We start from the raw sequence: 72,089 nt of genomic DNA on the forward strand, positions 1-72,089 counted from the left end.
GACAATGGATAGATGGATGACAATCAGATTGTACAGAAATAACATTTGTTATTAAAGATTGTATAATTCATTTATGACACTCAAATTCAGTGGTAATGTTCTCAAGAGCAATAAAGTTTGCTGACAGTTGCAGCATCCTACTGAGAGTAACTGGTCAATTCAGCTGTGAAAGTAATTTGCCTCCACACCATTCCAGTTCATTGTGTTAGGTTAGGTTAAGCTCATATTAGGTTAGGCTAGCAGGGACGAATGATAAGTGACAGACTGACTTCGTTGCTGAGTCAACCTGAAAGTCTAACACAGCGGATGGCCACTTGCCAAGGTTTGTGTGTAAAACCGCTAGCTGTATAGTTGCTACCTTCAAATTTACTCATTTCCATTGCCTATTAAATCTATCACATTGATAACTATGTTACAGTTTACTGTAAGATATTTAACTATAAATTCTATGCATGAGAGCTCTCGGTTTCACCCAGGAAACCAATAACATGTACAGCCACCCGAAGCATAAAGAGTAATAAAAAATGACTGGAAGGAAAGGAAGACCTAGGAAGAGAGTAGGGCAGACACAGGGATAGAATGAGATACGGGAAGGATGAAGTGGGCTGGGTTACAAGTGAGTGGATGATTGCCACCACCTACCACCACCGGTACAATGGTAGGTACCGTAATAAGTGTACTGTGCTTACTGTAACAAAGTTTGTTGCTGTACACTGCTTAGCGATATAAACTTTTTAAAAATCCAGTAGTGCAAAAAGTACAAATACATCACAAACCAAACTTACGCTACACCTTCTTCAAAGTTCCCTCCCGTTTTCGCTCTACAGACTTCTGGCACTGGCAGTCGATGTTCGGCGGTACATGACCACTTTGATGGTTACACAAAATACAGCGTATCACATCGCTCTATTTTCACAATCTGCCTGTGTGTATTACAAGTTCTGGGTGATACGGAGCACGTGCGCAATCCAAATGCCCCCGACTCTTCTTCCTCTTCAAACTCCCAAACTCCTTTACGAATCAAGATCGAGCACTGTTACCACTTATCATATCCATATTTCAGCAGCGAAATTCTGCTAAGTTTGAAAATGTGCTAAGTAAATCCAAAATATGCCAAAAAAAAAAAAAAAAAAAAAAAATGCTAACGCCCACCAATCTATTTCACATTTTCATGTAATCTGTAAATTCGCTAATACAAAAAAATGTAATGGGCGTACTGTAAATATTGACTGGGAAGATGCAGTCGTGTTCAGAATCGATTCCCCTTACTTTCTGGCGTATTAATATTGGTGCACCAGGCAATGAGTGAAACGGATCGAAATCTCACCACACTGCTGGAGGTAATACGAGCGGATGAGTACCCCTTCCCATGAACGCTGCTGTATACATAATACATCCTAACTAGAAAAAAAAAAATGCAGGATTTAGAGTGTATATCATAAAGGCTATAGTAAACAGATATATATCTTACAGAATTATCATTAACTGAGCAGAATAAAAGAAAAAAAAAAACGCTGAGGGACGTTACCCCTGTCACCTCGTTCAGATTCACTTTCTGGTCCATCCCTTGTATTTTCGACATGCATTCTTTTATCTCATCTGTCTTCATGTTTACCCATTCAAATAAGGTGATCTGCCAACACTTCTCAATCATCCTTTTCAACCCCATTTTATACTTTAGGTTTTGTCATTTGGACAATCAAAAAGACAGCTTAGGCTCAAGAAAGTTTACAAATATCGCTCGCAACCGTGTGTAAACAAACCCAACTTTGGATTTTCTGCTGCTCTGAATATATCGGCTAAAATTTTACATAATGCAGTTATTTTCAAGCATGTAGGGCAGATAAAAGTCGACATTTATAATAGTTTTGGATTAGGTATACGATGAAAAGATTAGCTGAATCTGGTTAGAATATCAACTGATACATTAATGGGCCGGAAGCGAAGTGCGTTCACCCGAAGTGTCTAATATCAGTCTCCCAACCGGCCATGAGTGTTTTGTCGTATTCTCGCCTATTACTGAATTATATAGGATGTAGTGGGCGGCTACTCCACGCCTCTGGGTCACCAGCATGCTATAAAAGCGCCGTAAGTCTGGACAAGATATATCCCAGCGGTGACTTAGATATAACGCGAGTACACAAGGTGGGCATGATTAAGTTACCTTATTACATTTTTAACACCCGTTTTCACACTGTAACTTCCCAATTGCTTTTAAGGCCCCTGTTACCACAGTATACGTACATAATTTGCTTGGCATCCACCTTATAGATCATGACTTATTTATCACAAGTGAAGCAAGTGGCACTTCTGGTATTTGTGAATTGTACACTGTCTCTCTGTCTATTGCCAGAAGCCTTAACCCCGTAAGGGTTCGGCCACAAACAAATTGCCTCAGTGTCGCCCTTTCCTCTGCCATTTCACTGCCCTCCACCCAGCTTACACCCCCCTCTCATATCTCTTCACTCCAGCCATCCATCACCTCCCATTCCCTCCCTCTCCCCTTCACTTCTCTCATACACATTCCATGTCAGTGCACCACATTATTATAATGAGTACCGGTATGGTAAAATTGTAGTTTCAGCCACCCACAAAATTACGAGATTTTGATCCATTTTTTTGATGTTTTAGCAATTCTAAAACACCGGTTGGGGAGCATAGTATCTTGGTGGTGGGGTGTTGGGCTTGTAATCGTGAGGTTGCGAGTTCACACCCCACCCGGTGGCTGCCATGCTGGGAGGGGTAGCGCTCTCCTGTAACCCTAGCAGGGCTATATGATCTGATGAGATCTAGCTCGGGGATTAATCCCTATCCCTAAGACACCAGTCATTTTTCAGAAAACTACATTTCTCCATTTCAAAACTGAAAATATTTTTTCTGGTCAGTTTCAGTGTGATTTGAATGAATTTGCCCTTCATTTTTGTCGGAAATCACTCGTTTTGGAGATAGGCCTACCCAAGCCTATCTCCAAAACGAGTGATTTCTGACAAAAACGAAGGCCAAATTCATTCAAATCACAATTAAATTGACCAGAAAAAATATTTTTGGTTTAGAAATTGCAGATATGGGTTAAACTATAAACCCTAACTGGGGGGAAGGGGGGGCTTTGTCCCTAACCTAACCTAACATTAACCAAACCCAGCCTAACCTAACCTTACCTTAGATGTCACTGGAGGAGAACAGTAGCAGTAGGGGTCAAAATGGCAATTTTCAAGAAAAGTTCCCAAATAATCCAATACACTAAACCCACATGCTCTCCGCTACTTAAAATTCTTACAGTACCACCAATGAAGGTTGTGTCTGTAATGTAGGTCAATTCTTACACTTCTGGGAGGAAGGCAGAACACTATTACTGTGTAGGAAATTCACACTTTCCTGATTATTCTTAAAAAAACGAGCAATGGCCTCGTATTCAGTCACAGCACACCCACTACAAGTGGAAGCCATCGTCAAACTGACTAAGGTAAGGGATGTTTGAAGTCTGAAAATATCCTAATGTTATCAGTGATTTGATTGGCCTGTCTTTTGGCTGATTTTAATTTTACTGGCCGTGACATCCGAGCATGCTCAGTAGTGACATGACATCATGCCCGGGAGAAAGACCGTTGCAAAAGTTTGAAACTGAGGAGAGATCCAAGGTAATATTATATAGGATTTTTACCTTAGATATACATTTCTGAAAACAAATGTATAGTGGAACAGATTCAGAATAACATGGTCTACAATGTGGTTGTCAGATTTCTTGGATTGAGAAATGTAGTTTTCCGAAAATCGACCTACTTTTCTTTTATGGCATTTTTGTTGCAAATTATTCCTATTTTACTCTTGAAGATAGCCATACCTAACCAAACCGTACCTTACCTTCAAGAGACCTCACTATAACGGACTAATTGGGGCCCAAGCCAGTCCGAAAAACACAAAATTCCAATAAAAGCGACATATGGACTTCCCCTTGCTAATACCGACTTTTTCTGATATATCAGGCATTAATCCGGTTCGTATGAACGTTTTTAAACTGTTTTGACTACCATTGCAGTACTGTACTGTGTTATAACTTCACTACATTAATCAAATGGTACAGTTTATATAATAATACTATACTGTACACTGATAAACATGTCTTTTATTTACCTTATTGTGGTGAGCATACCTGAAGTGGTCAGGTAGTCCAGGCTGCTTCTGGCTTTATCGGACTTTTTCCGATACAGTACTGTATATAGGAATTTAGTCCGGTAGCTCCTCGAGTCCAATAAAAGTGAATTCCGGTCTACTGAAGTCCGTTATATCGAGGTTTTACTGTATAATTTACGATGAAAATGCCATAAAAGAAAAGTGTCTTAGAACTGTCTGAAATAAAAAAAAAAAATGGATGAAGATCTTGTAATTCTGTGGGTGGCGGAAACTACTGTATAATAATACCATGAATTTTCATGATTGTCAGCAAAAGTTAATATTGACTGGTAACAAAAGTAAGACCTGCCTTCTCAATGTATCATATTATGATGAGAAGCTGAAAAATTGGTTTACATAAGTGAAAACTGTTTAAACTGAAAATCAGACCAGGGGTACTATAAAATACAGATGTGGTAGGCTAATCCAGAAGGGCATATCGGACCACCTCTTAAATATTAATAAAGTTTTTTTTATATGTATCTTTGAACTGTATGATAAGGAAATGGAAAATATGAGTGCATTTAAGTACTTGGGTAGTGTGATGAGTAAAGATGGAAATTTGGAGGGTGAAGGATATAACAAGAAGTAAGGCTGCTGGTTCTTTGAAAAAAGTGATAAGAATAGGGAAGTGGGCTTGGAATTAAAAAAGTCACTGCATGATAGTATTGTGATACCAACTCCAACATATGGAAGTGAAGCTTGGACCTTGTTGGTAGGACACAAGTCAAGAGTGAGAGCAGTGGAATTGAGTTAGCTACTGGTATTTGAGAGAAGCATGTGGAGTAACATTGAGAGACAGACTGGCAAATGAGGAAGTGAAGGAGCATTGTGGTGTGGATGTGGGTGTGATAGAAAGCGTAAGGAGAAATACATTGAGGCGGTTTGACCATGTGGAGAGGATGGAGAGCGAGAAGCTAATGAGGAAAGTGCATGTGAGTGAGGTGGAGGGGGGAGGGAGGGGGAGGTTGAGGACAAGATGGAGGGATGGAGTGGAGAGGTTTATGAGAGAGGGGAGTGTAAAGCTTGGAGCAGGCCAGTGAAATGGCAGGGCAATGGCAACATAGTGGTGATTTGTTTGTGGCCACCCCTTATGGGATTAAGGCATCTGGTAATAGACAGACAGACCTCTGAAGTGATTCAGCAATTTTGTAAAGGTATTCAGAACTGCTTTTCTAGTATGAAGAGAATCCGTCAATAAACAAGGAAAAATGATTACATAAGGAAGAGATTAGGTCAGGTGAAGTCTGGATAATCTTTAACCCTTCTTTAGTCAGGTGGGGTGTTTTGGCACCCGAAATTTTTTTAAAAGCTTATATTTCCTAGCCAGTAATTTGAATGTTTCTCTCCATTCCAGCACTCTCCAGATTCAGTGAGGGGAGGGTGCATGTGGAATTCAGTCTTTTCATTAGTGATTGCAGAGATATGCTGAAGTGGCAGTACAGTATGAATATATTTTACATGTTAGTAACACTACATGTGTTTTTGTAATGGGGTGTTGTAACACCCCACCAGACTAACCACGTTTGAATGTCTCACAGGACTAACGAAGGGTTAAAGAGAGACAGGACCACCAGCTGTTTTTTCCCTACCTATCCTCTTCATGGGATTCTTTAAGTATTTTCAGACCACCATCTTCACTCACTTGATGCTATACTACCTACTTCTTCCTTCATCTTTACTGTATCATTCTTTTTCTGTGTCTGCCCTCCTCTTTTCCAATTTCTCCCATCATTCCTGTCACCTTTCATTACTTTTCTTCCTTTTCAGATGACTAACATTGAGTGACAAGCCTAATGGTTTCCTGTAAGCCTGGAAACCATTTACAATGCTGGGTTGTAACCACATACCATACCCAACCCATAATGTTTCCTTTCTATCTAACTATTGCCAGCCGCCATAATCCCGTATGGGGTGGCCATTTGACTCTGAGTTATTTGTTTTACAGGGAGGGGCACTAACCCTCCACCAACCCACTTGACACGTAGGGAGCATGTATGGTTTGGTTATATGAACACCCAGCGTTGTAAATGGTTTCTTGGCTTACAGGAAACCATTTGGCTTGTCACTCAATGTAAAGCCACCTGTAACTGAAAGAAAAGCATTAAGTAGTGACAGGAAAGATGGGAGAAATAGGAAGAGAGGAGGACAGGCACAGAAAAAGAATGATAAAGGCTAAGGAAGAAGTAAGCAGCACTACATCAAGTGAGTGGATGATGGTCGCCACCACCTATGCCAATAAACAGCTACCAGTACCTCAAAGAGAAACAGTTATGGTACCTCTTGCTGGATTATGGTATCTGGCTGTAGATAGAACAGAAAGGTGCTTAAAAAAGTGGTTTTGTTAGCATACAGACATCATCTTGTAGCCTGAATACAGATGAATGCCATCTTAGATTTTTTTTTTTTTTTTTTAAATACAAAATTACCCATATTGCCTATTTATTCAACCCAACTGAAATTTTTGTATCTTAACCCAACCTTATTTATCCTAACTTAACCAATTTCATGCTACCCTAGCCAAGTTTATGCTAACCTAACCAGACTTCAGTAATCCTTAAGGAGACATAAAACCACCTCTTAAAAATTAAAAAAAAAATTTACCTACCTTTGAACTTGTTCAGTGACATTGCAAAGGTGTACAGGAGTGTGTTTTTGAGTCTGAAGAGGATCCATTGATAAACAAGGAAAATTTGATTACATAAATTATAGGTAGTGGTAGGTGGTGGTGACCATCATCCACTCACTTGATGTAGTGCTGCCTACTTCTTCCTTAGCCTTTATCATTCTTTTTCCGTGCCTGCCCTCCTCTCTTCCTATTTCTCCCATTCTTCCTGTCACTTCTTATTGCTTTTCTTTCCTTTACAGGTGGCTTTACATTGAGTGACAAGCCAAATGGTTTCCTGTAAGCCAAGAAACCATTTACAACGCTAGGTGGTAACCATATAACCAAACCATACGTGCTCCCTACGTGTCAACAAATGGGTTGGTGGAGGGTTAGTGCCCCTCCCCATAAAACATATAACAAAGTCAAATGGCCACCCCTTACGGGATTATGGCGTCTGGCAATAGATAGATAGATAGAAATTATAGGTTAGATTAGGTTCACCACCTTAAAAGGAATAAAAAACATTGTAACTTGAAAACACAAGAAGAAGTTAATTAAAGGATTCCGTGATGTGCAAAGGTAAGGAAAAAACAGAAGAGAACTGCAAAATATGGTGTTTCTGTGTCTTCTTAAGGATTAGCCTACTTGCATTTTTTCATTTTTTGAGAGAGACCTGTAACTAATTTAGAAGAGCAGCAGAAAGAAAGCTAGTGCTGTAATAGAAATGACATACTTTACATGAATAATTGCTGCACCGTAATCTCAGTATTGTCCCTCAAAATAATAATGTGTTGGAAGACTTTTTTTTTTTTTTTTTTTTTTTTTTTTTTTAATAATAATAATAATCCCAACTGGGGTCGATATGCTAATGAAATACCGTAACTGAAACAGTCAAAGTATGGGAAGCTGGAGCAGTGTCATAAGGTACCTGTAATGATAGTTCTGTATAGCACTTCATCACTAGAAGCATAGCTGCCTACCGATAATTCATGTCAGTCCGTGTATCATTCTGTCATTCATTTGTTGTTGTCATCTACTGATTTCTTTTTTTCAGCCTCCAAAGACAGAAGGACTCAATTTCTCTGGATATGTACCCATGGGTGAGTGTTTGCCGAAGGTTTGATTTTTCTTCTTTTTTATTTGTGGATTGATACCATAGTACTCTACTGTACTTAGTCTGTTTTTATGAGGAAACTCCATGCAAATTACAGTAGGCATGCAACCGCACAGGAAACAAGAGTTGTGTGATTTTATGCTTCACTGGAATATGCTTAACAACTAGGTATAAAACCAGAAGCCACCTCACAATGGGATCTCACCATTCGCATTGCTGGAAAGTTTTTCCTTGGCACATAATTTTGCACCTCCATTTCTGATTTGATGCAAATTCAGGATGTAAAACACACACAAACAAAGCCAGCCAGCCAACCTCACAACTGAAAACATTACCATTCCGCTCAATTCGCAACACAGGGTGGTAAGCAAGCGGAGTTGTTATGTTTTCAGTTGTGAGGTTGGCTGGTTGGCATTGTTTGTGTGTTGCTAAACTAGATATTTCATGCATGGCTTGAGCCATCAACATGAAACTTTCAGGGTATCAAGATGTGGCCAATTTCTTGGATGAGTTTGAAAATGGGCACTCGGGGTCAAGGTCGCCAAAGGTAAACTAGTTAACCTTTGGCAGCCATGTTGGTGATCTTGACCTTGACCCCGAGTGCCAGTATTCAAACTCGTCCAAGATTTTGACCATATCTTGATACCCTGAAAGTTTCATGTTGCTAGCTCAAGCCATTCATGAGATATTTAGTTTACCCACACACAATCAAGCCAGCCAGCCAACCTCACAACTGAAAACATTACCACTCCGCTCACTTTGCCACGCAGGTGGTAATAAAAACATTTCTATAGTATACATCTTCAGGGAGTGGACTGTCATGTCTGTGCAGAGTTGAAATATAATTTAAAAAAAAAAAAAAGTCTTAAGAGTACAATATGTTTACTGGCACTCTGTCTACAGTTACCAATGTATATTATTACTTACATAATATTTTACATTCAGATAAGGTGCAGCTATCCTATTCTCGAAGCAGTGGACCAGGTGGTCAAAATGTCAACAAAGTCAACACTAAAGTTGACTTGCGATTTCATCTTGAATCAGCTGACTGGCTGTCCCCGGAGCTCAAGGAGAAACTGGCCATGAAAGTAAGTGTATTGAGAGATATTTAAAGCGTAAATTATCTACACTAACTCTCTCATTATTATGACTGCACTTACCATGGGTATATATTTTATTCAGGCTAAAACTTGGTGATGATATTCCACTGAGGGATATTTTATTAGTTAGAAGATTAAAATACAGGTATATGAATAATCCTTTTGCTTCTGTGGACTTGTATGGGTGACATCTGGCAAATTTACTCAGCTGAGGGAAATTGTCACTTTTTTTTTTTTTTTTTTCCCCTTTAGCATGATGACATATTTTGCATTTTATTCCTACTACTAATAGACTGTTTATATAGTTTAGGAGCGACTTTGAAATGAAAGGGTTAGACATAACCTTCCTTAATCCTTTCTGTATGATAGGGTTCTTCTATGACAGAAATTATACCTGCATATTGAAACAAATTATACCTGCTTATTGCACCAGTATTTAGTATGAAGATATGGTATATCTGTAGTGTAAATTGTACTTGATTTTTGTTGTATGGCCATTAGTGATGATGTAAAATTGTTAAAAACAATACAGGTAGCTCAATGACACTAATAATTATTCACAGTGAAAGAGATAGGGATACCTTAGAACAGTAACAATCCTTAATTTCATTTTCCAATATACAGTACCTTTTCTTGTGGCTCAGGGTTATCTCCTAGTGAACCCAGCGGATTGCAGGCTGAAGTTGCTCTTCTGCATTCTACCACTCTCCTTTGGGAGTATGGAGAGTGAGATGAAGGATGTTTATATAATGACTGGTAGACCAGCGGTATAATGGGACTGCATTGTAAGATAGGGCTTTACAGATTGCCTGTCTAATGTTAAGCACAGGTAACTGTTCTAATCTTTCTCTGATCCTCAGTAGGTATAATTTCAGGTTAGCCACTTATTTAAATTACAGTACATACTGGTATAAATTATCTTAATCACAGCTGACACACGCAGCACACCCAAATTTTATACTCAGAGAGTTGACAACAAAGGAGTTCAAAGAAAAGCAGACAGCAACAGACCTATCAGTCCTTTTGAGGCGGCTTTTTACAGAGTGGGCTATAACAGTAAACTGATCCGAGTCAAAGACAAGGATAGAAAAGCAGACTATTAAGAGGTTTGAGTAGCGGGATCATACTTATCATTAAAGGTGCAAGATGTGGAGCAGTACATCGGTAAGAAGCAAGAGAAAGAATGTCTGAGAGTGACAGGTATGTGAGTACAGCACAAAGTAGCCTGAAGTCAGTTTTCTCACAACCATCCCGGGGTATTCCTAGCGGGAAACAAGTTAATGGGAATGGTGATGACAGTTAGCATAGAGCTTGTGTGAATTTACTGTACTATCTTTTATTTCAGTACAAAACTAAACTGACAGCAGATGGGTTCCTGATTGTCCGCTCCGACAAAACCCGCTCTCAGCAACTCAACTTGGCCGATGCAATGGACAAACTACGCCACCTTATACACAACGCTGCCTATGTCCCACCCCCGCCACCAGAGGAGACATTAGAGAAGGCACGCAGAAGGTAAGGACCAGGAAGGAGGAAGAGAACTTTAGGTGTCATGTACATTTGATAAGAAAACTAGTTTTACAGAGGTGATCAGTGGTTTCGTAGTGAGTGGTGTTGCTACTTGCATTTTTTTCTGAAGACCAATGTTACTGACTGGATATTTCATAATTATGTTGCATATAGCTCCTCTCTCTCTCTTTCTCTCTTTTTTTTTTTTTTTTTAATGCTAGGTAGAAGGAACCAAAGGCCACAAGCCCGAAATAAGTGTTCCTTCCAAGAGAAAAACAAAATACAAGAGAGAGCCAAATTAAAGATCCAATCATTTTGAGATGCCTGGACACACTGCGTTTGAAAGACTGGAGATCATAGGAAGCAGGAAATACAGACAGAGGGAGACAGTTCCAGAGTTGACATGTTGCATAACTGAAGGACTGGGAGTAACGGTTAACTCTTGCATTAGAGAGTTGGACAGAAAAGGGATGAGAGTTTGCTGCTAGACGGGTGCTATGCGCCCATTGTAGAAGTGGAGGAATGCATGCAGACAGTTCAGAGAAGCAGTGAACATTGAAGTAGCGATAGAAAAAAGAGATAAAGATGCAACAGTGCGGCAAAGAGACAGAGGTTGAAGGGAGCGAGTAAGAGGAGGAGAGTTAATGAGACGAAAAGCCTTTGACTCCACCCTGTTGAGAAGAGCTGTATGTGGGGAGCCTCCCCACACATGAGAGATGTACTCCACACAGGGGCGGATAAAGCCCATCTATAGAGTCAATAATTGTGTAGGGGTAAAGAAGGAACGGAGTCAGCTTAGCACACCTAATCTCTTGGAAGCAGATTTTACAAGAGATGTAACATGATCTTTCCAAGATAAGTTCCGAGTGACTGAAACCCCAAGCATGTTCAAGGATGATGCAGGATTAAGCTGAATATTATTAAACATTAGTGGGTACACCTGTGGAAGATTTTGTTGGGTTGATAGGTGTAAGAACCGAGTCTTGACACATTAAAAACAGCAAGATTATTTTTACCCCAGTCAGAGATACGAGCCAAGTCAGACATTAGGTGTTATTGGTTTGTTGGGGGAGGGGGGGGGGGGGAAGTTGACTCACAGTTGTGAAAATTTTACTAGAGATTATTTTCAGAAGTTTTGTCTACTGTTTCAAAATGGATTGATAGGGTTGTAAAGAAAGTTTTTTGATCAAGTGTGTAACAGATGTCTGATTCCAAGAACTTGAGTGATATGTGAGATTGGTCTGTTTCACTGGGTATGCTGTTGATTTTCTTTTACTTTCATACTTTCCCTTTCCATGTTTCTGGATCCAGCCTCATTCCATCCACAGGAGGGAAAAAAAGTCAGGATAATTACCAACTATCTATCTGTATGATCAGCTGTTTGATTGTCCACTGCAGGACTGGCCTATCCCGACCAAAGTGGGGACGATACTGCCTATGTTTCTCTACCAAGTGGCTTAGGCTGTCTGGTAGAGATTGTATGTAGAGTGAAAAGTGCTAGTAGGTATGATTGTACTGTTGGAGTGGCTTTGGATGTGTGTGTAGTCTGTGAACCAAGTGTAATCGACCTGCGCAAGCCGATTGGGTGCAAGCATACTATATAGTACTATATAGTATGCGACACTGGTTCAACCACAGCACCCCTCATGTCCGCCAAAGCAGCATGTGGCCGGAAGAACGCTCCCAAAGTTTATTACCCTGGCAGGGCGCGAACCTTCGCTCTCCAGTGTACGAAAACGAACACTTTACTACTGTACCACCGAGGCTTCTCTGTCTGTCTATCTAACTATATACTGTACACAGTTTATCCATCCATCTATCCATCATCCAATCCTTCATTGCCACATGAGGAGCGTAGAAGCCTGGGGCTAGGCAAGTTGGTCCTGACATTTAAGATGAGAGTGACCAGCCACGCTCATCCCTGAGTGGCATTACATGAGCAATAAACCCCAACCACCCCTTGGATATAAACCTTCGCTAGCTCAATCTGATTGGAGCAAAGTTATTACCCACTAAACCACCAGGCACCAAAATTTGGTTATATATTTACCACCCAGCATGTTAAATCATTTCCTGGTGTACAGAAACCATTTGGCTTGTCATTCAGTGTAGAGTCACCCACAGGCAGAAGGAAGAGGAAAGAATGAAGGAAAGAAAGACAGAAGGGGGAGTGTAAAGTCACCCATAGGCAGAAGGACGAGGAAAGAATGTAGGAAAGACAGAAGAGGATGGAAGGAAAGAAGGATGGAGGAGAGGAAAGGGCAGACCCCCGAGTGCAGCACTACATTGAGTGAGTGCCCTCCCCTACCACAATAATATATATATATATATATATATTATCTCATGTAATGCCACCAATGGTTTGGTTATGTTGTCTGCTCATGCATGTTCTTGGCTACAGTAACCTAACCCAAGGCTCACACATCTTGCATACAAATGTCTATTACTCCTCAGGCACTATTTACCTGTAGCCATCGTGGCTGAATGATCAGCATTGCTGGCTGCAAAATTGCTGGCCCAGTAACAACAGGGTTCAATTCATGGTGCAGCCAGCTGGTGTCACTCAGCTCAGGTGTCCATCCATCCTTCATGGGTTGGTATGTAAAATGAGTATACAGTATACCTAGGGCAACACCGAGAGGAGGTTACTGTGATAACTTGGACGATACAGTGGTCTTGTATCCCAAGATTTGAGTGAAAAAAACTGCCATAGGTTCAAAGGCCTAAGTTACAGAGATGAGCACTATGGCTATGTACCTCATGGCATCTGTCCCCACCTTTACCTTTTTACTTTTAATATCTACCTGTGGAGTGATAATTTTATTCTGTCTGTATATGGACTGTGACCAGTGCATTAACTGCAAGATTATGGGAACACAGATAGTGTTGTAAGAATGAATATTACTTTGCTACCTGTGATGTAAGTGATGCCTTTTCTTTTTGTCTCTGACTTAAGTGGCTGTACTAAATACATAGCTACATAGAGGCTTATCTAGATTACAGCCATTAAATTAGGTGTGACTGTGGAGGAAGCAAGGTTAAATTGGAACATAAAAATATTGTACGGATGGGATAGAGGAGTAATTTTGCATTTTCACTTGTACATCCAGACTTTATCAACTTTGTGTTGACATATAGGTATTTGCTCCAGGCCCTTCAAAAGGGTAAGAAGGGATTGGCTGCTACCATTACTGTTATCTAGAAGCAATTTAGGCCAAATATCACTGCAGTTTTAATTGATTCACATGTCCCCACACCACAGACATGAGGCAGCAGTACGGGAGCGACTCAGAGAAAAGAGGGAACGATCCATCATAAAACAAGGTCGGCAGGAACCCAAGGTGGATTTGTGAAGACACAGAAAATCAAGAACATACATACACAGCCTAGCTCTGGACCCAAATGCTCATGATATAGAGTGGCAATTGAGGACTGGATGATGGATACATATGCTTCTGTCCTTAGGCCTTTGCCGAGTACTGTAAACTTATACAGTTTTATTTTGACTAATTTACTTTGTATATTGTGTTGTTTTCATTCATTTACAATTCTTTGTCATATCAGGTGAGTTGGATGATCAGCACACAGTTTGTTCAGTATTTTAGTGATTTTGTATAGTGTTGTATTTAAATTAGCATTGGTATATACAATACAGTACTTTGATTACTTGCATACTATTTACACTTGAGCATAAAGAGAAGGCCTAGCTATTGGGAAGAAATTTGAGAAAAAATTTTGCATTTGTTTTGTTGAGACTGCCCTGTTAAAAATACTGATTTCATACGTTAGATTGGATTGAATGATGACAAGCATACTTTTAAAGCCTGCTAAGTAACAGTTGCATGGTCGCCATATATTACACTTATGAAGTTATCTAGCAGTTTTACAGATTTTTTTCATGTCAGTCAACTCCCCCACCCCCCCACCCACACCCACACACTTTTGTAGTTTTATGAATTTAGAAGAATTTTTCATGTCATGATAACACTTCTATATAGTATTAAAACACAGTACAATAGAGTATACAGGCATTTGTCCTACAGCTGTATTTTTGTGAGCTTAGGATACTCCATAACCCAATGCTTACTGGGTTTATTCTCTTGTACCAGGTATCTTTTTTTATATAAACTATGTAGATGTCACCATAAGCATTTGAACTCTAATCACACACAAAAAAGGGGGTGGGATGGCTAGGCTATAAAGTCACCAGTAACATACACGAGACTATTGCTGAATAATATGCGCAATAAACTGCTATGGAAGAGATGTTAGGTAACTTCCTAAAGCCACAAAATATGGCTGAGAGTGTATAATGAATGTAAGAATGAGTAGTGGTATGCAGTACAGGTAGTGAAGAAGATCAGATGAGGTGAAGGGAAAGTGGAAAAATAAAGCTGAGGAGAGCTGCTTGAAGGCTGAATGAGATAACACATAAAGCTGCTATGTTTGCTGTGGTTGAATCGACCCTGTATGAAATGCTGGGATGAGACATCAAACAAGAGATACCATACCTAAGTGCAGTATGTTAAAATGGTAATACAGTAATTAGTTCCCATATTACCCCTTGTGGAGTGCAGGGGCCCAAGGCCAGGCTACCACGGTCCAAATGATATACAGTAAAGGTAGGCAAGTATGAAAAATGGCAACTGTCAATCCGTTATTACCCTCTTGAGGGCTGAGGCGGGCCTTTAGCTAAGCTACTGTAATTTAAAACATTTAAGTTCAAGGAGATGGATCCATGATCCTAGCAACATTTTTACATGATGGAAATATCACCAGTTACCTCTTGGATTCAAACACCTGTTCCAATAGCACAGCTGTCTTCACAGTTCTTTACCACCAGGCATCTGAGTATAATGTTGATACAGGAAGTCCTCATTATAAACTGCTTGTTTTTTTTCCCCCCCCTTATTAACTATGTTAATTGCAGAACACTTATTACTGATCCATTACAATACTACTTTTAATCCTGATATGGCAGTTTTCCCAATATTACAATGTGAATGTTATGAGAAAACCATGATATTTTGAAAGACATCCCTGATGTAAAATGAGGACTGACTGCAAATGATCCATGCAGTACAAACCTGTATAAATATGGGATCTGAACAACCAAAACAGAGTAGAGTACTGTACAATAATCACAGAAATAAAGGTTTAGAAAATATTGAGTAAGGTATACGACATTTTAATAGTTAACAATGAATGAGCAGAGGAAAATGTGGGTACACACAATAAAAGAAGTGACTATAAACATGAAAAACTACTACAAGACAATTAAAGCTCTGGATGTAAACTGGCAGTTATCGATACAATACCGGTACTCTTGGTTATGTTGCAGAGGATGTTTTGGGAAAAAAAAAAAAAAGAAGGGGGGGGGGGGATGATTTACCTGTATAATTTGCACTAATGACTTCCAACACATGGAAATGTATTAAAACATACATGAATTTTGTTTTGCTTTGTACATTTTGTTTAAATATATGAAGTTGTGAATTATGTATGGATTAATTTTTGGCACTTGGTCAGTTAGTGGACATACTGTCCACTAACAACAGCTGTCATTATAACACACTAGAAGGACTAGGAGAGAGTTTGAAAAGGGAAAAACTTTAGTACAGTATATGAGAATATGGTCAGCTACAGTATGGTGTATGGTTTGAAAACATGCAACATAATATTCTCCATATATATATGTAAATATATTACAAAGTTTTGATTCTTTAAAACAACATAATTGTTCAAATATAAAACTGAATATTTTGTAGTAAGAGATCACTAACTAGTTGTAAATATATTATTTTGATTTTGTTTTGTTTTTTTCCCATAAACTGGAATTTAAATACACTACAAGTGAATATATTACTTTGATTTTGTATTACCGTTATTTTACATTCCCACAGATAACTTGGAACCTAAATAAATCTAGAATCTTGCATAGCTATAGTCAAGACGCACAGTACTGTCAGCACACTCTCCTGTCGGCAAAGCACTAATATTGGCCCCTTGAGGACTTAAGTCAGTACATCTCTGCTTGCGCTGTCCCTTCCCTGCTTGCTTTTCTCCTGCTTTCCATGCCTCTTCTACTGGTATCTGTGTCTAATTCTAATGCATTTTTCTGCTTCCTTTGCGTCTCTTCATACCTCTTATCTCTTCTCTGAATTCTTCTTTACTTGAGTGTTCACGAGGGCAGTCGTCATCGTCAGATTATGAGTGTTGTTGCCTGCAGTCACCATGGCAACACAAGAGGAAGTATCACAGTTGCCTCAGCATGGCGACTCCTGGAAAAGTCTGGGGTAAATAAAAAGCTTCCCAGGTTTCTGTTAACATTTTATCATGCTCGGAAAATGTCAAAAACATACATTTAATAATTTTCTTTTTGGCATACACTGGTTGAAAAATACTGCTTTATACTGTATACTGACAGTAATTCACTCCTTGAAATGTACTGTGCAATACTGCTTTAAACTAACTGAATTGGAAATAATTTCTCACTGCTATTCATTTCCAAATACTGACTACTTTATATATTGATGGGGACAACAAAGTATACCTCATACAGACACAGCAGTTAGTCATAAATATTCCCCACAAGCATATCTGCTCCCTTACAAAACAGATCAAACTAATAATGAGCATATTACGGCCTGAGTCAACCTCCAGATGCCTGCTACTTATTATGGTGTATTTTTAGCCCCACCCCCCAAAGTACGCAACAGACTTGGCATCCGCGTGTTCTAAAGGAATGAGGAAGACAACCTGAAACTTTCAATACTGGGTAGAATGTAGTTGTTACCCTGCTGGATGACTCACTGGAGAAAATACAGCATGATTAAGCTGTGAGAGCAAATGAATGAAGAATAGGAAGGTGTAAAAATGTTTCAAAGGAGGCGGTAAGAGTGACTCTGAGATACCTGATTAGTTATCAATATGACTGTACATTCCCAAATACTATATTCCATTTTCCATGAAACCTTTGGATTTCAGCATTTTAGGTTTGACAGTTCATATTGTAGTAATGAGGGTGCTATTGACAACTCTAGGAACTGGAGGGGTGGTATGCAGTCTAGCAATCTGAGAGTTGTGTTTGTTGTTGTGGTACCACAGTCTGATCAAGCAAATCCATCAACTGCAAACAAGCAACCAAGCCTGCAGAGCTGCCCTGTGCAGTGAACTGATGTTCCTATGTGGCTGACAGTGAAGTTTGGCTCGTGGGTGGATGCCCCATTTACGAGAGTAAAACATCGAGTGTAAGGAAGAGCAAGAAATCAACAGTGGGGTGGAGTGAGGTTCACTGTTGGACATCAAACTGTGGCCTTGTGCTGTAGGCAGGTAGGGGGTTGATAAGTAACTCCATTTTACTTCGTGTTTGTGGAGGACGGGTATACTGTACAGTACTGATGAAGCAGTGTGAAGGGTAGACTGCATGGTATACACAATTATTAGTGTGCTTTACATGAGGGAGATCATGTAATTTGGTTGAATGCAACTGATATTGGAGATGTGACTCTTTAGTGTGTTGATGTGCTGCTACTTTGATATTATTAGCACAGGAGATGGTGATGTAGAATCTATCTCAACTGCAAGAGTCGGAAGTAGTACAAGCTTGCTCCTACTGACAATAATGGGGGCTCTGTGCATATGAATGGGAACCTATGATTAATGTGTGCATAGTGCAATGTAGCATGAAGATATGGAAAGAACTGAGTTTAGTTTGGTGAGATGGATATGTAGTGTTACACTAAGAGACAGAACAACGTGTAAAGGTTTAAGAGGATGCTCTGGCCACTAGAGGTGTTAGTGAAGCTTTGTGCACTGGTTGGCTGGAACGGTTTGGATGTGAGGAAAGTATGTGTGAAAGAAACTATATGAAGGGCTGCAGAGACCTGAACACATAAGGGACAATCCACTGGCAGACCCGGAAGGCATGAGATGAAGTCTTACAAGGGGACCTCAGAGTTAGAGAACTTGAATGCTGCAGGAGGCTGACACCTTGGAAAACAATCATCAAGTGGAAAAAGGCTGAACCATGCAAGAAAGGAAGTCTGCCTACCAATATGTATGAACAATTTTCCCAGCATACAGAGTACCTGTAATCCAAACTTTTCACAATCAATTTCCATCCATTATTCATAAACCATCTCACCCACTTTTGTTATATTCATCCTTTAGTAATATAACACAATTAACAATGCTCATAACCCATACTTTCAATACTCAGTACCCACAACCCATTCTTCCCACAATCAGTTATCCTGGCAATTACTCTTCACTCTCCATCACTCCTCTGCTACCTTTCCCATTGCAGTGTTAGAGTGAGACATGGAGGGGTGGGGAGGGGGGGTACACACATACATACACACACAAGGTCGTCTGAGCCGGCCTCTCTCTACTCATACCAACAGGTGGTTCGTTGCCAAGGTTATAAATACCCAGCAGTGTCGTGAGGCAGTTCCACTGTGCCTGCTAAACTAAATGGCTATTGGAAGAACACACTGCAGACTATGGTATACAAAACTACAGATGTGTCTTACAGAGATACAAACAAATCTTTGGGAAAAAAACTAATTAAACAAAAAATAATAAGGCAATACTGTAACTGGGGGGAGAAACTGCCAATCTGGGAAAAGGCTACTGCAAACATAAGGATACATAATGCAGGGTTGGGAACACAAAGATGCAGACACGAAGATAAGGGAATTTAAGACTTAGAACCCACGGGGTGGTTGGGGTTATTGCTCACATAATGCCACTCAGGGATGAGTGAGGTTGGTCACTCTCATCTCAAATGTCAGGACCAACTTTCCTAGCCCTGGGCTCCTACGCTTCTCATGGGGCAATGTAGGATTGGATGATGGATGGATGGAAAAACAAAAAGACTGGCAATTAAATGTTAAAATGAAAACTGTACATTATGGTGAAAACAGTATTCAGACTTGCAGACAAATTACTATGGGATACAAATATGCATGTACAGTACAGGAGCTGGGAAAAATTCAGAGATTCTACACATAATAACAGCACAACACTGTAGACATGGCAACACATAATTGTATACATAACTTTTTCAATACAGTGCTAACACATATGTACTTTATGGCAGACATGTGGCTTCGAAACCGAAGCTGGCACCCTTAGAAAATCAAGAAACCAAGGCCAAATATCAAGTAAACTTCCTGATACTAGTGTAGTAGGGAACACTGCTTATCCCATTACGTTCTAGACCTGTTCACATCATGATCCTACTGCAGGATTAAGAGGTATTGTTTCCACTGTCCCATACATCGTACACATATTCTGTTCCTGTACCAAATTTTCTGCCTGCTTTAGCCAGTAGTTGGGACTGAGGCCAGCCCCTTGGCTTTGAAGCCGAAGCCCTTGGAAAATTGCAAAGCAGAAGTAGATGCCCCGACCTTAACCATGGCTTTATGAATGAAGCTGAAGCCGGCTTCAACCCCATGTCTGCTTTGTGGTTGAACCTGAGACAGTTTCATTCACCACAAAGGCACCCTGTACAGTAAAAATGCTTAGCAGTTACGAACACAAGATTACAGCTACACTCTAAGGCACTGGCCTACCATACTTCTATCACTTAAACTCAGCCCCCATTTTTGTACAATTGGAGTTTATTTCACATAGTTTAGTGGAAGATATAACTGATAAGGCTCAAAATCCTTTTCATAGCACTTTTTTTCTTTTTTCTTGTGACTAGCATCATCATAATCTAGTACTGTCCCGTATACTGTACTGTTATAAGTCTGCATTCAAGATGGAGATATGATAAAATATGACCACATTAGAGTAACGGAAGTATAACTACATTTATGGCCTGGCATTATGAACTGCACTTTGCAATACAAAACCATATGTCAAGATTACAAACTGTACTCTTTAAAGGAAGGAGAGAGAAAAAAATACAGTGGATATGATACTAACTGCAGACTGATACTTAGTTTATGAACTGCACTTTGCAATACAAAATCATATGTTAGAATTACAGACTGCAGACTTCAAAGGAAGGACAGAGAGAAAAAAATAAAGTGGATATGATGCTAACTGCAGACTGATACTTAGCCAAGCAATGATGCAAAGTTGCTCACTTAAAATTTTGAGATATTAGTGTGGTAGGTGGGGGTGCTCACCATCCACTCACTCGATGTAGTGCTGCCCTCGGGTGTCTGCCCTTGCCTCTCCATCCTTCTTTCCTTCCATCCTCTTCTGACATTCTTTCCTAGTCCTTCTCCCTGTGGGAGACTTTACACTCCCTCTTCTGTCTTTCTTTCCTTCATTCTTTCCTCTTCCTTCTGCCTGTAGGTGACTCTACACTGAGTGACAAGCCCGATGGTTTCCTGTACACCAGGAAACCATTTACTACACTGGGTGGTAACCATATAACCAAATTATGGCACCTGGTGGTTTAGTGGGTAATTATGGCACTCCAATCGGTATAAGCCAGTGAAGGTTTATATCCCAGGAGTGGTTAGGGTTTATTATTCATGTAATGCCACTCAGGAATGAATGAGGCTGGTCACTCTCATCTTAAATGTCAGGACCAACTTGCCCAGCCCCGGGCTCCTACTCTTTTTATGGGGCAACGTAGGACTGGATGATGAATGAATGAATAAAATGTACGTTTTTTTTTTTTTTTTTTTTTTTAAATGCTGCACTCACCACCCACTCACTCAATGTAGTGCTGCTCTCAGATGGCTGCTCTTTCTTCTTTCTTTCCTTCCTTCCCCTTATGTCCTTCTTTCCTTCTTCTTCCTTTCCGTCTACTGGTGACTACACTGAGTAACAGCCAAATGGTTTCCTGTGCACAAGGAAACCATTTACTATGCTGGGTGGTACCCATATAACTATGGCACCTGGTGGCTTAGTCTGCCTTGATCCTGCATCGGTTTATATCAAAGGGGTAGTTGGGGTTTATTGCTCACGTAATTCCACTCAGGGATAAGCGGGGTTGGTCACTCATCTTAAATGTCAATACCAACTTGCCTAGCCCGGGGCTCCTATGCTCCTCATGGAGCAACACAAGATTAGATGATGATGATGATGATAATGGAGAAGATTTCAAAACATTCAAGTTAAACTGTACCATTTATATTAAACCTGGGTACAAAATGACACAACTAGCATTCTGAAATGATGAACTGCAGACTGAATAGTGCACTATGGAAGGTTAAACCACAAATTTTGGATCTGATACAGCAGAAGCTATTATTGTATTTTTTCTTAACAAGCTTCTATACTGTAACATTTACAAATGATGTAATTAGAAATACTAAATGTTTGGTTAGAAACAGGTTAAAGAGTACCAAAGACTTTAAGAGATATGGTACTGTACAATAAAGCATGTGTGAGAAAAACAATACATAATTCCAACCTCTAAGCCAGTAAAAATAAATAGAACCCCTAGCTGAGTACAAAAATCCTAATGATGATCGTTAATGGAGTGGCAAAATGGGTTACCGATAAAAAAGCTCACGAGATTCATAAAGGGGTTACAAAAATGCATATCGGAATCCAAGGTAAACACTATGATGCACAGTACAAAGCTGGATTGAACAGAAAATCAGGCTTACAAATGCAAATAAGGATGTCAGTGGCAAGGAACACCAAGATACAAGTGTGTACAGTTCATAGTAATGACACTGTTACAAAACCTATATACAATCATGTCCTTACATTACAAAACGGCCAATGGTTTACATTACAGTATCCCAATTACAAGATATACCACTACAGAATCATGAACGGGTCAGGTTGGCCCACCACCCATGGACTCATTGTACAGTACTGCTACTTCTTGGCGACTCTACACCGAGCGACAAGCAAAATGACTTCCTGTACTCAAGGAAACCATTTATAACTGAGGGTGGTAACCATTTAACCCGAAAATGAGTTACAAGTGGTTTAGTGGGTTGATTCACTCCATGCAAATGTGGCTCATAAAGGTAAAAACCAAGGGGTTAGTTGACATTATTCCTCACACAATACCAGTGAGGGAACATTGCTGGTCACCCTTTTTGTTTAATGACAACTAATCAGCTGAGCCCCGAGCCCCTATGCTCCTGATGTGCATGAATTTACAAACCTATACAGCGATGAATATACAAAATTAAAGTGATTAATGTACTATAGTGATGAATATTCAATACTATACAGTGATCAGTCATTACGGGTAAAGGTGACAGTCATTAAATACAGTTGGGTTTCTGTAATTCATTGTATGGGATAATCTAAAGGAATGATGAAAGATTTGTAAATTTTGCATATACGGTACAAAAATTATAATCCCCCCACCCCCCTCTCATTCTCCCAGCATGCACTAACCACCAAACACAAACAAACGTACCATATTCACATCAACACTAGTACCCTAACTGCTGTATGTAAAACAATGCTGCAGTCGTCAAAAATATACACTTTCCTCCATGCTTCCCCCCTCCCCCCGCCAAGCAAAACAAATGACTCTCGACTTGAGCAAACAGCATCCACGTTGAAGAGTGGCATGAGAGAGAGAGAGAGAGAGAGAGAGAGAGAGAGAGAGAGAGAGAGAGAGAGAGAGAGAGAATATTGAGTGTGACAAAACATAAGCAAAAACACAGACAGTGGGTCCAGATAGATAAACTATTAGAAGACTGACAGATAGGTAGAAAGTGAGGATAGATAGTGGGAGAAAGCTATGAGGAGGTCAAAAGCCAACATACCATGACCACCCTTGCTCTTACTAGTTTTCCCGCTGTGAGAGAGAGAGAGAGAGAGAGAGAGAGAGAGAGAGAGAGAGAGAGTTTATTTAGCCCAAGATGCCGGGAAACAACCATCCTCAGACTTGGCGGTAAAACAGGTGTCAAGTAAACCCACGGCCAACTCCGCCATCTTGGTTCCTGCAGCGGACTAGTGGGGTAGGTTTGGCGTCTGTTATCACTGTTTAACTTAAATTCTGAGTTCTCTTTAGGCCACTTTAATGAGTCTTGGCCACTCCATTTTTTTTTAATCCTGGCCATTCGGATATATAAACATTCATCTTCCTCCCTATTTCCCCTAATGGTAGATGGTGGACTGCAGAGAGGCATCTTTCAGCCAGCAGTCCACCAGGTTCACGTTCCGCTGGTCCAAGGGGCTGATCATCGTACGTTTAGCTTTGCAGTGACTTCAGAATAAAATGTAGAGTACACAAATTCACCAATGGACGTTTAAAAATTATTTACCACAAAGCCGAGCATATTAGCTACCAGTAATGAAACTTAAACTATGAAATTTTTGCTTTCTTCGCGGGAGCTCTATCGCTAGTTCGTCCACTCGGCAATTTTCAAGTACGCTTTCGATGCTAGTCCAAATCCAAGCTACTTACTCTCACACCTTCCTACTTCTTTTTTCTTAGTCTAATTCCCCTCCTTCTCCCACTCACATCACAACCGCTCACATAATCAGAAATTATCTGTATCTTATCCACAAGCCACAACTCCATCCAAAATCACCTCCCACCTCATATTCCTGCCTAATCCTTCTTCCTTCTTGTTATGGTCTGCCTCTGTTCACCTCATTATCACTACACCAATTGTTGTGTGTATTTTGAGAGAGAGAGAGAGAGAGAGAGAGAGAGAGAGAGAGAGAGTGCCAACATGAGGTGAGTGACCGTACAATGTAATAAGGTGGTTGCCAAGTGCACAATCATCAGGCTTTAGTACATCATAGTTAATTATTCTTTCAATTAGTACATTATAGTTATGTACTTTCACGACGAGTACATTATAGTTGTTTTATGACAAGCACATTATGGTTAGGTATTCCATGACTTTAGTACATTATAGTTACTTTTATGACCTGAGTACATTATAGTTAAGTATTTTCATGACTTAAGTACGTTTGTTAGGTACTTTTACGACCTGGGTACATTATAGTTAAGTACTTTATGACCTGAGTACATTTGACACAAGTACATTACAATTGGGTACTTTTGTGACGTGTACATTAGGGATAAGTACCCTAGTCGATGTTTTAGTACACTACAGATCAGTACTTTCATGTGACTTCTTTAGGGGTAACTATTTTTCGTTCAGTACATTATGTAGTAGTACTTTTCGGTTTTCTTGGGTACAGTAACTTATGTAACAGTATTTTTAGTTATCTGAGTACATCTTGGATCAGTACTTTTATCCATAGTACTCGCATATCTCAGTAGATCATGGAAAAGTACTCTAAATTTTATTTAGTACATTAAAGGGCAGTATTTATCTCAGGCTCACATTCTCGTTGGTTAAGGAGGCTCCGTAACACCTCTTCCTTACCGATTTATTTTTGGACATGGTTGGCTAATAACTTTTTGTACGCTGTTTCGGCAGTGTGGCGATACTGGGAGTACTTGTATTCATGTAACACAGACGCGGAGTTAGGCGTAATAAGGAAAAAAAAAAATCGCTTAGGAAAAGGTGTTTGGGAGTTACCTCAACCGACTGGGGGTAATACGCTGTGGATAAGTACAGTACCTGCTTACATACAATTTACAACAGTACTTACCTGAGTACATTATGGGGTAGTACATTAGGAGAATTTACAGTACATTATTTAAGCACTTTTATGATCGTTCTTTAATAGGTTCATGACAACAGTAGATGATTATTTTCTGTTAACGGGGAACCACTCGTAATGAAGGGGTTGAAAACAGGCCCGTTGCCCCTACTGTTACAGCCATTTGTTGATGATGATGATGAAAAAGGCGGTGATAATAATGGTGTTGATGATTATGGTAAATGATGATGATACTCACAAACAATGATGATGATGATGATAATGATGATGATAATAATTAGAATAATAATAATTGACCACGGTACAAAAAAAAAAAAAAGTGAGTGTACTGGAGGGGTTAAGCCTGCATCACGTGACACCACCAAATACCTGACACCAGCTCTGTATCACCTAACACCACTGACATCACCTCTATCACGTGACACCAGCAGAACGCCCTGTTGTTTCCCTTCCACCATATGACACCACCAAACCACTGTCGCTGTGGTGGTGTGGTGGTGATGATTGTGGTAGGTGTGGTGGTGATAATGGTGGTAGCTGAGGTGGTGATGGTATGTTATGGGGGTAATGACTGCTTGTGTGACTGGTGACGGTGGTGGTTGTGGTGGTAATGGTGGTAGTTACTGGTTGGTGATAGATGAGGGTGGTGGGGAGAGATGTGTGGTTGGTGATGGCTGTAGCTGTGGTATGGTAGCAGCTGCAGTGGTTGTCGTGGCGAAAGTGGTAGTGGTGAAGATAGTTGTGGTAGTGGTGAAAGTGGTAGTTGTGGTAGTGGTGAAAGTGTTAGTTATGGTAGTGGGGATGGTAGCTGTGGTAGTGCTGAATGTGGTAGTTGTAGCAGACGAAGGTGGCAGCTATGGCTGTGGCAGTAGTAGTTTCGGTGAAGATGGTGGTAGTTGAGGTAGCAATGGTGGTGAATAAGGTAGTCTAGTGATGCTGGTAGTTGAGTTGTGGTTCAAGTTTAAGTAGTTGGTTGTAGTGGTAGTTGTGAAGGCAGCGGGTGACTGAGATATATGTATAACGATATGATAATGGTAAGTGTTGGGGCTTGCACTGAATCGTAAATAATCTAAATAATAATAATAATAATCATCATCATCATCATCATCATCACAGCAACAATACCACCACCACCACTAACCTACCCACACCAGAAACAACAACAACAATAATAATAATAATAATAATAATAATAATAATTTTACAAATTACTAAGATAAACCCCTCCAACATAATGACGAATTTTAATTTCAGTCTAAACACCACCAGACGATTTTATTCAACTCAAGACTTTCGAACTAAGGGAGTAAGATGTAAGTCCCTGGTTAGGGAAGTTCTCTAACAACTCTTCCCATGCGATTTTATTTTTTGAATATGACAGGTTAATATATTTTTGTACGTTATTTATGCAGAGTATGGCAATACTGGATGGATTTATTTTAGAGAGAAGAGGACAGTGAGGTCTAATAAAAATAAGTCACTCAGAAAAAGGTGTTAGCATCCTCAACCGACGAGAATATGGGCCACAGCCTTCATTAAGGCCCATCATACAAATGGCTTTTCCTAAGTTGAATAAAATAGTCTGAAAGTAACAAGAAGAAGCAACACAAATGACGTCATCGCGCTGCAGGGGCTTAAAAATCTCACTATACTTCGTTCACTTTAGCTTGGTAAATACATTCGTCTTTCTGCTGCATGTTACCCGTAGTTCAGCGGCAAAATAAGGCAACACTACGGCTCTACCCCGTTTCCACTGTGCTTTTTCGTGACTAGCATCATACTATACTGTTGATCTCTCGTTACAGCTCAGCCTTCAAGATGGACAGATGGCAATTTTAGGCCAAGTTAAACAGAGCAAACATATGTCACACACACACACACACACACACCTGTCCGGCACATGTGCAGGTATATTCACTGTTCCTCGTGGGCTCACCAACACTCCTTCCTTGCCAATTTATTTCCCACCTGACACGTTTTTATTCCACTGTGTTTTTTTGTGTGAACATAAATAAACTAGCCTAACCTAACCTAAGCAAGTCTAGCCTAACCAATCCAAACCCAACCTCATCTCATAAACCTAATCTAACCAAGCTTAGCCTTATCTATTTTATCTTACCCTACCTTATCTTTCCTAACCTAACCTACTCCACCCTACCCTGCCCTAATCACTTCTATGTAAACTGAACCTAACTCGTTCTAGGGCCATAGTTTATTCAGCTCATGAGAAGGCTTTACTACATTTCTTCCTTGGCGATTTATTTTGTGTAATACTCTTTAACAGTCTTTGTACGGCATTTATAGCTTCTTAAAACTGATACAAGAAGTGCAGATACCACACAATAAAGTATACATGTTGCAGATACGGATATAAACTAGTAATGAAGAAGTGCTAGTGTCTCTAACTTGCCTTACCCTAACGTACCCACATCCCACCTCTAACATCGCATCACTTCATCTATCCTTAGACCCCAAAGCAAACCCATCCTACAGTTCCTAACCTTACAGTACCTCTTCTATCCAACCCATACCAAATCTAACCTAGCCTCTTCTACTGTACCCTCATCCACTCGAATTTCACCTCAATAACCCCACGGCATCTATAACAAAATCAAACCTAACCTCACCTAACCAAAACTTCTCACCAAAGCTCTTCCATCCAATCCAAACCTAACCTATACGCTACTCTAATCCACTCAAACCTCACCTCACAAACCCCGCCGCACCTACTGACCAAACCTAACCTAACCTCTCCCATCCTACTCAACCCAAACCCGCTCACTTGATACCGTACCTCACCAACCCCGCCATACCTAACCCAACCAACACAAAGCAGACCTAACCTCTTCTAACCCACCCTAACCCACTGAGCCCCACCACATCTTGCCTAGCCTAACCTAATCTAACCTGACCACGTAGCCAACTTTCACCTCGTGTGCCCTGAATAGGTAACAAGAAGGACCCACTGATTAAACACCATACTTGCTTACACCTCACCACTCACTCACACCAGTCCTCAACACATCATCACATTACATACGCTTGCATCTCACCGCTCGCTCACAACATTCCTCACCACCACCTTCACCATCATCATCATTATTATCATTTCCATCATCATCATATTATCATTTCCATCATCATCATATTATCATTATCCTCATTACTTATTAACTTTACCTGGTTTCTCTTAGTAATCATTAATACAGGTAAATACAAACATTCTCCCTCCCTTTACACAGAATGATACAAAAATATTCCTAATCATGCTTTCTCTCCAGTTACTATATTTACTGTACTACTTAACTATGGGTTACTGGAGAGAGACGCCTTCACGTGGTGGCACCGATATAACCTGGTGGCTCAACTACCAGATTATACAAACGCCCCTGAACTACTTCCCTGTCCCCCAAAAGGAGAATGGTGATGGACTGCAGAAGGGTAGCTCAAGGCTGCGTAGTGTTGTTATGTGTGCCGTGGTTGTGTTGCAAGACAAAGGAGTGTGTGTTGCGCCACATGTGTTGTGCAATGTGAGCCCTCTCTGCAACACTTTTAGCACCACAATCCCCCCTTCTCTCTCCCTCTCTCTCAAACCTTCCTTTACTACTCTAACATCTGTGTAATGCCTTTCTCTCTCTCTCTCCCTTTACTCTTCTAACCCCTGTGCAATCTCTCTCTCTCTCTCTCTCTCTCTCTCATAAACATGCATCACACACATAGATACACACACACAGATACACACACACATAGATACACACACACACACAGATACACACACACACACACACACACAGATACACACACACACACACACACACATAGATACACACACACACACACACACACACATAGATACACACACACACACACACACACACACAGATACACACACAAGCGCGCGAATGAAAATAATAATAATCTTTACATAAAACAAAAACAAAAATCCTACAAACTGCCTGACCCCGCATCCTGAGAGGTGGCCTTAACAAAACGATACCCAAGCATCTCTGTCTGTCTGTCTCTCTCTATTTTCGTTTCTCATATCATTACTCCCCCATCCCTCTCAACACTGTTCTAGCCACCTCACCCCACCACACTGTCCGTAAGTCTTCCTCTCCTTCCTTCACTTACTTGAAAGAGAAACATTGTACTTTGATATCTGAAGGATGCATTGTGGAAAATACTTAATGGAAGAGAAATAACCTGTTTTTATTTTCTTTCGTGTAGTTCTACTTACTTTGAAAATAAAGGTTTTGTCTTTTAGTGTTTTATGAGATAGATGGACTGACAGGTAGGCAGGCTGGTAGGTAGCGATAGATAAACATAGTTATGGACAGACAGATATAGTAGATAAATATATATATACTGTAAATACGGTATATATCCAGGAGCGAGAGAGAGAGAGAGAATGTGCAAGACGGAGACGGAAGGAAGAGGAAGTAACGCGGTGGGAGAGTGAGTAAAATTAGAGAAAATAAAAGGAAAGCAAGAAGAGAGTGTAGTCAGAATATAGAAGGGTTAACTCTTGCCAACCTTCCCCCTTCTCTCTCTCTCTCACTTTACCTTCCCTCTCCACTTCCTCTTTAAGGTACTCACTTCCCTACAAATCTCTCTCTCTCTCTCCACCAAGTCCTCTCACACCCCACTCAATTTTTTTCCTTTGATACTTATCTTTCTCCCACTCACCCCTCTCCCCCTTCACTCGCCTTTGTTCTTTCCTCCTCCCTCTCCATCTCCCTTACATTATATCCTCCCTCCCTCTCCCTCACTTCTCCAAACCCTTTCCTCCCTCTGTCTTACCTTCCCTCCTCCCTTTACCTTCTCTCTCTCTCCTCCACTCCCTTCCATCTTTATTCTCTCTCCTCCACACCATCTCTTCTCCTTCCTACTCTCTCTCCTACTCTACCCCCGCCTTCTCTCCAACTCTACCCCCGCCTTCTCTCCAACTCTACCCCCGCCTTCTCTCCTACTCTACCCCCGCCTTCTCTCCTACTCTACCCCCGCCTTCTCTCCTACTCTACCCCCGCCTTCTCTCCTACTCTACCCCCGCCTTCTCTCCTACTCTACCCCCGCCTTCTCTCCTACTCTACCCCCGCCTTCTTCTCCTACTCTACCCCCTGCTTTCTCTCCTACTCTACCCCCGCCTTCTCTCCTACTCTACCCCCGCCTTCTCTCCTACTCTACCCCCGCCTTCTCTCCTACTCTACCCCCGCCTTCTCTCCTACTCTACCCCCGCCTTCTCTCCTACTCTACCCCCGCCTTCTCTCCAACTCTACCCCCGCCTTCTCTCCAACTCTACCCCCGCCTTCTCTCCTACTCTACCCCCGCCTTCTCTCCAACTCTACCACCGCCTTCTCTCCAACTCTACCACCGCCTTCTCTCCTACTCTACCACCGCCTTCTCTCCTACTCTACCCCCGCCTTCTCTCCTACTCTACCCCCGCCTTCTCTCCTACTCTACCCCCGCCTTCTCTCCTACTCTACCCCCGCCTTCTCTCCTACTCTACCCCCGCCTTCTCTCCTACTCTACCACCGCCTTCTCTCCTACTCTCCCCGACCTTCTCTCCTACTCTACCCCCGCCTACTCTCCTACTCTCCCCCCGCCTTCTCTCCTACTCTACCCCCGCCTTCTCTCCTACTCTACCCCCGCCTTCTCTCCTACTCTACCACCGCCTTCTCTCCTACTCTACCCCCACCTTCTCTCCTACTCTACCCCCGCCTTCTCTCGTAATCTACCTCCTGCTTCTCTCATTCTCTACCCCCGCCTTCTCTCCTACTCTACCCCCGCCTTCTCTCCTACTCTACCACCGCCTTCTCTCCTACTCTACCCCCACCTTCTCTCCTACTCTACCCCCGCCTTCTCTCCTACTCTACCCCCGCCTTCTCGCCTACTCTAGCAGCGCCTTCTCTCCTCCTCTACCCCCGCCTTCTCTCCTACTCTACCACCGCCTTCTCTCCTACTCTACCCCCGCTTTCTCTCCTACTCTACCCCCGCCTTCTCTCCTACTCTACCCCCGCCTTCTCTCCTACTCTACCCCCGCCTTCTCTCCTACTCTACCCCCGCCTTCTCTCCTACTCTACCCCCGCCTTCTCTCCTACTCTACCCCCGCCTTCTCTCCTACTCTACCCCCGCCTTCTCTCCAACTTTACCCCCGCCTTCTCTCCAACTCTACCCCCACCTTCTCTCCTACTCTACCCCCGCCTTCTCTCCAACTCTACCCCCGCCTTCTCTCCAATTCTACCACCGCCTTCTCTCCAATTCTACCACCGCCTTCTCTCCAATTCTACCACTGCCTTCTCTCCAATTCTACCACCGCCTTCTCTCCCCCCCACCCCCACCCCCCTCTCCAGTTCCCCTCAACACCTCTCTCCTTTTCCTTAAGTCTGTTCCCCCCTCGTGCCCATTCCCCCAGCAGTACTATTGGGGTGGAAGTTCGATTGTTGTCTCGTATTCAAGGAGAAGAATGGAACTTAGAAAAAAAAACGATCTTCTATCTTAACGACCCTTGTGGTGCTAGAGACGCCTTCATGTGGTGGCACCTATATAACCAAGCGGCTCCCCTGCCCGGTTATACAAACGTCCCTTATCTCCCTCCCTACTCCCCGAAATTAGGATAGTCAACTGAAAGAGGACAACAACTATAGCCTGCAGTCCGTAGTCTTCACATTTGAGACGAACCTGGGGCTACAGCAACAAAAATTACTACTACTACTACTACATACACCCCCGCTCACCTTACTGCTGCGGCCGCTCCATGAAGATAGGACAGCAGAAGAAGGCAAAGGCTGACGCTAAGCACAGGGTGGCCATGGTGAAGAACTGGAATAGGTAAGATAGAGCTTAGTGGGTGGATGGATGGATGGGTGAATGGATGGATGGGTGGATGGATGGATGGGTGGATGGATGGATGGATGGATGGATGGATGGGTGAGTGGATGGATGGATGGATGGGTGAGTGGATGGATGGATGGACGGGTGAGTGGATGGATGGATGGATTGGTGAGAGGTTTTTGGCTGTTGGTTGTATGGATGAAAAGATGTATAAATGAACTGATGGACGGAGAAAAATATCGATGAATGTATGCATGTATATATGTATGTGTGGATGGATGAATGGATGGATGGATGGACTGAACGGGTGGATGGCCAGAAATCCGACAGCGTGAATGGATAGATGGATAAATATAAACGACAGATAAATAGGGTTATGATAGTAGCAGGGGTGTTGCAATGACGTGTCGGTGAACACCTTACAGATGTGATGAGAGAGAGAGAGAGAGAGAGAGAGAGAGAGAGAGAGAGGACGATGACGGGATGAGGGAATGAATACGTGGAAGGATGGATGGACAGATAAATGAATGATAAAGACAGGTGACATGATGAATGGACGAATGAAAAATGGTTAAAAAAAAAAAAGGTCAGGCTGAATGATAAGTGATCAGTGGGTGGATGGAAGGATGGGTGGATAGATAAAGAGACTACCTGATGGAAGAATGGACAGATGGATGAAATGATGTAAGGATGGATGGATAAATGAATGAATGTATGTATGTATGGATGGATGAACACAAGAATAACTGGCTATATCATCCATTAACCCTTTCAATATGGTGGCGTCTTTATTACCTTACCATTGCTACTACCAGACGATTTTACTGAGCTTAGGATACAGCTCTAGTAGTCAAGGATTAATAAAGCTGTATTTAACTCGCCCAGATTATAAAAATGCATAAAATGGCCCAGAAATAGCAAGAATAAAATGGTAAAAGGCGTCATCGTCAAGAAAGGGCTAAAGTAATCGTCGAAGTATTAAATAAGCACAGTAAGTATTGATTATATCGAGCAATTACACTAACGGCCAATTAAAATACAGAACAATTAACACGCGAAAAAAAAGACACGATAGATTAGATAAGAACAGGCTGATAGATACAAGTAGATAGCTTGAGACGAAGAAAATAGTCTACTGATATCTATAACAGCATATTGTAAACAGTAAGTAGATAGCAGTTAGTAGGATCTGTAGTTCGGTTGGTAGACAGGAAGACTAGGCTATATGGTAAGTGGTTGGGTGGACAAAGGTAGATAGGTAAGTTGGTAGGGGGGCAGGTAAGCAGGTGTGTTATTATATTAATTGTCAGAATAAGTGAACCAATTACCTTAAAACGCACTGAGCTGTAATCAAAATCATTCAGTATTACGAGGTGAAACAATATGAAACAGATCATGATTATTACTCCCATTATTATCACCATCACCACTACTATGATTACCACAACCGTCACCACTAGCACCATCAGAGCTACCATCACTAGTACAGTACATCACTGCTGGTACCAACACCACTACCATAACTACCACCATTACCAACATCACAAATACTACCACCACCACTATCGCAACTGGAAATACAAAGGTAATGGCTAACAATTTTTTTTTTATCAGTCTACAACTTTTCCTCTCTCTCAAACCTATGTGTCTGTAAATCCACCGAATCTATCTGACAATCTATGTGCAGTGCAGCGTAAATGAGTGTGCACAGACCTTAACCGTGTACAGGTCTGTATGAGTATAATGTATAAAAAAACGTACAGGTATGCATGTTTTCAAAACGTGAGTTGAAGTACACATGAAGGGGTTTGGCCTTGTGTATAAATGTGAAGAACTAGATACCAGTATGTCAGTAATCTATGTGTGTGTGTGTGTGGACAGATAGACAGACTGATAGAGATATGACCAGTGTGTGTAATCCCGTTCACACACGAATACGTAGTTGTAAGACTGTTTATACGAGGTGCATGAATGTACAGGTTATGTGGTCAGTATGTCAGGTGTACATGCAGGTGTGAGTGTGTCCGTTAATATGTAGGTGTGTAGGTGAACAGGACCACTTTCAGAACCACACCAAACAAGATACCCGTCCTCATCTTCCACCTACACACATCCTCACTACAACTTTCGCATACACAATAGTTTTCATGAGGCAATCAACGTAGGCAACCCCTCAAACGACGCAACAGATGTGATAAAATGGATCTGGGAATACGGACGGCGTGAAATACGGATGATTGGCGGTGGGGCCCATAATTCACCAGGTATTCTGATGGCAGCTCTCCAAATTTTCCTTTTCCACGCCCCACATTTATGACAATGGGAAAATGGAAAACGGGGATGGTGGTGGTGGTGGTGGTGGTGGTGATGATGATGATGATATGTAGCCACGTCCATCTATGTATCCGGAAAATCAAGCCAATAACCTCTGAAAGCTTGAACTGTGGACTGAAAAATTTGTTTCGTATCAGTGGGTGTCCTAACGACCACTCCTCACTCATTCCTACTTCCTATTTCCTGGGCGTTTTCCTTATATTCATTCCTGACTCATTTTTGCCGGGGTTTCTGGTCCGTAAATTACCTATGTACGAGGACAGAAATTCAGATCCGTCGAATAATTATGAAACCCTTACACAACAGTTTGAACAACTTGAACTCTCACACTACTCGGTTTTGAAGTCACTGTTATGATGACCACGATGACCCCTGACCGAGTAGCAGTTTCTATGCGCTCTCTCTCTCTCGAATATTACTAAGCTATGAGAGGCTTCGTATGTTCTTCTGGCTCTCACTTTCCTCTGTTGGCTATTCCTGAGCTGAGAAACTTGGCATTTTTCTAATATCTCATCTACTTCTCACTTCACTTTCCTGGCCGACAATCGTGTGCTTTGATAGACTCGGTAATGTTCCTAATATTTCACTACTTTTGCTTTATCGTCCCACTACTGGTTAATATTCCTAAGCTAAGAGAGGCTTAGTTACCAGTATTCCTCATATATCATCTCTTCTACTTCTCACTTTCCTCTGCTGGCTAATATTTCTACGGTGAGAGAGGCTTGGTTTGATATATATATATATATATTTTTACACTTCTGTTGGCTAATATGTGTGAGACCGGCTTTCTATGGTTCTCTGCCTAAAGAAGATTCTCGTTGACTTGGTGCAAATATGAAAGTGCCGGACATGCCCTAAGAGTGAAGCAGACACAGTAGAATATTAGGTAAACCTCTGACCCCACCTGTACCTATTAGAGCGAGTGTGGGGTCATACAAACACACCCCCTTAGTCTGACCTTTGACCTATAACACCCACGCTCTAGACACGTAAACTTTCCTAATCCACACCACTTATGGGCAACATTTTCAAACGCATAAAAATGTTGAAAATCGATAATAACCAAGAAAACCTGATATCATTTCACTAGGCTCCATGTGAACCAATTTAACTGGATCAATTCAAAGTAAAATCATGCATAATCTAACCAAATCTAACCTTGCTGAAAGTAACAGAGCGAAAGTTAAGAAGGCCTACCCTAAACGAATCAAACACCTTACTCTTAACCTAATCCATCAATATCGAGCATGTAATAATCCCTTTAGCGCGAATTAGACATGACCTAACTAAGCTTGCCTAACTCGCCCTGACAACTTATCCTGATCTGATATTACTTAAGCTACAGTCGGTCTGTTTTTGTCTGATGGAACTGGGCCACTCCCACAACTTCAATGCTGTCGAGGTTGCGTGACACTCGACAAAGCCTTTAAGAGGTGTGTGTTCCCTTGGTTAATAGCAAATTCAAGCCGCCAGTCACAATACACCTGGCCATCATCTGAGCAGAAAGTGGTTAGGAATCTTTCTCAGGTTAAAACAAACGTGCTATATTCCATCCAACTTCATTCAAACCTAACCTATCTTAAAACCTTAATACAATCCAATAAAACTACATCTGACTGAACACTTTACTTGGCCAAAGTTAGGAGTAAAGGCTTGTTAGCAACCACCGAAATCACCGCCAAGACTTATAGGAAGCCAAGAAAGCTTTAATTATTGAAGAAATATGAAGGCTGCTTATACATTCGTGACGTCACGCAAGATGGTTGCCCATTGTTTACATCACTGATGCCACACAAAGATGGCGGCTCATTGTTTACATGTAACGTCACATAAGATGGAGGGTGCATTAAGACAAACACATTTACAATTGGCTTCTTGTCGCAACTAAATCTGTTCTTCCCAAAGACAAGGAAAGTAATGGGCAGAAGATTTCCAAGCCTCTTGTTTTTCCTACAACAAAACATACCGGTATTAGCCATGAAAAGCAGCTGACTGTCATTCCAGCCTAGTGTTTACAATGGTGGGGTTCAAGTATGCACTTATTCGTTAACTTGTGACGTTTATACAAGATGGCTTTCAGTTTACATCGTGACGTCACATGAGGGCATATTAACATGAGACCTCATATTTATGACGGTCTACTATTTACAACTATGACGTCACAAGATGACAGTTTAGTATTTACGTCAGAAGATGGTCAGGTTACAACGGTTGACGTCACAAAATGGCGACCCATTATTTACATCGGTGACGTCACAAAATGGACTTGCTTGTTATCAATGGTTATTTTTATTAAGTTACCTCCTCGTTGAAACTGTGGGTGATTTTCTCCGGGGGTTGTCTCAGCCCGTCATCTCCTTCCTGGGTTGGGGGGGAGGAGGGAGGAGAGGGGAATGGAAAAACGGGGAGGAGGGAATCAGGAGTGGAGGAGGATGTCAGAAAGGGAAATGGGGAAATGTGAGGGAGGAGGAGGAAGGAAGTGGGTGGGAGGGAGGAGAGGGGTGTGGCAAGGAGGGAAAAGTTGGAGAGAAACATGAGGTGGGTGAGTGGGAAGGGGGTCAGGATAAGAGAGTGGGGGAGGTAAGTGGAGGTGGAGGAGGAGTGGGGAACAAGAGGGAGGTGGAGGAGTGATAAGGAAGGTCGGAGAGGGATAGATAAGGAGGAAAGTGGTACCAATAACGGCAGAAAAGGGAAAGGGAGGAATAGAAGGAAGATTATGAAAGAATGTGAGGAAAGGGAGGGGAAGGTGTACAAGGAAGGAGTTGGAGAAAGTGAGATGAAGGAAGGTGGAGAGAGAGAGAGAGAGAGAGAGAGAGAGAGAGAGAGAGAGAGAGAGAGAGAAGGGCGAAGGGGGAATGAGGATAGGGTAGGAGTGGAGGAATTGGGGGGACGGGAAGAAGAGTGAAGATGAGGAAGATGGGAGGAAGGTGAAGGGAAAGACGGTGGTATGGAGGAATGTGGGGAGGTTGGGAAGGGAAGTGGGAATGGGGAAGGAAGGGAAGTGGGAATGGGGAGGGAAGGGGAGGGAGGGAAAAGGGAGGGGAGGGTTTAGCATTAACAAAACAAAATGCAAAACAAAAGAAAACCTCATCCACGTCACAACAAACAAAACTCAAGACATGCAAAAAAAAAAAAAAAAAAAAAAAAACAAAAAAAACGCTAACAATGCAGACTCCAACAACACATGCAAACAAAAACAACACAGAAAGGAACAGGAAGAAAAACACAGCAGCACTTACCATGAAAAAAAAAAAATAAAAAAAATAAAAAAAAAAAGGCTGTTTCGGAAGTTTGTGAAGAATGGAAAATTAATGATATAGCCTGACTTCCTGAATCGATATATATATATATATATATATATATATATGTGTGTGTGTGTGTGTGTGTGTGTCTATATATATATATATATATATATATATATATATATATATATATATATATAAAATGTTCTGCATATATTTTGCGTTATAGATGGATGTAAAGATCGGAATCAAAACATAAAAGATGAAGAACTGGAAAGAAAAGAAGAAAATTGGGATGGGTAGATAGATGGACTGACAGATCAGACATACAAAACTGACAGACAGATGGAAGGATAAGAGGTGTGGGGTAATGCAAGGAAACATGAAACAAACACAAAAAGCGCACCTACGAACATGTTTCACACAACAAATATCAAGTAAAAATTAAAAAAAACACGAACAAAACACATTCACCAACACGTATCACAAAACGCCGTAACAAATTAAGTGGACAGAAAAAACAGGCCTAAAACATTAAGATGTTCAACTAAACACAAAAAAACACCACCAAACACACACACACAAACGCATCCACAGATAATATGCTGGAGTTAAATTCCTAAGATCACGAAAAATAGCCACATTTTTTGAAACCTAACATTTCAAAACATCAATTAACATAAAAATATAAAAAAAAATTAGTTGGCACATTAAAGTATTAGGAAAAAAAAAAAACATTTACATTCAAATCACAAAACACACAAACTTCCTTTACCACTGCAGTCCGATGACGCTGTGTGTTGCTGTTATTAAAGTTCACACTGAGCTCGGTGGACTGCAGGCTTAAGTTCCCGTTTCCCAGGCCCATCATCCTCCAATTCTGGGGATAGGGAGCTGAGGGACGTTTGTACAACCAGGCAGTGGAGCCGCCTGGTCATATCAATGCCACCACACGAAGGCGTCCCTCTCCAGGCAGCACCGACGTATCGTGTTTTTTTTTTTTTTTTTTCCTTTACCATTCAGTCCATAACCAGACGATCTGACTCAGCCTAGGGAGGATCTCTTGTGGCGGTGTTAAGGGTGCGTCCACACGTATAATCGAACACATGTTGGCAACACAGCTGGCAACATGTTCAGGAACATGCTTGCGGGGGTATTTGGACGGACGTATGCAAACATGTTTCAGTACAGCTTCGAACACTGGCAGCAGAGGCGGTGGGATAATTGTCCATTCGAGGCAGCTGAGACTTCATCATGATACTGCCAACATTATCTGGACGCTGCTGTTCCCAACATGTTTGCAACATGTTCGTTACTGTGTTGCTTACATGTTGCCAACACTGTTTGAGTACACGTGTGGACGCGCACCAAAGCTATGTCCAGGTCTACCGTCCAAGCTGAAGAAAATCGTCTCGGGATGGCAGGAAATAAAATACGTCATCGGACTGAAGGGCTTACTCACAAAAACACAAACCTGATTAAAAGTCCACCAGCACATTAAATCAAGTAAAAAATGGAAAAAAAAAAAAAAAATCAAAACTTACACATTCGCAAACACACAAACCTGAAAATCACCAAGACAAGGAAATAAAAACACACTGGTCAAAGCCAACACATTACTAAGTAAAACAAACACAAGCAATTAAAAAAACACGCACGCTGTTTTAAGTAACACCACACTAAGACGTCATTTGTTAGTCTTGCTACTATCAAGGCCGTATTCTAAGTGGCTTTGGAAATTTCGTAACACCTCTTCCACACCGATTTATTCTGCTCATTACACCTAATATCCTCTTGTATGTCGATCTGAAAACAATATATATAACACAAGAGAATGTCAAGTAAAATATGCAAAATAAATCGCTTAGGAAGAGGTGCTACGGGAGATCTCTTTTAGTGAAGAGGTTACGGGAGACCGTTCTTAACCCTTTCACTACGAGAGGGAACTGGAGAGGAATGTCTTCACGTGATGGCACCGATATAATATGGCGGTGGAGCTGCCTGGTTAACAATCATCCCTCACGTCCTCCTATTCCCCCAAAGGAGAATGGTGTGGTCTGCACGTGGAGGAACTTCATCCCGCAGTCCACTGGGGTTCACATTCAGACGCACCTGGGACCTCTTCTACTACTACCGGTACTACTTCTACTAAAACTACTACGCAAGGGCTTTCCGAAAATTGATACAACTGACAAGAAGCAGCAAGAATATTAAAATCGCCGTCATGCGAGCAATAGCAGGGAAAAAGCTGATCACAATTACATGCCAATTTAGAAATAGGGTACGGTAATGTAATCAGAAAATATATGGGCCTATTTCACCATTCTGGTATCAACTGTGGGGAAAGCTGAGGAGGAGGAGGAGAAGGAGGAGGAGGAGGTGTGTGTGTGTGTGTAAGTTTTTTTTTTCTTTGTATGCCCACCTCTCTCTCTCTCTCTCTCATAACTTCTTTTTTTACTCAAATACCCGTGTCCGTCCCCCCCTCTCTCTCATCCTTTTTTACTCAAATCTCTTATTCCGCCCCCCCCCCCTCTCATATACCGTAACTTCCTTTTTTACTCAAATCTCCGCTTCCGCCTACCTCTCTCTCTCTCTCTCATATAACTTCCTTTTTACTCAAATTTCCGCGTCCGCCCTCTCTCTCTCTCTCTCTCTCTCCTAACCACACAAACACCAAACCCACTCCACCTGCCCACAGCTGACTCCAAAATGGCGTCGATGGCCAAACTTCGTGACTATAGTGAAGGGGAAAAGGTATGCGTGTGTGAGGGAGGGCGGCGTGGGTGGAGAGAAAGCGGAGGGAAGGAGAAAAGAGAAGGGGGGAGGAAGGGGGGAAAATGGAGGGAAAGGTTAATGGCAGGGAGGAAGAAAGGATGATCGAAGGAATGAGGAATGGAGGACGGAAAGAGAAGGAAGGAAATGGAGGGAAAGTCTAGTGGGATGGGAGGAAGATGGTGAAGAAGGGAGTGAAGGACATAAATACAAAAGAATGCAAACGGCAACAGATCTGCTGGTCCTCTCGTGGCTGTTACAAGGATATAATAATTAAACAAAGTATTCTGTGAGTTAACGACAGGGAAAGAAAAGAAGTAAATGAAAAAATGAAAATAATGAAGGAAAGATATGGAAGGATGGTGGAAACAGGACAACCAAGAGTGAAGGAGGGAATATGGAAGGGAAGTGAAGGAAGGAAGGTATGGAGCGAGGAAATGCAAGGGTAGGAAAATGGAATGCAGGAAAACAGAGAGAGAGAACGTGGGAGTCACTCAGTACGAGAATAAACGCTTAAAACACGCATGTGGGAGCAAAAGTGAGTGAGTGAGTGCGTGAGCAAGGAATCCAAAACCACTTACGCTTTTAACTCCAACGCGCAGCTGAAAAGATAAATATTGATGGAATAAAAAATACAATAGGGTTTAAGCAAAGGTACGGGATATTGAAACAGTATACCGTACCATAACACCTACATCCATTTTCTTTTTGAGAGAGAGAGAGAGAGAGAGAGAGAGAGAGAGAGAAACAGGGGGCATGGTACACTAAAAATATGCAATCCTATCTTTACACACACACACACACACACACACACACACACACACACACACGTACTCCATAGTGCCCAGTTGGCAACACCCACTTGGCAATATACGTACACGAAACATGTACACAGGTTAGTACCACATACATACGATCATACTGGTACCTCTAGGCTACTGAGGCCCGCACAAACACCCACACTTACATACCTCAAAGAATCACGCAGTATATGCAAACTGCTAGCGCGCGTACACAGACACACACAAGACAGAATCTCACGGAAACATGATATTTGCAAACTGCAAGCGCACACACACATACACACACACAACCTTAAGCAATCACATAGTACCATATTTGCAAACAACTCAGCGCGCGCACACACACACACACAAACGATCGTAGAAACACATAAACATCTATTCAAATGGATATAAACACTCATGTGAGTGTACACATCTTATTCCACACACACACACACACACACACCACGCACACACACACATGCCGTTATCCAAGCCAAAGTATACAGACACACATGCGCACGTGCTTGGAGAAACATGCATGAAGCAAAACAAACATCCTCGATACCTGATACGAGAGAGAGAGAGAGAGAGAGAGAGAGAGAGAGAACCATAACCAATAACGTTAAAAAAAAAAATACATGAAACTGAGTTAATTTTAAAAGGCCTGTGAACTGTAAAGAGCAGAATTACAGGAGCGTAAGATTAAGAAGAAAGATTAATACGACTGGGAAGTTATATAATACTAAGTGTAATTAGAATACGATTAACGATTATAAAAGATTAAAAATATAATTAGATAAGGTAGGCAGAGGACTGGTAAAGGTGGTAAAGGATTAAGGATTGAATAGTTTGAGGACTTAGTGGGATTACAAGGGATTTAGTAACTGATAAGGGACTGGGTCAGAGGATTATGCAGGACTGGGTATGGTTATAAATGAGGATTATAAAGGATTAAGTAGGATTTAGCTGGCGTGGGATTATAAACAATGAAGATCAAATGGGACAACGTGAAAAAATAATAAACTAATGCGGATGGCAAGGATTAAGTAGGATTTAATTGGACAGTGTAAGACATAAAGGACTGAGCGACTGAGAAAGATGTAACTGGACTGAGTGAAGATTTTGAGAGACTGAGTAGGAGAGAAAATGATGGTGAGAAGCGCATGAATTTGAGACAGACTGAAGGTTATTGGGAAGGACAAAATCTGGTGGGTAGGCACTGTGAGGTGATGGGAGATGAGCATATTAGGATGGAAGGAGGGTAGTGGAGAGAGAGAGAGAGAGAGAGGCAAATGATATGGGGAGAAGAGAGAGGAGAACGTATATATGTTGAGGCAAGAGCTAGAAAGGGAGGGAGAGGATGATGATGGAGGAAGGATAGGGGACGGGAGAAGAGGGATGTGGGCAGATGGAGGGAGGGAGGAGGGACTGAGGGAGGAAAGGATGAGGGCAGAGGGGCTAAGGAGATGGGTAGGATAAAGGGGAGGAAGGGAGGAAGTATGGAGGGGAGGGGAGGATAGAGGGAAGAATCACAGTGTAGAGACGTCTCTACACTGTGGGAAGAATGGAAGGAGGAGGGAGGGAGGGAGGAGCTAAGGGAGGAGAGAGGGAAATGGGGAAATGGAGGAGGGAGAATGAAGGATGGGGATGTGAGATGAAGGAGTGAGAATCGAAGGATGTCGGAGAGAGAGAGAGAGAGAGAGAGAGAGCAACCAAATAGGAATTAACATTTAAGATGAAATTAGTGACAAACACAAAATGTAAACATCATAAAACAATAAAACGAACGAAAGCATAGGAAAACCAAGACTGTATATTATGTATGCAATAAAAAAAACGCACGCATACACACGCAATTAAAAAAGAAAAAACGAACATAAACACACACGCGCAGGTACGCAGAACAAATATAAATAAATGACCGTGATAAACGAAGCGTAACAACAAAACACTAAACATTCTGAGCAATCACTTAACCCTTCCACAAACACTCATCCATACTAGAATATCCTGTGGTTTTCGTTCACCTCTCAACAAGTCGGAATTGACACTCAGATTGCATAGTGGCTGAAAAAAAAAAAAAGTTGGTTACACTTACGTACAATTGAAACTTTGTGGAAAAGGAACATGGAAGTGAAGGAAGAGGAAATAGAAAGGAAGGAGGGAAATGCAAGAGAGAAAGGAGCAATGACAGCATAAACAATGAGAGAGGAGTGAACATAAACAGTTACAAAAAGAAAAGGAATGAGAAACACTAACATAATTTAACGATTACGACCAGCGTTACCTCTTTCGGTGTGGGCATCTTGGCGGCGAACACTACCCCTCCGATGGTCACGAGAACACTGGCAACCCTCACAACCCACAACCCCCTCCTCGACCTGTGCAGTTGCCGGATACCCTTAAACTCTTCAACCGACATTTTTCACATTTCTCAAATTTTTCACTCTACTGTGGGGTTAGAAATGTCGTAAAGTGCCGTAACACACCGTTTTGATAACAGTGATGCCGTAAATCACTCTAGGAACGTATAGTACTGCGAAATAACTTAAAAGAATGCTAAACATATAAAGAAAACTGTTGCCATTGCTCTCTGAAAGTTTATCTAGCTCTTTTACACATTTGCCATTTCTCAAATTTCTAAACTAAACAAGCGACAACGATGCTACAACAGGTACATAAATAAACTGAGGCATATATGAAGTCAGTACGGACAGTCGGTTACTAATTCAGAACATAGATGAAGAAAATCCAAAAATAACTACGTGCAATATTTTAAAAGGACGATGGAAGGTTCAAAAAGGCTGTCAGGAATGTTAACTACTTCGCTACAGTGACGTCCTGTATTTTGCAGATTATTCTTACTATTTGCTTAAGAGGTGGAAGGAAGGAGGAAGGGAAAGGAGAGAAAAATAAAGCAGTGACAAAGAATGGAGAGTGGACGGAATAAAAGAGAGGAAGGAAGAAAAGCAAGGGGGAAGGGAGGCGAAAGGGAATAAAAGAAAAAGAGGAAAGAAAGGAAGGAAGGAAAGGAAGGGAGAGGGGAAGGAACTGAAAGGAAGTGGGGAAGGACAGAAGGAAGTACAACAGAATGGAAGATGACGAGGAACAAGGAAGAGGAAGGAGGAAAAGTTGCACACTACTCAAAGTCTCTCCCAAACTGAGAAGAATCGTTAAGGGGATGGGAATAAATCTGCGTCCTCGGGCTGAAGGGTTAATGGGGATAATGTGACGAAAGTAGGGGTAAAGAGAGGAGGAAGGGCGAGTAGAGTTGGCATGGGAGAAAGTGACACCTTATGTTGGCAGCAGTACCTCTCTCTCTCTCTCTCTCTCTCTCTCTCTCTCTCCTGTTCGGGACAAATCTATTATTCTATTGCAAAAACCAGACGATTTTGTTCAGCTGATAGTGAGCCATAGAAGCCTGAGTAAGCCCTAGATTCGGCTTTCTAGATAATCGTGCCTAGATATTGGAAACTTTGCATGATTTAGACTCATGGTGGTCTAGTGGGTTACGGCGCTCCAACCGGATGAGCCTGTACGGGGTTTACTTCCAAGGCGTGATTGAAATTTATTGCTCCTATATTGCGACTCAGGCGTGAAAGGCAGGTCACCCGTTTTAAATGTCCGGAGTTGCCTAGCACCGAGCCCATATGCTCCTGATGAGGCAAAAAAATAAATGAGAAATAAATAAATGGATAAGCCTTCGATAAACGTTGAGAGATAGGAATGAGTCTCCTTGGTTGCTAGTCAAAATATCCTTTCAATCTGACTACACTTACCAATCACTGGAGCTGAAAAGGTCTTGGGATCTCTGTCCGATTTAAGTCGCTGTAGCTGTAGTATTCTTAGGTGTATATTCTAATTTCTATCGTTCCTATACAATTTTCACTGAGCATAGCAGTCCTGGGAGATGTCTTGTACCTATTTTCCCCAGCTACTGACAACTGAAGGGACTGGAGGGTGGGAAGAGCCTCCCGTTTTGCTGTCTTGTTTTCGTATATAATTCTTACACCTGCTGTAGTGCTGCCTACTTCTTCCTTCCCCTATGTCATTCTGCCTGTGCCTGACCTCCGCTCTTCTTTCTCCCTTTCCTTCTTGTCACTCTTTATTACTCTTCTTCCCACGTCAAGTGGCTCTACACTAAGCGACAAGCCTAATGGTTTCCTGTAGACCAGGAAACCATTTACGACGCTAGGTGGTAGCTATACTGTATAACCAAATTACAGGGTGAAGAGGAACCTGCTATGTTCCAGTTAACTGGGTGGAGACCCAAATGCGGCGTCCGTCCAGGAACCAAATCTCCAAACTATTCCCTGTGCCTCGCTGCGATGAGGGGTTGTCACTCGTAAGGAAACACCGGGTCACTGTACGGGACGGCCCTGCAGGTGCGGTTGCTTGCCAGCGGTTGATGGGTCTGCTCGGCCAGACGGACCGGGGTTGGTCTGTCTACGGTAAGGGCTATGAAGTCGCATTAACAGTGGCAGAGGAGGCGTCATAGCACCGCTTCCTTAGCGATTTATATGACACCTTAAAATTCTCTCGTATGCTACTAGTATCGCTTTACTATCCTAATTTTTTGTATTAATACCACAGAAGAGGCTGCTGAGCGGCAAGTTTGAGGGCTCCTGGCCTTTGGTTCCTTCTTCCTTGCATTAAACAAAGGGTGAAAAATAAATCGAAGAAGAAAATGCGCTACGAAATTTCCAAAGCCGCTTAGGAGGACCCTAAATCGTTTAATAAGGTCGGATTAGCTGGAAAAGATTGCATGCTCTCTCTCTCTCTCTCTCTCTCTCTCTCTCTCTCTCTCTCTCTGTTACGTAATCCGGTCATTCAGAAGCTATGATTCTATTCACTAACCATCTGGGTCAAGACAGCTGGGAGGGAGGGAGGGAGGGAGGGAGGGAGGGAGGGAGGGAAGGAGGAAGGAAGGAAGGAAGGAAGGGAGGGAGGAAGGAAGCAAGAGAGGATGGACAGGTAAGTAAGAGGGGATGGTGAGTCTGGAAAGAAATGTAGGAAGGAATGGAAGGGAGAGGGAAAGGAGGGAAAGAAGAGGAAAGGGAGAGGAAGGGAAGAAAGGGGAGGAGATCGGGAGGGTGTAAAGCAAGGGAGGGAGGAAAGAAGGCAGTCTAAGTAAAAGAAATGGAGTGTGAAACGACGAAGGAAGAACGAAAGAAGGAAGAAAAGAGAAGAAAAAAGGAAGAAGAGAAAAAGGAAGAACGGCAGGAAAACGTAAATATGGAAAGAAGGGATGAATTAACCTTCTCATAAATACTGTCATACACCTTACTGTCTATACTCAACAAACTCACTTCTCAGTATATTCCTCCACATTTCCTTGCTTTTACTCTTCCTATATACATTGCAACTATCACTACACTCAAACACACACACACACAATTTTTCATACTATCCGTCCATCACACCGACTCCTTCGTCTCTCCCAAACCTCAACATTTCACTCTTAAACCCCTTCAGTTCGGTCATTTCCGTGTGTCTCATTTCAGGACTGTTTACCTGACGAAATTCAAACTGAGAAACCGTTCCCTGCCCTAACCCAGGATCGAACTCGCGCCATTACAAACAGACCACCTCCGTACCCACTCGGCCACCACAACCTAGTATCTCCATGTCGAGGCAGCACAGGGGGGGGGGGTCACACACACCCTTGAGCTGCACATATCACTTTGAATTTGAATGCGTCCGTTTTAACCCCTTCAGCCCTATGACCTTTTTATTTTTTATTCCTGTTATCTCACTGCAACGGCCCGTATTCTCGTCGGGTCGGGAATCTACCTAACACCTCTCCCTAAGCGACTTATATTCCTTATTTACACCTTACTGTCCTCTTCTGTGTTATATAAATCTTCGAAAAATCGCCATGCTCTGCATAAGTAACGTGCAAAAGAATATCAACCAGCCATATCCAAAAACGAATCGCTAAGGAAGAGGTGTTAGGGAGCTTCTTTAATCGTCGAGAATACGAACCAAAAGGTCTCTCCAAGGCCGAGTAATCTGATCTGGAGGCAGCATGAATAAAAGTAAAATAAATAAATAAGAGGTGGTGGGACTGAAGGGGTTAATCTGGTATCATTACATACGCGCTGGTCGGTGAATGGCGCCACTCTACCTCTGACGTCATAAGCCCACATTCTCCACTATTGGGGAGGCTTGCTGTATTCCTTGCACCTTAGCCTGTCTCATATTTCTTCCTTATGTGGCTTGTACCACGTAGCTCAGTGGCACGATACGGAAATGCTACGGCTCTACGTTACATTCTTTCAGTAGCACTTCTTTGTGACAAGCACTGTATTCTGGTGTTAAATTTTGCTTACTCAGCTTTCGCGATGGAGAAAGGAAATTTTAGGCCAAGTTAATGAAAGTGCGGCCAAAAGGGGGTCCCAAGGGGCCTGCCCCCTCCTTTCTAATAGAATAAGGTGAACTGGAGGGCAGCCATTTAGTTCGTTTCGTATCGTATTTAAATAGTATCCAACATGCTTGCATGCGTCGGCCTTGGTCACCTAATGGTGATTCTCCACGCTGCTTGATCTCTGGCAGCCTCCCTGATCAGTCCCTTATCCTTGAAGCTACACGTCTATGACCCTGTCTGTCTCTCGCAGCCCTATCCCTGACGTTCACAATTCTCACCTTCCGCACCCAGTCGTCTTCGTCCATCCTCTCCACACTCCCAAACCATCTCAATGTACCCCTCCCCAACACACCACCAGTACACTCCAGTCCCATCCTTCCCCTCAACTCTTCAATAGCAACCCTAGCTCCCTCCGACTTTACATTGTTTACTGTGGTATTAATTTGTTTCCTGAATTATTCTCTAGTATTTAACAAATTAATTTTTAAACATCAATCTACATGCTATTACGACACTTTCCAGGCAGGTATCTAAAAATAACAACCAAAATCTAGCCCCCCAGCCCACCCCCCCGTAACAAAATCCTGGCTATGCCGCACTAAAGAGTATGTCACCAATCCCTTCCTAGTATATTGTTGGATATGATGATATTATTCTTTTGTATGTGTTGAAGTTTACATAGGTACTGAAAAGATATACGTAAAACACAAGAGAAACAGTAAAGATATGCAACACAAGTCGGTAAGTGAGAGATGTTAAGAAAGCATTTTAAGCTACTGCGAAGTGGCAAGCAGGTACTCTCTCTCTCTCTCTCTCTCTCTCTCTCTCTCTCTCACTGGTGCAGTGGTAACGCTCTCGCTTGCCAATTGGTGGACGGGAGTTCGCGCCTCGCTCAGGTTGCGAAAAGTTTCACTGACAAAGTGGGTGGTTACTGTCCCCCTTGAGCAAGGGGACGGGTGTGTGCGTGTGTGAAGGTCACAGCCTTGCCCTTAGATCGGACTATATGAGCTCTCAGCTCCCTTCCGGGAGGGTCCACACCTGACGATCACGACCATCAAGTGATCCTGACCGACCCGGTGAATTACACACACAATGAATTGCCCCTCTCTCTATCTTGTTTTCTCAGCCTTTGTTTCCTTCTTCCAACTTATGAGAAGGAAGAAAAGCGGGAAGAAAAAGAGTAGAATGATGGCAATGATGATTTAGGGAGGAGGAGGAGGAGGAGGACGACGACGACGACGAGGAAAGAACCAATTTCAAAGTTACCCTAATTTATCCGTTTTCTCACACGGCCACGAAGAAAGAAAATGTAAATGCTTACCTTATTTAATAGGTAACTAAGGTAAGTGCTCAACCACCCCATCTTTACTATTTATATATTAGTGTCTAAATATATCACAACTCTACTACGTCAATGATACACCTTTCACCATATATGTCAGTGAATCTATCTCTCTGTCTATCTATCTCTAGCCATACGCCATAATCTCACTTCTCATTTTGTTTTTCTATATTCATTCCTACTTGGCCTTCAGCTGTAACGTTCCCGTCACCTCCCTTTTACTGGATGTTAGGCTATATAAATAATCTATATTAAAAAGAGAAAAAATGAGGGAAAGGAAGAGAGCAAGTAATATATAAGGAGGGCAACTGATACAGGTGTAAGAGGGTTAATCTCTCTCTCTCGTGTGTGTATGTGCGCTCGCTCTCTCTCTCTCTCTCTCTCTCTCTCTCTCTCTCTCTCTCTCGTGTGTGTATGTGCGCTCTCTCTCTCTCTCTCTCTCTCTCTCTCTCTCTCGTGTGTGTGTGTGTGTGTGTGTGTGTGCTGATTCCGGCGACGTACACATTACTCATCACTATCCCCAGACGATTTATTCAGCTCAGGTAAGGCTTCTCGCACTGAACGAGTTAAATACAGCCCTCATCAACCCCTGCCACATTAAGGGGTGGATTAAATCGCTGAATTAAATCGCTGGTGGTACGGCGATTAGAATAAAAAAAAATCGTAGGGAAGGGGTTTGTATGATTGTATTAAGTAACGATTAACTTTATTTTTATCTATCTGTCTGTCTATCAATCAATCGACCTATTTATGTATCATGTATAGTGAACGGCTGTTGATGGGAGAGTGAGGAGAGGAAGACCGAGGAGGCGACTATTTTGATAACGATATAAAAACGATAATCTAAAAACGAAGTGTAGGAATAATAATACAAATAATAATAATAATAAATAATGATAATAATAATAATAATAATAATAATAATAATAATAACAGAAACAACAGCAACAATAACGATACTGATGTAAAAAAAAAAAAACGAAATTACTGGAAAAGCGAAGAGGGGAAAACCGAGAACCAGGTAAAAAAAAAAAAAAAAAAAAAAAAAAAGCGCATGAGTAGGCAAGGACGGAGAAAAAAAAACGAAAGAAAAAAAAGCTGGAAAAGGAAGGTCACAAAGAATCAGGAAAAAAAAAAAAACTGATGAAGCATAAGACAGAAAAAACAATAAATCAATTTAAAAAGAAATACTGGAGGAATGAAGAGGGAAAGACCGAAAGAAAACGGAACTGATGGAAGAACATAGACTCATAGAGGGTGACTGAAACCTGTGTTCAATAAAATAAATAAATAATTAAATAAAACAGTGGGAGAATGTAGAGGGGGAAATAAAAACTATGCACAAAATGATTCAATAAAAATAAATACAAGGAAAGGAAAATGATGAGAGTATAGGCAGGAGAAAAACCAAGGACGAGATGGGAGGAGAGACGGAACATGAGGCGTAGTTAATGAGGTTTGAGGAGGGTAAGGGGAGTCTCTCTCTCTCTCTCTCTCTCTCAGCAATATCCCTTCAGCAATAGTTCTTTCACCTTAACTTGGCCCAGATTTTCGTCCTTTTGAAGCTATCTTACATCTCTTGTTGACAGAAAAAGACAATACTATGACTCTACATCCTTTACGGGCTTCTTCGTGACTAGCATCATATTCTAGCGTTAATATACTGTTACAACTCAACGTACGAGATGAAGAGGAGTCATTTTTAGGCCAAGTTAGAGTAGAAGGAGTATAGATTGGTGGCGAGATGAAAGGGAGGCAATTTTAGGCCAAGTTAGTGTAGAAGGAGTATAGGTATAGGAGTTAAGGGTGGATGAAAATTCGGGTATACGTGATGGAAGCTGATTTGGAGTGGTGATGAGGGAGGTTATGGGATGGTGTGTGTGTGTGTGTGTGTGTGTGTGTGTGTGTGTGTGTGTGTGTGTGTGTGTGTGTGTGTGTGTGTGTGTGTGTACCTCATCACGGATGAGTGCATTTCAAGGTTAAAAATATGTGCGTAACTCCATGTGCACATGTACGTAACAGCATGTATGTCAACAGAATGAGTTTCCCTTCCCATCTCAAACACTCACACTCAAGTCTTCACCAGAACAGTGACTCGCAGCACACACACACACGTCGCTAGTCCGTGTGTGTGTGTGTGTGTGTGTGTGCGTATATATAAGCCACCGCCAAGCCCCGCAGCAAGCCAGACCGACCAAAGCCACCAGCAGGGAAAACACTACCCACTTTCAGAATGTTTCGTTTCTTGATGCTGCTTCTGCTTTTGGGTGAGTGAAACAATTCGACATTTCTTTATAAATTTTGATGCTTAATTTACAGATAGGAGAACCAACTTGTCCGACAGTCACTCACTAAAGATTTTCGGAACTTATAAATGGCACTGGGGGTCTCGTAACACTTCTCCATTAGCGATTCACTCCGCATATTACGCCTCGATATCCGTTTGTCTTTATTGATGAAAATTATGTCGATATTAGAACGATTTAATATATTCAAGAGTTACTGGGGTTACTATGTTAAAATAAATCGCTAAGGAAGAGGTGTTAGGGAGCTTCTTTAATCGTCGAGAATACGAACCAAAAGGTCTCTCCAATGCCGAGTAATCTGATCTGGAGGCAGCATGAATAAAAGTAAAATAAATAAATAAGAGGTGGTGGGACTGAAGGGGTTAATCTGGTATCATTACATACGCGCTGGTCGGTGAATGGCGCCACTCTACCTCTGACGTCATAAGCCCACATTCTCCACTATTGGGGAGGCTTGCTGTATTCCTTGCACCTTAGCCTGTCTCATATTTCTTCCTTATGTGGCTTGTACCACGTAGCTCAGTGGCACGATACGGAAATGCTACGGCTCTACGTTACATTCTTTCAGTAGCACTTCTTTGTGACAAGCACTGTATTCTGGTGTTAAATTTTGCTTACTCAGCTTTCGCGATGGAGAAAGGAAATTTTAGGCCAAGTTAATGAAAGTGCGGCCAAAAGGGGGTCCCAAGGGGCCTGCCCCCTCCTTTCTAATAGAATAAGGTGAACTGGAGGGCAGCCATTTAGTTCGTTTCGTATCGTATTTAAATAGTATCCAACATGCTTGCATGCGTCGGCCTTGGTCACCTAATGGTGATTCTCCACGCTGCTTGATCTCTGGCAGCCTCCCTGATCAGTCCCTTATCCTTGAAGCTACACGTCTATGACCCTGTCTGTCTCTCGCAGCCCTATCCCTGACGTTCACAATTCTCACCTTCCGCACCCAGTCGTCTTCGTCCATCCTCTCCACACTCCCAAACCATCTCAATGTACCCCTCCCCAACACACCACCAGTACACTCCAGTCCCATCCTTCCCCTCAACTCTTCAATAGCAACCCTAGCTCCCTCCGACTTTACATTGTTTACTGTGGTATTAATTTGTTTCCTGAATTATTCTCTAGTATTTAACAAATTAATTTTTAAACATCAATCTACATGCTATTACGACACTTTCCAGGCAGGTATCTAAAAATAACAACCAAAATCTAGCCCCCCAGCCCACCCCCCCGTAACAAAATCCTGGCTATGCCGCACTAAAGAGTATGTCACCAATCCCTTCCTAGTATATTGTTGGATATGATGATATTATTCTTTTGTATGTGTTGAAGTTTACATAGGTACTGAAAAGATATACGTAAAACACAAGAGAAACAGTAAAGATATGCAACACAAGTCGGTAAGTGAGAGATGTTAAGAAAGCATTTTAAGCTACTGCGAAGTGGCAAGCAGGTACTCTCTCTCTCTCTCTCTCTCTCTCTCTCTCTCTCTCACTGGTGCAGTGGTAACGCTCTCGCTTGCCAATTGGTGGACGGGAGTTCGCGCCTCGCTCAGGTTGCGAAAAGTTTCACTGACAAAGTGGGTGGTTACTGTCCCCCTTGAGCAAGGGGACGGGTGTGTGCGTGTGTGAAGGTCACAGCCTTGCCCTTAGATCGGACTATATGAGCTCTCAGCTCCCTTCCGGGAGGGTAAAAAGCTGACGATCACGACCATCAAGTGATCCTGACCGACCCGGTGAATTACACACACAATGAATTGCCCCTCTCTCTATCTTGTTTTCTCAGCCTTTGTTTCCTTCTTCCAACTTATGAGAAGGAAGAAAAGCGGGAAGAAAAAGAGTAGAATGATGGCAATGATGATTTAGGGAGGAGGAGGAGGAGGAGGACGACGACGACGACGAGGAAAGAACCAATTTCAAAGTTACCCTAATTTATCCGTTTTCTCACACGGCCACGAAGAAAGAAAATGTAAATGCTTACCTTATTTAATAGGTAACTAAGGTAAGTGCTCAACCACCCCATCTTTACTATTTATATATTAGTGTCTAAATATATCACAACTCTACTACGTCAATGATACACCTTTCACCATATATGTCAGTGAATCTATCTCTCTGTCTATCTATCTCTAGCCATACGCCATAATCTCACTTCTCATTTTGTTTTTCTATATTCATTCCTACTTGGCCTTCAGCTGTAACGTTCCCGTCACCTCCCTTTTACTGGATGTTAGGCTATATAAATAATCTATATTAAAAAGAGAAAAAATGAGGGAAAGGAAGAGAGCAAGTAATATATAAGGAGGGCAACTGATACAGGTGTAAGAGGGTTAATCTCTCTCTCTCGTGTGTGTATGTGCGCTCGCTCTCTCTCTCTCTCTCTCTCTCTCTCTCTCTCTCTCTCGTGTGTGTATGTGCGCTCTCTCTCTCTCTCTCTCTCTCTCTCTCTCTCTCTCTCTCTCTCGTGTGTGTGTGTGTGTGTGTGTGTGTGCTGATTCCGGCGACGTACACATTACTCATCACTATCCCCAGACGATTTATTCAGCTCAGGTAAGGCTTCTCGCACTGAACGAGTTAAATACAGCCCTCATCAACCCCTGCCACATTAAGGGGTGGATTAAATCGCTGAATTAAATCGCTGGTGGTACGGCGATTAGAATAAAAAAAAATCGTAGGGAAGGGGTTTGTATGATTGTATTAAGTAACGATTAACTTTATTTTTATCTATCTGTCTGTCTATCAATCAATCAACCAATTTATGTATCATGTATAGTGAACGGCTGTTGATGGAAGAGTGAGGAGAGGAAGACCGAGGAGGCGACTATTTTGATAACGATATAAAAACGATAATCTAAAAAAGAAGTGTAGGAATAATAATACAAATAATAATAATAATAAATAATGATAATAATAATAATAATAATAATAATAATAATAATAATAGAAACAACAGCAACAATAACGATACTGATGTAAAAAAAAAAAACGAAATTACTGGAAAAGCGAAGAGGGGAAAACCGAGAACCAGGTAAAAAAAAAAAAAAAAAAAAAAAAACGCGCATGAGTAGGCAAGGACGGAGAAAAAAAAACGAAAAAAAAAAACTGGAAAAGGAAGGTCACAAAGAATCAGGAAAAAAAAAGAAGAAAATCTGATGATGCATAAGACAGAAAAAACAATAAATTAATTAAAAAAGAAATACTGGAGGAATGAAGAGGGAAAGATCGAAAGAAAACGGAACTGAGGGAAGAACATAGCCTCATACAGGGTGACTGAAAACTGTGTACAATAAAATAAATAAATAAATAAATTAATAAAAATAGTGGGAGAATGTAGAGGGGGAAATAAAAACGATGCACAAAATGATTAAATAAAAATAAATACAAAGAAAGGAAAATGATGAGAGTATAGGCAGGAGAAAACCAAGGACGAGATGGGAGGAGAGACGGAACATGAGGCGTAGTTAATGAGGTTTGAGGAGGGTAAGGGGAGTCTCTCTCTCTCTCTCTCTCTCTCTCAGCAATAGTTCTTTCACCTTAACTTGGCCCAGATTTTCGTCCTTTTGAAGCTATCTTACATCTCTTGTTGACAGAAAAAGACAATACTATGACTCTACATCCTTTACGGGCTTCTTCGTGACTAGCATCATATTCTAGCGTTAATATACTGTTACAACTCAACGTACGAGATGAAGAGGAGTCATTTTTAGGCCAAGTTAGAGTAGAAGGAGTATAGATTGGTGGCGAGATGAAAAGGAGGCAATTTTAGGCCAAGTTAGTGTAGAAGGAGTATAGGTATAGGAGTTAAGGGTGGATGGAAATTCGGGTATACGTGATAGAAGCTGATTTGGAGTGGTGATGAGGAGGGAGGTTATGGGATGGTGTGTGTGTGTGTGTTTGTGTGTGTGTGTGTGTGTGTGTGTGTGTGTGTGTGTGTGTGTGTGTGTGTGTGTGCGTGTATCTCATCACGGCTGTGAGTGAATTTCAAGGTTAAAAATATGTGCGTAACTCCATGTGCGCATGTACGTAACAGCATGTATGTCAACAGAATGAGTCTCCCTTCCCATCTCAAACACTCACACTCAAGTCTTCACCAGAACAGTGACTCGCAGCACACACACACACACACACGTCGCTAGTCCGTGTGTGTGTGTGTGTGTGTGTGTGTGCGTATATATAAGCCACCGCCAAGCCCCGCAGCAAGCCAGACCGACCAAAGCCACCAGCAGGGAAAACACTACCCACTTTCAGAATGTTTCGTTTCTTGATGCTGCTTCTGCTTTTGGGTGAGTGAAACAATTCGACATTTCTTTATAAATTTTGATGCTTAATTTACAGATAGGAGAACCAACTTGTCCGACAGTCACTCACTAAAGATTTTCGGAACTTATAAATGGCACTGGGGGTCTCGTAACACTTCTCCATTAGCGATTCACTCCGCATATTACGCCTCGATATCCGTTTGTCTTTATTGATGAAAATTATGTCGATATTAGAACGATTTAATATATTCAAGAGTTACTGGGGTTACTATGTTAAAATAAATCGCTAAGGAAGAGGTGTTACGGAGCCTCTTATTTTTTACTTGCTTATCAATTTTGTCTATATACTCATTTTTTCTGTCCATATTTCCATCTCGGTCTATAGATTATGGATAGACTAATGGATGAATAGATAGATAGACAGATAAACAGATAGATGGATACAGTGATAGATAGATAGAAGCTACTGATATTTACCTATCTATCTGCCTATATATTTTTCTCTCGACATATTAATCAACTTACAAATTATCTATCAACCTACCCTTCATCTATCTGTTTACATACCTGCCTACCTATCTGCCTCATTATTTACCTACCTTTCTACTTACCTACCATTCATCTACCGTCTACCCACTGAAAATCTACCTATCACTATTTCGACTTACCTACCTACTCTTCATAAATCTACCTACCTACTTACATCCCAACCCATCTAATAATTCCACCCCTACTAACCTGTTCACTAATTAACCTGTCTTTATCTTCCTACATAACTACTTACCTACCTACCTACCTACCTGCCACTCTTCCTGCTAATCTACCTACCAGCCTACTGACCCACCTACTTATAACTCTCCCTACCTACCTTCTTACCTACCTATCCATCTGTTTATTTCCCTTCCTCCCTACCTGTCTATCTACTTACTTCCCTCCCTCCCTACCTACTTACCTACCTGTCCATATATTTACTTGCCTCCCCACCAGCCTACCAAACCATCTACTCCCCTTCCTACCTCCCCATCTACTCCCTCCCTCCCTCCCTACCTCCTCACCAACCTACCTTCCCATCTACTTACCTCCCTACCTACCTACCTCCCCACCGACCTACCTTCCCATCTACTTACCTCCTTCCCTACCTACCTACCTCCCCACCGACCTACCTTCCCATCTACTTACCTCCCTCCCTCCCTACCACCCCACCTTCCCATCTACTTCCCTCCCTACTTACCTGCCTACCTACAGCCACAGTGAACTACGCGGTGGGCCACGGACCGGGGATAGGGCAGCCTGACACCTTTCAATGCCCTGGTGACGGTACCTTTGCTGACAGGGAGCGAGGCTGTGTGGTGTACTATGTGTGTGACAGCGGGCAGATGACGGCGTGAGTAGTAGTAGTAGCAGTAGTAGTAGTAGTAGCAGCAGCAGCAGTAATAGTAGTAGTAGTAATAGTAGTGGCGGTGGTAGTGATGATGATAGCAGTGGTAGTAGCAGTAGCATTATGGTGGTAGTGGTGATTGTAATAGAAGCATCAGCAGTGTGGTGGTGGTGGTGGTGGTGATTGTGGTGGTAGTAGTAGTAGTAGTAGTAGTAGCAGTAGTATAAAATTTGTTATATATTTTACGTGAGACTCCTGGTGGTCTAGTGAGCTAGGGCGCTTCAACCAGATGTGGTCCAAAAGGGTCTAGCTCCGATGGCTGATTAGGGCTTACTGCACACATAATGCCACTCAGGAATAGCAACTGGTCACTCTCACCTAAATGTGTCCTAAGTTGCCTAGCCCCGGGCCCCTACGCTCCTGATGGAGCAGTGAAGGATAAAACAATGGATTCTTTTTTTATGTTGTTGGGGAAAACCTGAATTTCGTTTTTGTTATCTCCTGGCGATTAATACAGTTTTGGTGAGATAGACAGATAGAGAGATAGACAGACAGACAGACAGACAAGACAGACTGAAAGATAAATATAGAGACAGACAGATTGACCGACAGATAGATAGAAAGGCAGACAGACGGAAAGATATATTTTTTTCCTAAGTGCGAAATAATGTATTCGTTGTAATTTATACTAATTAGGTAAGGTAGGGTAGGGTAGGGTAGGATAGGGTAGGGTACGGTAGGTAGGGTAGGGTACGGTAAAGTAAAGTAAGGTCAGGTCAGGTCAGGTAAGGTATGGTATGGTAAGGTAAGGTAGGGTAGGGTAAAGTAAGGTAAGGTAGGGTAGGGTAGGGTAGGGTAGGGTAGGCTGGGGTAGGGTGGGCTAGGGTAAGGTTAGGTAAGGTAGGGGAGGGGAGGGCAAGGCAAAGTACGGTAAGGTATGGTAGGGAAAGGCAGGAAAAGGTAAAGTATGGTAAGGTAAAGAAGGGTAAGGCCAAGTTAGGCTAGGTTAGGAGCGGGTGTGTAAGGTGAAGGTGTGTATGTTTATAATCGCCTCCGTTACAGGTTAGGGTGTCGCGAAGGGAAGCTGTATGATGAGAGGGCCCAGAAGTGTCGCCCCGCTGCCCTCGTTAAGTGCTGATTGTTACCTGTTACACCTGATACTCCACACCTGTCATATACCTGTCACATTCCACATCTGTCGAATACCTGTCACATTCCACACCTGTCAAATACCTGTAACATCCCACACCTGTCAAATACCTGTAACATCCCACACCTGTCAAATACCTGTAACATCCCACACCTGTCAAATACCTGTAACATCCCACACCTGTCAAATACCTGTAACATCCCACAGCTGTCATATACCTGTCACATTCCATACCTGCTGTTACATCTGACCACTCCACACCTGTTACACTCCCCTCCATGCTCTTGAAACATTCCACACCTGTCACTCTTTGATTCTGTTAGGTTTGGTAACTCTCTCAGCTGTCATACATTTATTACATTCCACAAACAAACACTATCACACTTAGCACTTCATACACTGTTACATCTATCATACATCCATCCCACCTAACACCTGTCACACATCTACACTAACTGTCCCACATAACACCACTTGTTTGTCATGCCTCTTTCATAAATCCACCCTACAATTGTTATTCCCGTCATACACCTGATTATTCAACTCATACAGGTGTTTGTACATCAATTCACACTCATTACCACCTACACCGTGTTACGTGGATATATATATATATATTACAATTCAATAACCAAATTTCAGTCACATAGCGTGCTATGTATACATTACGGTGTTATGTAGCCTGTTTTCTGTAATCATGAGTTTGGTCAATAAATGTGAGGGAAGAATATAAAGCTTCTCATAATCCTGCAATGAAGAGCGAAAATTTTTGAACAAAGAGGCAGGATATGTGTGGGAGTGGGAAGGGAGAGGGGAAGGGTGAACTGTTTGTGGTATGGATGGAGTTGCTGTGTTATGTCGCCGTGGGTGCTCAATCTGTTCATGGACGGGCTGGGGAGATGAGGGTGATGAAAAGTTACTGGCAAGAGAGGCAAGTAAAAGAAATGCTGGGAGAAAAAAGAGGATGGAATATTTCGTGTTTCCATTTTCACCTTTGGATATATTTGTGTGTCATAGAGTAAGAATACGATGCTGAAAACCACTACCCGCAAACTCTTAATATTTCAAACTACCCTCATCGCCAAATCTCCTTCCCTGTATGATGTATGTGGTGATGAACTGCTTCTGAAACTTCATGGAACCTGGTCTCCCATCACTACGGTTGGCTTCTTTCCACTAGACGATGATCCCTAACCTCTTTCAGTTTAGTTGATGGCCAAGTGTAGTCAGGCTGGGGGGTTGATTTGACTAGTAACCAAGGGAGACTCATTCCTGCCTCATCGAAATTCATGAACCACGACTCTGCATTCAAGTTTTCAGTGCCCGAGTTCCCTCAGATGATGTAAAAAAAATCAACTTCTCTGCCACACCACAATCGACCCCAGGCTTTTCGTGGTATTCTCGATTGCCTTTTCTGCTTCCGTCCTCGTCCCATTCCTGGTATCCCTTGACGCCGTGGACAGGCTGCATATTAATTCCTGGTATACTTGTGTGTGGGAGGACCTCATTTGACATTTACCAAAGTTACCCGTGGAAGGTTTTCAATTTCTTCTCGTTTTCTCCGTTTTAATTTTTTTTTCTCTCTCTTTGAATGATTGCCTCTGTTTTTCCCCATCTTCCCTTTACACAAAAACATACACAGGCAGTCTCTCCCTCTCTCTCTCTCTTCCGCCTCTTTCCCATCCGTATTTCCTCAGCACACAAACACATGTTCTCTCTCTCTCTCACTTAAACAGACACTACTTCCTCCTCTTTCTCAAACGTATTTCCTCTTCACACACACACACACACACACACACACACACACACACACACACACGATGCTCTCTCCCTCCCTCCCCCCCTCTCTCTCGCAGCTGGTCTCCCATTATTTCATTAACCACCCGGCCCAGAGAAATCAGGTTAAGACTCCCGGACACTCCATTGTTTACATTCCCGAACCCGTTGCCATGGCGACCAGACTGCTTTGTTTTGGTCGATCAGCTGATTATTTGTTTACGTCGATCAGGTGATGGGGCACGTTCAAACTTAAATACCCTCAACCACGATACGTATTTTAATGTTTCGTTCTTGCCACCTCCAGACGATTTTAATAATCTTGAGGAGGATTTATGTAAGGGAAGGGATTAATTAAGGCTAGATAAAAACAACCCTTGCCCCCTCAGTTCAAAATCTGCCTCCCATCCTGAATAAAATCGTCCGTAGATAACAGGCATTAAATAAAAGTGCGTGAGTCTTTTGTTTTATCTCCTTTCCCCTCCCATCCTCCTCGTTCCTCATTTCACACTTCCTCGTCCTCTCTCTCTCTCGCTCGCTCTCTCACCAGCATCTTCATCCATACTGTCCCCTCTATCCTTTTTTATATAAATATATTTTTTTGTTCTTTCTAAGTATTTATAATTTCTTCCCATCAATTCTGATTTTCTTCAATTTTCATTTATGTATTTTTATCTCAATTTCTTCCCTCCTTCGTACCCCCTGTCATTCCTATAGTCGCGGCGCGCCACTCTGAGGTCATTATCGTACCCTGGCAACCTACCATTCAAAACTGCGTCCGATTTCGTATCATTATACACGAATCATACTATTATGCACGAATATATTAGGCACAAATATTATTATACACGAACATATTATACACGAAATCAGACGCACTTGTGAATGGTAGGTTGCCAGAGCACGATAATAACAACCTCAGAGTCGCACGCCGCTACTATCTCATCAGATTTCTCTCTCTCAGCAGGTATATTCCGTTTTCTCATCTTTAAATCTCTCTCTCTCTCTCTCTCTCTCTCTCTCAGCAGGTATAAGAAAAGCTGGGTTGTAATATAGGATTTAATATTGACGGTTCTACCTTACAATGGGTGAAGAATCCCGTAGGTAGCGATACTGTGGAAGAGGTTACAGAGCAGTGTGTGTGTGTGTGTGTGTGTGTGTGTGTGTGTGTGTGTGTGTGTGTGTGTGTGTGTGTGTGTGTGTACTTATTTGTTTGTGCTTTTGGGGATTGCTCTTTCATTGTGTGTGTGTGTGTGTGTGTGTGTGTGTGTGTGTGTGTGTGTGTGTGTGTGTGTGTGTGTGTGTGTACTTATTTGTTTGTGCTTTTGGGGATTGCTCTTTCATTGTGTGTGTGTGTGTGTGTACTTATTTGTTTTTGCTTTTTGGGATTACTTTTTCAGCGTGTGTGTGTGTGTGTGTGTGTGTGTGTGTGTGTGTGTGTGTGTGTGTGTACTTATTTGTTTGTGCTTTTTGGGATTACTCTTTCAGTGTGTGTGTGTGTGTGTGTGTGTGTGTGTGTGTGTGTGTGTGTGTGTGTGTGTACTTAATTGTTTTTGCTTTTTGGGATTACTTTTTCAGCGTGTGTGTGTGTGTGTGTGTGTGTGTGTGTGTGTGTGTGTGTGTGTGTGTGTGTGTGTGTGTGTGTGTGTGTGTGTGTGTACTTATTTGTTTGTGCTTTTTGGGATTACTCTTTCAGTGTGTGTGTGTGTGTGTGTGTGTGTGTACTTATTTGTTTGTGCTTTTTGGGATTACTCTTTCAGTGTGTGTGTGTGTGTGTGTGTGTGTGTGTGTGTACTTATTTGTTTGTGCTTTTTGGGATTACTCTTTCAGTGTGTGTGTGTGTGTGTGTGTGTGTGTGTGTGTGTGTGTGTGTTTGGTGTGCGCTTTGATTTCGTGTGCTTTATGCGAAAATATGTTTACGTGCATGTATACTGATATATGTATGTATGTACGTATGTATGTATGTATGTGTCTAATAGTAATGTATATAGTACCTAAGCAATTGTGTGTGTGTGTGTGTGTGTGTGTGTGTGTGTGCGTGTGTGTGTGTGAGAACTACTACATGTAATTCTGAAGGTAAACATGTACGTATTAACTACCAACTGTATGTGAACCTATGTGCGTGCAAATGTAAGTGTGTGTACGTGTGAGCGCATTTATGTGTACATGTACGTTATAGGAAACAGCCTCTTAATTTTTCCTATAATCTTGAATGTAAGCTTAGAGAGAGAGAGAGAGAGAGAGAGAGAGAGAGAGAGAGAATATCGAACCAGAAATTGATGAATGAATGAAGAGGTGAAGGAGGGAAGGAAGGAAAGATGTAAGGAAGGAAAGAAGGAAGGAAGGAAGGAAGTTAGGGAGTGATGGAAAGAAGGAGGGAAGGAAGGAGGATGCTAAATATGAAAGTACGATAAAGAATGAAGGAAGGAAATGAGAAATGAAAGAAGCGAGTGAAAGAAGGAATAATGAAGGAAAGAGAAGAATAAATACAAAGAAAATGACAAGGGAAAACTAACATACGAGGGAACTGGGAAAGAAGGAATGAAGGAAAGAGGGAAAGAATGAAGGAAGCAAGAGACAGAATGAAAAGGAAATATAAAATGATATATATGGTTTATGAATGAAAGGAAAAAATGGAAGAATGAAGAAAGGGAAACGCGAAAGAAGAAAATGAATAAGTGAATGAAGGAAGAGGAGAAAAAAAGGAAGTAATGAAGGGGAGAGAGAGAGAGAGAGAGAGAGAGACAGAGAGAGAGAATCAACACTGGAAGACACACATAAGGTACTCTGATAATGGAAGCTCTCTTGTTTATAAAGATTCTGTAAGTTGGATCACTTAGGTCAGGTCAGGTGAGGTCAGGTTAGGTTGTTAGGTAGGTTGGGCTGGGTTAGGATAGGTGAAGTTTGGTTGAGTTGGGATTGTTTTGGTTTGGTTTGTTAGGTTTGGTTTGGTTTGGTTGGTTGGGTTGGGTTAGGATTGTGAAGTTAGGTTTGGTTTGGTTAGGATAAGGGAAGTTAGGTAGGTCGGGTTGGGTTGGATTGGGTTGGATTAGGTTGGATTGGATTGGATTGGATTGGGTTGGATTGGATTGGGTTGGGTTAGGTTGGATTGGATTGGGTTGGGTTAGGTTGGATTGGGTTGGGTTGGATTGGACTGGATTGGGTTGGGTTGGATTTGGTTTGGTTTTTGTTTGGCTGGGTTGGGTTAGATTATATAAGGCTGGGTTTGATCACACTGGGTTGCGTTAGACTGGCTTGGATTAGGTTGGGTTAAGCCGTTAGGCTGGACTGGGTTTGACTGGGATGGGTTGGGATTGAATTGGACTAAACTGAACTGGATTGGACTGGGTTGGGGTTGTACAGGAGTAAACTGAATTGGGCTGGCCTGGACTGGGCTGGGGATGAACACGAGTTAACTGAACTGGACTGGACTGGGTTGGGTTGGGTTGGGTTAGTTATATTTGGTTACATGTGACTGGTTTGGTCTGAATAGGTTAGCTTAAATCGTTAGGGTGGGATATGCTAACTGGCTTAAGCTGGGTTAGGTAAGCTTAAGTTAGTCTGTGTTGGGTAAGTTAGATTAGGTCAAGTTATAGTGACATAGGTGTGGTCAGATAAGCATAGGCCAGATTAAGTGAAGGTAGGCTGGGTTCAACTGGGTTAGGTTAGTTTTACAGTGAGGATAGGTTAGTGCCGGTCTGGATAGACGGAGGTTTCTTTAGGTCAGGTCAGGTCAGGTTAGTTAGGTCAGGTCAGGTCAGGTTAGGTTAGGTCAGGTCAGGTTTGGTGAGGTCAGGTCAGGTTAGGTTAGGTCAGGTCAGATTAGGTTAGGTCTGGTCAGGTTAGATCAGGTCGGGTTAGGTCAGGTCAGGTCAGATTGTCAGGTTGTCAGGTCAGGGTACGTTAGGTTAGGTCAGGTAAGGGTACGTTAGGTTAGGCCGTTAGGTCAGGTTAGGTCAGGTCAGGTTGGGTTAGATTAGATTAGGTTAGGTTACAGGGGGACAGAATATCATGGAATACGATGTCACGTTAGGCTAGGCTGGGTCGGGTCAGGGGAAGATAGGAGAGAATAGGTCAGGCTGGGTTAAGTGAGGCTGGATAAGGATAAGATTAAGCTGGATTAGATCACGTGGTCAGTAAAATACCAGACACAAAGACAACCAAACTCCGCCATAAAGTCTCAAGAATTTGCAACTGAACCACGAGAAAAATACGTCAGAAAATATCGCATCTGGGTAAACGGTTTCTGGCCTTGGGTTCTTTCTTCCTTGCATAAAAAAAATAAAAAAAATAAATCTGGATGAGAATTTCCTTTAATGATCCTAATACTACTGTTATCTGGTTTTAAATCCCTAAAATCGTGACACGCTTGAAATCGGGCGTGAAATAACCTAAAACTGGGCGTGAAATACTTAAAACCGGGCGTCAAAGTACCTAGAATCGGGCGTGAAGTATCTAAAATCGGGCGTGAAATAACCTAAAACCGGGCGTGAAATACCTAAAAACTGGGCGTGAAATAACCTACAATCGGACGTGAAGTATTTAAAACCGGGCGTGAAATGCCAAAAATCGGGCGTGAACTACCTAAAATCGGGCGTAGGAGGGCGGGGAGGGGTGTGAGTCCCGAACCTGAAACCGGTTATGTGGAGAGAAACCTGGAGACACGGAGAGAAAACCGGGACTTGGAGGGAAAACTGGAGACATGGAGAGAAAATGGGGGATCTAACTGGAGAGAAAACCTGGGAATTGGAGGGAAACCTTGAGAACTTGGAGAGAAAACTTGGGGACCTGGAGAGAAAAATTAAGGATTGGGAGAGAAAACCTGGGGACCTGGAGAGAAAATTTAGGCATCTGGAGAGAACACTAGAAACCTGGAGAGAAAATTGGGTACTTGGAGAGAAACCTAGGGGACGTAGAGAGAAAACAATAAAGTAAAAACAAATAACAATAATAATAATAATAATAAAATAGAAACCAAGAGGGCCAAAAACTGCACTGAAACCCACGAACGTAAAATGAAACCTCAAGACGAAACCTCGAAACTAAAACAAAACCTTCAGTGAGAAATCAGTGAAACCTGATGACCTGAACTGAAACCAACAAGCCTCGAAACTCAAACAGGCTCTGGAAAAATACTAGGAAGCATACACACACACACACACACACACACACACACACACACACACACACACACACACACACACACACACATACAGACACCCCCCACGTACACATATACCCACCCATTCACACACACACATAGCCTACACCCAAAACCCCCCCACACACATACATACATCCACACACACACACCCACCCACCCACACACACACATTCACCCATCCATCCCACACACCATCCCCCACCCATACACACACATACCCCCATCCCCCCCCATACACACACATACCCCCATCCATCCCACACACCCACATCCCCCCCACACACACACATTCACCTCCACAAACATACAAACCCAAACAAAACACCCACAAAACAGAAAAATAAACAAAAACTTAAAAAAAAACAGGAAAAAAACAATAAACTCAATCACAGAGGAGGGTGATGTAGTGAGGGTAGGTGACATCCACGGCAGGGTAGTTGACATCACTAGCGTAAGGAAGACTTTGATTTTAGCCTCTGTGGGGACTTCACTGGCACCCCCTGAGGCGTAACTTAGGGCCTAACTCGCGAATAACTCTACTAGGACACCAGAGAATAACTAGCCTTAAGATAACTAGCACATAACTACTAGAACACCGTGAATAACTAGCCTGAAAATACCTAGCCAATAACTACACCAGAGAATAACTACGGCATTTACAAGAACACCGGGAATAACTAGCCAATAACTCTACTAGAACACCAGGAATAAATGATGGAATAACTAGTCTTAAAATAACTAGCCAATAACTCTACATCACTGGGAATAACTACGAGATTTACCAAACACCAGGAATATCTATGAAATTACTCAACTTCAAACTTAAAAATAACTGGCCAATAACTACAAGGACAAAGAAAATAACTACAAAATATCTCGATTACCTACCCTTTAATAACTGGCCAATAACTGCAAGAACACTGGGAATAAGTGCAGAATGAATAATTGCAGAATAACTTTCCAATAACTAAAACTAACTTCATTATCATTCCGTACCGGTTAATCACACACACACACACACACACACACACACACACACACACAGTATCCACCTCGCTTCTAACTTCCTTTTAATTCCATCCTTAGTTACACATTTTACTCTAACTCTGCCATCCAAATTCCCTGTAGACGCGCCCCAGAACTAGGGAAAAAAAAAAAAAGGGAACGTTGCATGAACAGTGGAGGGGAGTATTTGGAAGGAGAAAAGTCTGATAAACTTGTAAGTAAAGCAATAAATTAGTTTTTTTTGAAAAGATAGTTATCATTTTGGACAGACCTCGTAAACAGTAACTTCTATGGCTGTCTACCTCGCCTCTAACTCCTCACTACCTCATTCCTAGTTTCAGTCTATTATTTTTTCTAATCTTGCTAGTTTCTCTTCATCCTCTCGTGTCTGCACTTCCTCGTACTCCATCCCACCTAACACCAGACGAATTTTTGTTCAGGCGAGAAGGAGTTGCACAAGCCTAAGAGTTTACATCATCTCCCCTCAAGGTCGGGAGTAATCTTGCCATGCTGATGTCAGGCGATTTTCTTCACCTGAGTCAGCCTGAGATTAAGTGATTTTATTTAGGTAAAAGTGAGTCGCAAGAGCCTGAGATTAAGTGCACTGTATAATATTTTATTTTTGTACGCTGGTTTTGACGTCCGTAATTTCGCTCTGGCACATTGACGGGCGATTTTATTCGACTATGCGGCTCGATTAGTTCTGATTGGGGTGGAAATTTTACACACACACACACACACACACACACACACACACACACACACACACACACACACACACACACACACACACACACATTTTGTCATACGGGTTTTTCACAGACATGACTGAAAATAGCAGTTTGATAGGCTAAGCTTCTCGTCCTAATTTTTTCTAACCTTACGTGTATTGATTTCTAACTTCTTTCTGTCTCTCAAACCTCGACCCCACAATTCAATAACGTCTTCTACTCTTTGTTAACTCTCCCTAGACGATTTTTTTTCAGCTTGGGAGAGACTTTTCTAGCTTGATGGGTTACATACAGCCTGATACAGCCTTCATTAACCCCTTCACACCCTGGACGCTCTCAAAAGCATCGCGTTCTTGTGTTGATCTCACGTCACAGCTCAACAGTCAAGGAGAGATGGACTATTTTATGCCTGAAATGAAGAGGATAGGCACTGTTCCTACCATTCCAGACTTCTAACTTCAGTCCTTCACTCTACACAAATCTAAAACCATCTCTACAAATCCCGTCTTTTTCATTTCTCTTCTGTTTATGTATTCAGTTCTGGGCACAGCGTAGAAATGCCCGTTCTCGAGGTCCACACAATAGGAAAATTGCGCTACACACCTTCACGCGTCACCACTTGAGCGCTAACACCGACCGACCGTTCTGTGATACGCTAGGGATACCCCATTCAGGCCTGGTGTGCTGGTATTAGCGGGTGAGTGTTTAAAATGACGCATATGGAGCCTTGTGGTACAGAAGTGGAAATGGTATGAACGACATCCAAACCCTTAAACTGTTCCTCCTGCCACAGCCGGGATTCGAACTCGTGGTCTTTATACCCCCAGTCCCACTCCGTTATCCACTCGGCCACCACCTCCTCACCCCCCAGGCCTGCCCCAGCGCCTGAGCCCGCACTGGAGCAAGCAATTACGATCCACACTCAATCCACATCCACATCCACATTCCACCTTATCCACATACATACTATTACCCACATCTTAATCTATATACACATTTTTTGCGTGTCTATTTTCCATACACGTTTGTCTACCTCGTTAATTTCAGCTCACAAACGACGACGACGACGATGATGATGATGATGATGATGATGACGAACAGCACGGGTAGATTAGTAGTGATGATGATGACGATGATGGAAGAGGAACATTCGGAGATAACGATAATTACAGTAAATATGGTGAAATGGGTGATTAATTTCCTCTGCCATTTATTCCCTCATCTTCAGTCTTGCCTATCCTTCCCTTAACCCCTTCATCCTCGCTCTTATCCCTGCCTCACTCTGTCCTTTCTCACCTATCCTTTCTCTCACTCTGTCCTTTCTGCCTCACACTATCCTTTCTGCCTCACCTATCCTTTCTGCCTCACTCTATCCTTTCTGCCTCACTCTATCACTCTATCCTTTCTACCTCGCTATCTTTTCCGCCTCACTCTATCCTGGCTACACACAGACGCTTTTCCTCAGCTGGATAGAGGGATTTTTCGGCCTGGAGGGGTTAGAGTCAGCCTTCGATAACCCCTTCAGCACAAGACGTCCCCATGAGCTGAGGAAAATCGTCTGGATAGCTAGAAATAAATAAATAAATAATGGTCATAGGGCTGAAAGGGTTAAACTGGGATGCTGAATTAGTGGGATTTCAAACCACGAGGGAAACTATAATCCACATTAATCCATAATAATCCCAAATTGTACTCGAAAATAATAATCCCTAACAATATTCATATAATAATCCACACTTAAAAAAATAACCCTTCATAATAATCCAAAATAATCTAATCCTTAACTACGGTCCACAATTATAATCTTGATTCCTAATAATAATCCAAAATAATCTAATCCCTATGTATAATCGACAATGATAATCCGTAACTATAATCCACAATAATCCCTCGCAGTCAACGCAAATAACGTCTTTTAAACGCAAGAGTCCACGAGTCGCATTTAAAAGTGAACGAATATTGAACTGGACTATGTTCCGTTTTCTTTGTAAAGGAAAAATTTGCAGACGCTGGGCTGTAACTTCTACTTAAAATAAATAAATACATAATAATAATAATAATAATAATAATCCATTTTTCACACCGAATCGACGCTCTAAATTTATTTCGACGGTTTAAACAGAGCCAACGGTTTTCCCGCTTGAACTCGACTTTTCCCAGAATGGATCGGCCTTTTAAATACAAACATACCTAAGACTACACGAATGGCGGCGGACCTACGCATGAACGAAGCTATTTACAGTTGGATCAGGTACTTTCATAACTATATAACTATTTTTTATTCATTTACTATTTTTTTTTAATATATTTACAAGAGTTGTCTATGTGAACTACTTGAGAACAAACCAGCTGTTCTGAAATTTAACGTTCGGTTGGTGTAAAAAGAGAAGCAAAAACGAGCCGATATCAAACGAGAAATGTCGAAGTTCACCCTGCAGTAGCGTTTAAATTTAGTGTAATTATTATTATTATTATTATTAAAGACTTACTATCATCAGCATCACCACCACCATCATCATCTTTATACTGACCTACTATCACCATCATCATCATCATTACTATCACCATCATCATCATCATCATCACCTCCATCATCTTCAAAATTTACAAAAAATCGACAATTTCGGACTAAAGAAAACGGCATATTTTCGTAAAAATCTCAAACCTCGTCTGTCTACGAATTCACCCAGACCACCTTCCTTTTTGTGACTATCTATCGACCATCTGTAACCACCTGAATAGAAGAAAAAATACACTACTACATTAACTCCTACACCTCAATGCCATCTTTATTTTTGCTACACCCAGACGATTTTACTTAACTGATACACTCTACACTCCCCCTCCCCAATCAGCTTCATCGATACGGCATGTTATTATTATTATATCATTATTATTATTATTATTATTTTTTGAGTGGGGTTGAACTCGCGACCATTCCAACACACGTACACATCACTCTTACTCGGTTAGAAGATGAAGAAGACTAAGAAGATACATAAAAAGGAAAAAGGTAAGAAAAAGAGGAATACACTGAAAGAGGCAGACTGAAGAAGAAGAAGAAGAAGAAGAAGAGGAGGAGGAGGAAGAAGAAGAAGAGGAAGAAGAGGAGGAGGAGGAGGAGGAAAATGAAGACGAAGAAGAGGAAGAAAACAAAGAAAAGAATCACCTTTGAACGAGGCAGGCTGAATTCTCCTTATTTTCTTTATCATTTATTTTCCTTTATTCTTTATTTCCCACAGCACAGTCCATTCGTATATTTGTATTAGCCTCGATGTCTGTCTGTTTTTGGAGGAACTTTGAAGAACACAGTGAAATTTTATAACAGCGTGAGAAGAACGTAACTACCACACAACTACCACAATGACGCAATATATCAGACCTAACACACCAGGAAAACTGACATAACTACCACAACTGTCATAACTACCACATCCTACCACAAATTTTAAACCTACCAAAACTACCACATTCTACCCGACCTACCACAACTTTTAAACCTACCACAACTACCCCTTTCTACCAGACCTACCACAACTAAGACCTACCACAACTACCACAATTTTTAAACCTACCACAACTACCAAATTCTACCAGACCTACCACAATTTTTAAGCCTACCACAACTACCACAGACGACTACGGACACGACCACCACAATGAAAGGTCGTTTGGGCCTCAGGTTAGGGACTCACTTTGGGATGTGGTCGTTAACTCTCTTATTTCTCTCTCTCTCTCTCTCTCTCTCTCTCTCTCTCTCTCTCTCACACACACACACACACACACACACACGAACATTTTCTCTTACACGCGCGGGCACGATAACATTCTCTCTCTCTCTCACACACACACACACGCACACACACACACACACACACACATTCCCCACCCTCCTACACACATTGTTACCAGTCTACGGCGGGGCCAGGGAGGGAAGGAGACAGGGAAGGATGGAGGAAAACTGGGAGGGAGGGAATGGCGGGCAGGAAAGAGGAGAGGGAAGATGAAAGGGAGGGGAAGGGAAGAGGAAGGAGAGGGAGGAAGAGGAAGGGAAGGAGAAGGAGAGGGAGTGAGGGAGGAAGGGAAATGAGAGAAGGGAGTAGAAAGGAAATGAGGGAGGGAAGAACAGACGAAAGGGGGGAGGTAATGACGGAGAGGAGAGAGAGAGAGAGAGAGAGAGAGAGAGAGAGAGAGAGAGAGAGAGAGAGAGAGAGGGAAATGCACGAGGGGAAAGAGTGAGGAAGGAAAAGCGAAAAAGGCATAAGAAAGGGACGGAAGGAAGGAAGGTAGGATGGAAGGAGGGAAGATGGATGATCAGGGAGAGAAAGACCAGCCTACAGAGAAGGAAGAAAGGAAGGAAGGATGGAAGAAAGGGAGGAAGTAAGGAAAGCAGGGAGGGAAAGGGGAAGGAGGAAAGGAGAAGGGAAGGAAGGAAAGGAAGGAGGGAGGGAGGAAGGACAGAAGGGAGGGAAAGAGGAAGGAAGGAGAGAAGGGAAGGAAGGAAAAGGGAGGAAAGGAAGGAGGGAGGGAGGAAGGACAGAAGGGAGGGAAAGAGGAAGGAAGGAGAGAAGGGAAGGAAGATGGAAGGGAGGACGGAAGGAGAGAAAAAAATACGTAGGAAGGAAGGAATGACTTCATGAAGAGAATGCTTGAAGGAAAGAAGGAAGGAAGGAGGGAAGGACAGGAATCTGGTGCTTTGGTCTTTATTGCTTATGGAATGTGTGGGTGAGAGTAAAGCAAAAAGGCAGAGGGAAAAATAAAGAATAAATTAATTAATCGATAAATAACAACACTTGAACTTTCAACTTATAATAATAAAATAATAATAATAATAATAATAATAATGATAATAAATGATGATGATAATAATAATAATAATAATTCAATAAAGAAACCATAAACCATGTAAGAAGACTAAATGTAAAATAATAAAAGTATAAATAATGAAAAATAAATATGTATAGATAACTTGTTCTGCAATAAAAAAAAAAAATAACAAAAAGATGGTCCTGTTCCCTATAATTAATAAAAAAAATAATAATAATACTCAGCTGACATTTGGATCCCCAGCTGATGTACGAAGGCAGCTAACACAGAAATAATCAGCTGACATTCGATTAACTGACATTTGAATAATTTAGTGATATTTGAATAATAAACGGATATAATGAGTGGACATCTAGTGAAACAGCAGACAAATGATGTAACCTTTTAAAAAGTCAACTAGCATTTACTCAGCAGAATAATCAACCGAGTCAAATTTTTGGCAATCATTAAACAAAATTACATAAGAATACGTAACTCACAATCAAATCAACTGATATCCAAATGACCAGCCGACGTGAGGACAATTAGCAGCTGTCTGGATAATCTTACGGTATACGAGATTGTTCTTACGAGAAACGGAAGACTTGGTAGTGGTGACGGATAGGTCCTATTTTGATATGGGGCCAGTTTTCAAAAAAAGTACCATCAATTTCCTTTATAAGCTGTTTTTCCATTTTCTTTTCCACACACCTATCCTTTTACTCACTCGTTATGTCTGACAATCCTCTCAGATGGTATAATAAAAGTTACCTTGTTACATTTAGAACTACTGTGACTGATTGGTGCCATCA

At 41.9% G+C, this 72,089-nt stretch overlaps 1 protein-coding gene and 1 long non-coding RNA gene across 2 annotated transcripts; one reads left to right on the forward strand and one right to left on the reverse strand.

Moving 5' to 3' along the window:
• The first annotated feature begins 2,127 nt into the window (after positions 1-2,127).
• LOC145402065 (large ribosomal subunit protein mL62) lies at positions 2,128-14,524 on the forward strand. The gene is made up of 5 exons (XM_080274169.1): positions 2,128-2,145; positions 7,833-7,878; positions 8,838-8,980; positions 10,338-10,507; positions 13,764-14,524. The coding sequence occupies exons 2-5, from the start codon at positions 7,875-7,877 to the stop codon at positions 13,852-13,854; spliced, it is 408 nt and encodes a 135-aa protein (XP_080130295.1). The 5' UTR covers positions 2,128-2,145; positions 7,833-7,874; the 3' UTR covers positions 13,855-14,524.
• Positions 14,525-15,674: 1,150 nt separating this feature from the next.
• Positions 15,675-43,337, reverse strand: LOC145402066 (uncharacterized). The gene is made up of 4 exons (XR_013897705.1): positions 43,288-43,337; positions 40,794-40,814; positions 31,768-31,852; positions 15,675-16,782 (listed from the first exon to the last, which is right to left on the reverse strand). It is a non-coding gene; the product is annotated as an uncharacterized LOC145402066 (long non-coding RNA).
• Positions 43,338-72,089: the final 28,752 nt, after the last annotated feature.

This window comes from Coenobita brevimanus, chromosome 57 (genome assembly GCF_032717465.1).
Source record: "Coenobita brevimanus isolate Jiangsu-jjx chromosome 57, ASM3271746v2, whole genome shotgun sequence".
Taxonomy (NCBI): Eukaryota; Metazoa; Arthropoda; class Malacostraca; order Decapoda; family Coenobitidae; genus Coenobita; species Coenobita brevimanus.

What these genes read in the sequence shown, in the direction of transcription:
- LOC145402065 (XM_080274169.1), top strand. An exon ending in AGGAGAAACTGGCCATGAAA is followed by an intron (nt 8,981 to 10,337) that starts GTAAGTGTATTG and finishes CTTTTATTTCAG; the next exon opens with TACAAAACTAAACTGACAGC. An exon ending in TTAGAGAAGGCACGCAGAAG is followed by an intron (nt 10,508 to 13,763) that starts GTAAGGACCAGG and finishes CCCACACCACAG; the next exon opens with ACATGAGGCAGCAGTACGGG.